Below are 72,089 nucleotides of genomic sequence, written 5' to 3'. Positions count from 1 at the left end.
ATTCTTACTCACACACGGACTTATGGATTATGATTCTTCTTTTCTTATGTAAATCTTCACCCTAAAATCCTGTGAGGGAGTTTTACAGAAGTTATTCCTGTCAGTTCATGATGGAAATTCTGAATAGATACTTCTGGTTTCCCTGAAACATTGTGTCCTCTTGTTGACCAAAGCTGGAAATTCCTGTCTCAGAAGACAGTGGTTTTGTCTCAATGTAACTGGTCTAGTCCTAGCCAACCCTGGTTAATGTTCTGTGAGAGGTGTTCAAATATCACCAGGCCAGATAGGGGTGTTCCGTTAAGTCATTAAAAATCTGGACTGTCAATTATTGTAAGATACCATTGGCTCATCTTTCTCCGGTTAGACTTACATGTGACTCCATTGTGGTTGACTCCTCACCGCCCTCCAGTCAACGAGGGATGGACAATAAACACACGCCGGTTCAGAGATGAACACATATCTCTTTTATGCTTCAGCTCTTGTGTGACTGACCGCATGTCCTGCCCAATAGAAAGTGGGGCAGCTCGGGAGGACATTCTGGAATTGGCGGGACACCGAGCCAATCAGAGTGAACAAAAGGCAGCGCCGAGGTGTTTATGGAGCATGCGCAGTGCGGGTGTCTGAGCTGGTGGAGTTGAAAAGTGAGAGACAGAGCTGGAGGGAGGGACTGGATGGGTTTAGGAACAACCTGCTGGGAAGTATTTGTATTCGAGTTAGTACTGAACTCTGGGAAATTCTTTTACACGAGGTTAGAGTGGAAGAATTTCCTCACAGCAATCTCAAACCAAGAGGAACGTTTGTCTCTCTGCACTGAGAAGGAGAGGCTTCGGAGCGGCTGGGTCTTGAAGGTCAGTGAGCTGCAATTCTCTCTCTCTCTCCCTCTCTCTAAAGAAACAAAAATATGTATCTACAGGAGGATAGTGTGTGTCTGAGAGCGGAGTTTATAGGTGATGCTTCTTCATACACTCTGATCTTGATCTTCTTGAAGTGAGGATCTGTCAGTTATTCCTGTGGTGGAGATGGAGGAAATTGTCTGTAAGTACCCCACTGCTCTCACTATCTCTACTCTCATTGAGGGATGAGTCTTGTGGAGGGCTAGAACACGCCCTTCCCCGAAGGGCATTTGTCAGCTAGTTGAGTTTTTCATGACAGTCCAGTAATGTTTCACGGTCAGTATTTGAGTTACTTTCACACAAATTGTTGGATGCAAAGACCTCCGTGGTGACCCAATGGTTAGCACTGCTGCCTCTCAGCTCTGGGGACCTGGGTTTGATTCCAGACTCGGGTGACTGCGTGGAGATTGCCCTTTCTTCATATGTCTGTGTGGTTTCCTCTCGGTGCTCCTGTTTCCTCCCACAATTCAACGATATATGGGTTAGGTGGGTTGGCCATGCTAAATTGCCCATAATGTGCAGGGATGTGCAGGCTGGGTGGGTAAGCCATGGAGAATGCAGGAATATGGGGTGAGTCTGTGTGGGATGCTCTTCAGAGGATGAGTGTGAATTCAAACGGCCTGCTTCCACACTATAAGGTTTTTATGATTCTTATCTCCTTTTAGTATCTTAAACAGTACGATTGCTCAATCTCTCATTTTTCCTGATTTAAGTTTGTTTTACAGAGAATCACAGAGACCCATTTATCAGCAAGAATTCCAAGCAAATATCTTATCAGGATCTTAGATTGAGTCAATTCATCAGGATTTGAAAACCATTAGATTGTTAATGTTTGTCTGTGGGAAAAGTTTGCAAACATCAGTGTACTCAGTGACAAATGGACAAGTCCTGCACCAGTTCCACAGATTGAATACCATCCCACCATTCACAGCAAGGAGAGATTGTATCGCCACAGTGGCTCAATCCCAGCCTCAGGCGACTGTCTCTGTGGAGTTTGCACATTCTCCCTGGGTCTGTGTCAGCTCCATCTTGGTACTCTGGGTTCTTCTCCCAATTCAAAGATGGGGAGGTTAGGTGATTTGACCATGTAAAATTGCACATTGTTTTCAGGGATGTGTTGGTTAGGTGCATTAGTCAAGGGTAAATGTTCAGTAATGGGGTAGGAGAATAGGTCTGGATGACTTTATCCCCAGGGGGTTAGATTAGATTAGATTACTTTACAGTGTGGAAACAGGCCCTTCAGCCCAACAGGTCCACACCGACCCGCCGAAGCGCAAACCACCCATACCCCTACATTTACCCCTTACCTAACACTACGTACAATTTAACATGGCCAATTCACCTGACCCTGCACATCTTTGGACTGTGGGAGGAAACCTTAGTGTGGACTTGTGGACTGTAGGGATTCTATAAGTCGATTAACCCTGTCCTGTGTCTGGGTGAGGAATCAGCTGATCATCCAATATGGAGAGACATGATCTACACCTCAGAAACCGTGGAAATGTGCAAACTGTGGGAAGGGATACAAATGTTTATACATGCTGGAAATTCATTGATGCAGTCACACTGGAGATAAGTCATTCATCTACTGTTTGTGGGAAGGGATTCAATCAATCACCCGTCCTTGAGAAACAAGAATGCACTCAGTGGGGAGAGGCCATTCATCTGCCCTGAGTGTGGGAAGAGATTCAGTGACTCATCCTACCTGCTAACGCACCAGTGAGGTCACACTGGGGAGAGGCTATTCCCCTGCTCTGAGTGTAACAAGGCATTCTCTGTAATCAACCTCTAAGCACACCAACTGGTTAACACTGAGTGACCTTTCAAATGCTCACATTGAGAGAAAAGCTTTAAACACAGACATGAAATGCTGATACATGAGTATGTTCACACTGGGGAGAGGCCATTCCCCTCTCTGTGTGTGGGAAACGATTTGTCCATTCAAAAAAATCTTCTGAAACCACAACGAATACACACTGGTAAGAAGCTGTTACCTGCTGCTTTTCTGGGAAAGGATTTACTCAGTCATCCCACCTTCTGAATTCACACCTGACTCAGGCAGCTGTGTGCTGCTGTTCTCAATAAACTTTTGATGGTTCCCCCCCACCCCACCCCCCAGGAAACAGATGCAGTGGAACAGGGAAATGTGGCACTTGTGATGTCACATGGGTAAGCCAGCAGAATGCGGCATTGTGTTACTGTACTTCTCAGAGAGAGGGAAACTCTGACTTTAAAGAATGAATTATAAACGTGATGAATCAAAGTTTGTCCCATTGCAGGCAGAACTGGGCACACACCAACACTCACAGGCACAAAATCAGATTCACAGACAGCTATAAAGAAACTTTCAGACACACGCTTCCAGGACAATGTGTGCTACTGCAGACAGTTTGTCATTCATACACAGACAGACACACTCAAACTTCCCTCCGACATAATCTGTGTCCCATTGCTTGCAGAGATAGTCACATCAACACAGGAAAACAGACATTAACACAGAGATGGAAGCGCAATACAGTCAGAGTGAGACACAGAATCACTGACTTTTACAAACATATCCAGAGATATACTCAGACAATTTTGTGTTCAGCTGTGTGAAAATCCTTGTTTCCTTGTGAAATACATTTGTGTCCTTTGGGTGCAGAAGCCTGTGTTTTGTTGTCGAAATGAAAGTGTGTTGTGGCTGCTGCTGGTTTGAAACTGCAGCTTTGTCTCTGTGTGGATTTTAAATCTGTAATCTGTGTGTGAAGTGAGGAGGTGGGGGAAGGAGGAGAGGGACAGACAGACAGATAGTTTGGACTAAACTATTGAGTTGCTGCTTTCTCTCACACCATCCCCGCTTCCTCTCAACTCACAACTTGTAATGCTCCATCCCTGGGGGAGATATACTCTCGGTAGAAGAGCTGCGTTTTGGGCACAGAAGGGTCTTTAAGTCATAGACCTGAAGGTATTTAAAGCAAGTCCTGTCAGCCATAGTTCCCATTGCCATGTGGATGGAGCAGGAGGTGAGTATCAAAGGGTTTGTGTGTGTGTGTGTGTGTGTGTGTGTGTATGCGCGCGTGTGTGTGTGAATGAGTGTGGGTACTGTTAGAGTCTCAGTGTCAGTTTTGATCGATTAACCACAGTCCATCACCCCCACACCGTCCCTCAACCAGCCAGACTGTCGTAGATTCTAGGAGCAAGGCCTGTCTCTCATGGATGAGCGGGAGTGTATGAAACCATAGAGAAAGCTGGGACCCACTGGAATTGTATCCCTTCCTCAGTATCTCTGTTTTTTCTTAACTTTTGTTTTTCTGACTTTTCTCCCTTTTCTCGCTCACTCTGTGTCTCTCTTTCTTCTTGTCTTCCACTCCCATCCGTCTGTCCGATGGGTTCAGGAACATAATTGCTTGAAGTTTGCGTCACCTACTGACCCTGATCACTCCCTGTACGAAAACGTTCTTCCTAATGTCACTTTTACTTCTTTCCCTCGTGATTTTAAAACTCTGCTGAATCGTTGTCGATCCTTTCAGGCGTAGGAGCATTTGCACTACATTATTCCTGTGTCTAGACCCTCATGACTTGAAAAACGTCAATCAGGCCAGCTTTCAACCTACTGTTCTCCAAGGAGAACTGTCCCAAGGAGAACTGTCCCAACTTTCCAATCTACCTTCATTGCTGACAATCCTCATACACGGCACCATTAACGTCAACCTGTTCAGCGCTGTCTGCAATCACTTCACTTCCCCGCTTCCTGAAATTTCACGCTCACATTTGAGCAATAATGCAGCTGGAGGATTCATTCAGAGTCGGACTGCGCGGGCGAGCGATGTGCAATGCTTGTTTTCACTTTGAGCAAGTGTTTCTTTTTACCCTGTTCGCTGTAATGGGAGCTCGGCCCCATCCCTATTTCAGGCAGTCCGATCTCGTTTAATAAACGTGCTTTTGGAGAAAATTGCGCCGGCGTGTCGGCACAAGACAACTTCCGAAATGAGGGCTCGTCCGGGATTCGAACCTGAAATTTCTCGCACATCCACCCGCATATAGGCCCGAAGTGAGAATCATACCGCGAGACCAACGAGCCACAGGCCTTTCCAGGCGCGCGCTGCCCTGACCCCGGATGCTCCAAGCGCTCTCCCCCGAAGCAGCTGAGCTCAGTGTGAGATACGTTTGAGTTGCTCCAAGAATCGCAAGCAGCAAAGAGAGTCCACAACATTTGCTTCTCATTCCGTCTCCCTGCGCCCAGGACGCTGCTGTTTGTCTCGATCCCAGTAACTGGACTCTCTCCACTGGCGGATAATTAAACCATTTTGTTTCTACTTGCAACCTGTTCTGGGGGAGGGCAGAGCCCATTCGCTCGTCCGCCTTCTCTCAATCACTTGGGATGGGAGACGTCAGTTACACTAATGCGGAGGAAATGGGCAAGTTTTAACTACATTACAAAGGTCTGTAATCAAAGAGACAGCAAGATGCTGTGCTGGTGGGACAGAGCGAAATGGACACCGGAAACTGTTCCCTCAGGTAAATTCATATGAGTGTATTTGTGTGCAGCCTGCTCGGTGCTCACAATTCGTCTTCACACAGCAATCCTGCAGAAAGACTTTTCTAACACGGGCGTCTGTTTCTTTGCTGCGAACGGGCAGCAGTGAACATCTGAGCCCCAACTGTCCCAGATGAAGTTGAAAATGAGCCATTGTTTCTCCCTCAGCCGCTCTGCCCCAGAGACAGGGAGAGGGGCGGCATAAACGCGTGACGTCATTCCGCCGCAGCCTGAAGCCGTTCAGTCCATCATTTCCATGCGACTCTCTGTCACTTGTATCTCTCCGAGGTGATTCGCAATCGGTGATATGTGTCCTAACCATGGGAACTGTGTCTGTATGGTGATGCTGCTTTCGAAATGCTGATCGTCCTGTCATTCACGTCTGAACCGGAGTGGGGAATTATTGCAGGGAATGAATACGACCGCAAATAATGTGGCTTTGCGGCTCAGTGGTTAACACTGCTGTCTCAGAACGGTACCTTGTGCGGCTTGTTTGTGTGGAGTGTGTTCAATCCCCCGTGTCTGCGTGGGTTTCCTGCGGTGCTCCGGTTTCCTTCCACAGTCGAAAGATGTGCAGGTTAGGTGGACTGACCATGCGAAACTGCCCCATAGTGCCCAGAGGTCGGTGGGTTAGGCGCATCAGTCAGAAGTAAATTCTGGATCAGTGGTGCTGGAAGAGCACAGCAATTCAGGCAGGATCCGAGGACAGGCAAAATCGACGTTTCGGGCAAAAGCCCTTCATCAGGAATAAAGGCAGAGAGCCTGAAGCGTGGAGAGATAAGCTAGAGGAGGGTGAGGGTGGGGGTGGGGGTGGGGGTGGGAAGAGAGTCGCATAGAGTACAATAGGTCAGTGGGGAAGGAGATGAAGGTGATAGGTCAGGGAGGAGAGGGTGGAGTGGATAGGTGGAAAAGGAGCTGGGCAGGTCGGACAAGTCCGGACAGGTCAGGGGATCGAGTTGCTGGAGGTTAGAAGCTAGGATGAGGTGGGGGAAGGGGAAATGAGGAAACTGTTGAAATCCATATTGATGCCCTGGGGTTGAAGTGTTCCGAGGCGGAAGATGAGGCGTTCTTCCTCCAGGCGTCTGGTGGTGAGGGAGCGGCGGTGGAGGAGGCCCAGCACTTCCATATCCTCGGCAGAGTGGGAGGGGGAGTTGAAATGTTGAGCCACTGGGCGATTTGGTTGATTGGTGCGGGTGTCTCGGAGATGTTCCCTAAAGCGCTCTGCTAGGAGGCGCCCAGTCTCCCCAATGTAGAGGAGACTGCATCGGGAGCAACAGATACAATAGATGATATTAGTGGATGTGCAGGTAAAATTTTGATGGATGTGGAAAGCTCCTTTAGAGCCTTGGATGGAGGTGAGGGAGGATGTGTGGGTGCAGGTTTTACAGTTCCTGCGGTGGCAGGGGAATGTGCCAGGATGGGAGGGTGGGTCGTAGGGGGGCGTGGACCTGACCAGGTAGTCACGGAGGGAGCGGTCTTTGCGGAAGGCGGAGAGGGGTGGGGAGGGAAATATATCCCTGGTGGTGGGGTCTGTTTGGAGGTGGCGGAAATGTCGGCGGATGATTTGGTTTATGCGAAGGTTGGTAGGGTGGAAGGTGAGCACCAGGGGCGTTCTGTCCTTGTTGCGGTTGGAGGGGTTGGGTTTGAGGGCGGAGGTGCGGGATGTGGATGAGATGCGTTGGAGGGCATCTTTAACCACGCGGGAAGGGAAATTGCGGTCTCTAAAGAAGGAGGCCATCTGGTGTGTTCTGTGGTGGAACCGCTCCTCCTGGGAGCAGATACGGCGGAGGCGGAGGAATTGGGAATACGGGATGGCATTTTTGCAAGAGGTAGGGTGGGAAGAGGTGTAATCCAGGTAGCTGTGGGAGTCGGTGGGTTTGTAGAAGATGTCAGTGTCAAGTCGGTCGTCACTGATGGATATAGAGAGGTCCAGGAAGGGGAGGGAGGTGTCAGAGATGGTCCAGGTAAATTTAAGGTCAGAGTGGAAAGTGTTGGTGAAGTTGATGAATTGCTCAACCTCCTCGCGGGAGCACGAGGTGGCGCCAATGCAGTCATCAATGTAGCGGAGGAAGAGGTGGGGAGTGGTGCCGGGGTAATTACGGAAGATCAACTGCTCTACGTAGCCAACAAAGAGACAGGCATAGCTGGGGCCCATACGTGTGCCCATGGCTACCCCTTTGGTCTGGAGGAAGTGGGAGGATTCAAAGGAGAAATTGTTAAGGGTGAGGACCAGTTCGGCCAAACGAATGAGAGTGTCGGTGGAGTGGTACTGTTGGGAACGTCTGGAGAGGAAAAAACGGAGGGCTTGGAGGCCCTGGTCATGGCGGATGGAGGTGTAGAGGGATTGGATATCCATGGTGAAGATGAGGCGTTGGGTGCCGGGGAAACGGAAGTCTTGGAGGAGGTGGAGGGCGTGGGTGGTATCTCGAACGTATGTGGGGAGTTCCTGGACTAGGGGGGATAGGACAGTGTCGAGGTAGTTAGAGATGAGTTCAGTGGGGCAGGAGCATGCTGAGACAATGGGTCGGCCAGGGTGGTCAGGCTTGTGGATCTTGGGAAGGAGGTAGAACCGGGCAGTGCGGGGTTCCCGGACTATGAGGTTGGAAGCTGTGGGTGGGAGATCTCCTGAGGTGATGAGGTTCTGTATGATCTGGGAGATGACAGTTTGGTGATGGGGGGTGGGGTCATGGTCAAGGGGGCGGTAGGAAGAGGTGTCCTCGAGTTGGCGTTTGGCTTCAGCGATGTAGAGGTCAGTGCGCCAGACTACCACTGCGACCCCTTTGTCCGCTGGCTTGATGGTGAGGTCAGGATTGGAGCAGAGGGATTGGAGGGCTGCGCGTTGTGAGGGTGAGAGGTTGGAGTGGGGGAGGAGGGGTCGACAGGTTGAGGCGGTTAATGTCCCGGCGGCAGTTGGAAATGAAGAGGTCGAGCTTTTTACCACAGTCAGAAGTCAATGTCCGGTCTGGGCGGGTTACTCTTCGGAGGGTTGATAAGGACTTGTTGAGCAGGACGGCCTGTTTCCGCAGTGTAGGGATTAGAATTCGAATTGTTTCAACTTCACCAGCTCATTCCCATTTCAGAGAAGAGGTGTTAGGATTCAGTTCAGAGCAGACTGGCGGAAAGCAACTCAAATCTCCACAAGCACTTCCCCTCAATTGTGTAAGTTGGACCAGTGTTTAGTGACATATTCAGCTCAGATGTTCGAAGATTTGGGAAGCAGAGGCAAAGGCAAGATATAGAACAGAGTACCGTTACAAAGGGAAGCAATAGCAGACGATAGTTTCGATCGAGGGACATGAACCCAGCACCCTCCCGCTGCGACACTACTTTCCCACGCGGAGTGTTTTACACAGGTCCCTTCAGCCTTTAGTCTGGCGTGTGGCATGCACGTTCGAGACTGATGTCAAAGATCTCCACGGCTGTCGTGTAATATGCTGTTTCGCGGACGTATGGAGGCTGTGTAAATATAAACTCATTTCTAAATTCCCACATTCTGTTGGTCGAACTGTGATTTCACACTGAATCACAACATGTGTCACAGCGCAGACGGAGGCCATGCGGCCCACCTTCGATCTGCTGGTTGCGCACTGTTAGTAAACGTGTGTCTCAATTCGTATTTCCGTGCCTGTTTTGTGTAAATCTGCACATCTGAACATGACCACTGAATTCCCTTTCGGGTCCATTGAATCTTCCTCTTTGTCAATGTCAAATAGGGATTTACTGACACTAACCACTCCCTGTAACGAAAACGTTCTTCCTCATGTCACTTTTACTTCTTTCCCTCCTGACTTTAAAATTCTGCCGAATCGTTGTGGATCCTTTCAGGCGTGGGAGCATTTTCACAACATTATTTCCTGTGTCTAGGCCTCTCATCATTTGCAAGGCTTCTGTTCTCCGTGGAGAGCAGTCCCAATTTTCCAATTTCGCTTCATTGCTGACATTCCTCAAACACCGCATCTCTGGCAAGTCGGAGTAGTAGAAGACCCAAAGCGAGAAGCATACCCCCAGACCAACGAGCTAGATACCAGGCGCACCCCATCGCCCATACCCGCCCCACCTCTTGAACAAGCTGAGACTTGCTCAGTGTGAAATACATTTGAGATTGCTCTTAGAATTGCAAGCGGCAAACAGTTTCCAGAACAGCTGCTTCTCATTCTGTCTCCTTACTGCTGTTTGTCCCGTCCCCAGGAACCGGGCTCTCTCCACTGTCAGATAATTCAACCGTTTTGTTTCTAAATATTTTTCTGATACCCAGGTGGCCAGTGACAAGCACTGCCCTCCTCAACATCGGGTACAGAGAACAGGAGAAGACCACAAAGAACTCCACGAGTGTGTCACCTCAACTGTGCACATTGGGCCAGTATATCCATGTGAAATATTTATGTTGAGTTTTTTGGGAAGCAAATGAGAAGGCGAGGTGCAGAACAGAGCGCCCTTAGACAGGAAAGCTGCTAAAGACGACATTACGTGAACAGGAGAGAATAGGACATGGCGGATTTCAGGCCCGAAAATCATGGAACTGTAGGTGGGGCTGGAGGGTCTTCAAGTGGAAAATGAGGTGTTGTTCTTCCATCTGGAGCTGAGCTTTGCTGGAGCACTGCTGCAAGCCTGAGACAGAGATGTTGGCCAGGGAACAGGGTGGCGTGTTAAAGTGGCAGGAAAGCAGAAGCTCAGGGCCTTTTTTTGCGGGCAGAATTGAGATGTTCTGCGAAACCGTCACCCAGTTTATGCTTCATGCTACTTTGCGGAAACGACACTGTGAGCAGCGAATGCAGTAGACTAGGTTGTGGCAAATGTGCAGGCAAAGTGCTGTTTGACCTGGCAGGTATGTTTGAGCCCTTGGATATTCAGGAGGGAGCAGGTAAGTGAGCAGGTGTTACACATTCGGCGGTTGCAGTGGAAACTGCCTTGGCACTATGGGAGGTGGGTGTGGGGTGTTGCGAGCGAAGGAAGAGTGGACCTGAGGTGTAAGCCCTGCCCATTTACCTCCTCTCATGTATAAATCCGTGAAGTTGGAAGAACTTTCCAAAGAATGATTCAGTACCACGTGACTCATGAACTAATTAGTATTCATGTTGCGGGGCCAGCATCATTATTGTGTCACAGCAGCTGCAGGCCATCACCGGGAGCTTGCCCTATGACGTCACGGTGCAGCTGGAAGCCCCGGGACAGTTTATCAAAGAAACCCCTGTATCGGGAAGCACTGAGATAGCTAACTACTGTCAGTTTACATGGGGAACACATCTCCACATTACACAGCCTCGAGGCAAACTTCCCGTCCTTCCACTTAAAGTTCAAGAGCCCTCAAACCGAAATTCCCCAGGTACATTTGGAAGAATTTTTTTCCAGGTGTTCGCAAAGTATATCTATGAGCACTTTGTTAAAGTTTGAATTTTGCGAGTGTTGAAATTTTGTACTTTTGAGCGAAATCACAGTTCGAAGAAACAGAATGTGGTAATTTAGACAGAGTTTGTATTTGCGCGTCAGTGATATGTCTGCGGGTGCGTGATGGGAGCATCACCCAGAAGGGAAACCATTTCTCCTGTTCACTCAATGTCCTCTTTAGCAGCTTTCCCGTATAACGGCGCACTGTTCTGCACCTCGCCTTCTCATCTGCTTCCCGAAACACATCGACATATGTATTTCACATTGATACACAGGCCCAATGTGCAGTTGAGATGACACACTCGTGCAGGTCTGTGTGGTCTTCTCCTGTTCTCTGTTGAGGAGGGCAATGCTTGTCACTGGTCACTCAGGTGTCAGAGAAAAGTTTAGAAACAAAACGGCTAAATTTTCTGCCAGTAGAGAGGGCCCGGTTCCTGGAGACGGGACAAACGACAGCAGGGAGACAGAATGAGAAGCAGCTGTTCTGGAAATTCTTTGCCTGACCCCATTAAAAACAGACAACTTCGCAACTGGAGGGAGAACAGCAAACAGACCGCCCCGGGGCGGGCTTGAACCATCAACCTTTCAGTTAGCAGCCGAACGCGCTGACCAATTGCGCCACAGAGACAAGGAGCCACGCCCCTTTCCCCATCGCTTAGGGGAGGCTATTAGTGAATTCATAATTCAGCTTGCCCATCCGAGAATTACATTTGTCGTCTATCATTTTACTTTTCCATAATAAAGCCTGGGAGATTTATTGTGGAGATATGGGGACAGTCTGAAGACATATCCATGTCACGAGGAACTAGCTTTCTTACTCTGGGGCCGTCGCCCTTCGAGCCTTTCAGTGTTTTGCCTGTTCCCGAGTTCTCTCATTGGCTCGGAGGCGAGAAGGGGTTTGAATTCCTGATGTGCAGGAACGACAATTCTTTCAATGTCTCAGATCAGTTCATGTCCCGAGAACATCAGAGTCAATCTCCCGGCCTTTTCAACAAGGGGACGGTGTCTGCACTGTCTCTGCTCAGTCGGACAGTTCATCTTTCATTCTCCTCTAAATATGCTTCCCAAAGAGTTTCCAAAGATTCACAAAGCTGGAGACTGGGATTTCTGTTTTGCTTCATGAACATTTTTCCATTTCCTAACTGACAATATTTTGCCCAAACCTCTTCCCAATTGTACGCCATGATTCATTTCCAGGGATGAGGAATTTCCAGTTTGGAGAGACATTCCCAAGGTTGGGAATGTTCGCTTTGGAGCATAGAAGGTTAACTGGAGATTTCCTGGGGTTTTGGGAGAAGAAGCGGTGGGAATGGGCAGATTAATGATTAGACGAACCAATTGCCACTGACCAGAGTCAGATACCAGAGGACAGGGATTGAAATTCTTGAATGAAAAGCAGCACTTGTGCCTAATAAACACAGAGAATACTGCAGAAAGCCAACAGGTCGAGCAGCATCTGTGGAAAGGTAAACAGAGCTGACGTTTTGAGTCTGTACGTTGTTTGTTCAGAACCCGAGTTTCCTGCATGGCAATCAATTCCCAGACATGAGAAAACGGGACTTTATTGAGACGTGTTTTGTGAAGTTTGAGCGATAATGTAACCAACAGGAAGTCACTTAAAATCGCCAGCGAAGAAAGCATCGTCAGCAGGTTACCACCCTGGGCGGGGGAGTCCCAAAGGATCTCTACGCCAGCACCTTAAGTGTTCGGCCACAGCTAAGCGCCCAAAGTTGTGGTGTAAAATTTCTCATGGAATTGTTCTAAAAGGAAAGGTGAGTACTGGCCTTGTCCTGTCCGCGCCATAGCCCCAACGTATCCTGTTGCCCTGGATTTGATCAGGACAGAGGAGGCTGATGGGAGATCGAATTGAACTACACACATTGATGACTGATAGAGCGGGTGGGAAGGATCCATTTCCATGCGTAGAGAGATTAATAATCAGGGCCAAAAATAAGGAGCCACTTCAAGAAATTTGGGGTTCATTCAGCAAAGCTAATGTAGAACTGTTCACAGAAAACTGTGATGAAAGTCTCTCGAGTTATTTTGATGATGCTAATACAATCGATAGGATGAACGTAGATTGGTAAATGCATTTGGTGACAGTTCTGTTCTAGCCCTGTGACCGAAACCTGGATCTGAAGGATTCTGTTTTCTCCTACAGGAACTGTCAAACCTGCAGAGTTTCTCTTTTTGTCTCGGCTTCTCCGTATCCGCAGTCCCTGACGTTCGACATTAATTCAATTCAGAAACCCCTTTGTGGAGATGATTTCCGTTTGGGGAACATTTTCCTGACCCCATGAAAAGCGCACAGCTTCGAAGCCAAGTAAGAACAGCGAACACACCGCCCCTGGGTGGGCTCGAACCACCAACCTTTCGGTTAACAGCCGAACGCGCTGACCAATTGCGCCACAGAGACAGGCGACGATATGGGTTGCGCCATCGCTTAGGGGAGGCTATTAGTGAATTCATAATTCAGCGTCCCCGCTTAGAATTACAATTGTCCTCTATCAGTTTTACTTTTTCATAATAAAGCCTGGGAGATTTATTGTGGAGACACCAGGGACAGTCTGATCCCACACATCCATGTCAGGAGGACCTAGCTTTCTTACTCCGGGGCCGTCGCCTTTCGAGCCTTTCAGTGTTTTGCCTGTTCCCGAGTTCTCTCATTGGCTCGGAGGCGAGAAGGGGTTTGAATTCCTGATGTGCAGGAACGACAATTCTTTCAATGTCTCAGATCAGTTCATGTCCCGAGAATATCAGAGTCAATCTCCCGGTCTCTTTAACAAGGGGATGGTGTCTGGACTGTCTCTACTCAGTTGGACAGTTCATCTTTCATTCTCCTCTAAATACGCTTCCCAAAGAGTTTCTAAAGATTCACAAAGCTGGAGACTGGGATTTCTGTTTTGCTTCATGAACATTTTTCCATTTCCTAACTGAGAATATTTTGCCAAAATCTCTACCCAATTGTACCCCTTGCGTCATGTCCAGGGATGAGGAATTTCCATTTTGGAGAGACATTCCCAAGGTTGGGAATGTTCGCTTTGGAGCATAGAAGGTTAACTGGAGATTTCCTGGGGCTGTTGGTAATGATGGGAGAAGAAGCGGTGGGAATGGGCAGATGAATGATCAGAAGAATCAATTGCCACTGACCAGAGTCAGTTACCAGAGGAAAGGGAATGAAGTTCTTGAATGAAAAGCTGCACTTGTGCCTAATAAACACAGAATACTGCAGAAAGCCAACAGGTCGAGCAGCATCTGTGGAAAGGTAAACAGAGCTGACGTTGTGAGGCTGGTACGTTGTTTGTTCAGAACCCGAGTTTCCTGCATGACAATCAATTCCCAGACATGAGAAAACGGGACTTTATTGAGACGGGTTTTGTGAAGTTTGAGCGATAATGCAACCAACAGGAAGTCATTTAAAATCGCCAGCGAAGAAAGCATAGCCAGCAGGTTACCACCCTGGGCGGGGGAGCCCCAAAGGATCTCTACACCAACACCTTAAGTGTTCGGCCACAAATGCACGCCCAAAGTTGTGGTGTAAAATTTCTCATGGAATGGTTCTAACAGGAAAGGTGAGTATTGGGCTTGTCCTGTCCGCGCCATAGCCCCAACGTATCCTGTTGCCCTGGATTTGATCAGGACAGAGGAGGCTGATGGGAGATCGAACTGAACTACACACATTGATGAGAGATAGAGCGGGTGGGAAGGATCCATTCCCATGCGTAGAGAGATTAATAATCAGGGCCGAAAATAAGGAGCCACTTCAAGAAATTTGGGGTTCATTCAGCAAAGCTAATGTAGAACTGTTCACAGAAAATTGTGATCAAAGTCCCTCGAGTTATTTTGATGAGAAGTGTTGATGATGCTAATAGAATCGATAGGATGAACGTAGATTGGTAAATGTATTTGGTGACAGTTCTGTTCTAGCCCTGTGAGCGAAACCTGGATCTGAAGGAATAAAAGGGACATTAACAACATCGATCTGAAATTGGATACGTGACAAGAAACAGAGCCTTCATTAACAGTTGGCTTTGGAACTGGAGAAGGTTTCTCGTGAAATTAGCTTGAGGCTTGAGGTATGCAAGGTCAATATAATTTAGGTAAAACACGGAAACGCTATCCTCATTAGAAGACAGTGAAAGGATTACAAGACGCAAATTAAACAGTTTGGACAAGTGATACAGGGGACTGGGAAGATAAGTATTATAAACTGTGAACAACAAAGTTCTTGAGCACAACACTTACATTCAAAGACCGAAAACATCCAGGTCCTGATTAATCAGATTGCATTGTGGTGCTTTTCTGCAAAACATCCACTTGAAATGTCCTACAAAAGAGTGACAAAACCCATCCCTGTCAGCCCAAGATAGAAAATCCGTAGGGATGAACGTTTGCTGATTTTCTGAAGATTCACAAAGCTTAGACTGGGATTTGGTGATTGTTTCCTTTCCACTCCCAGGAGCCGCAGTGGTTGAGGCGGTGAGTTGGGGAAAGTGAAATATGCCCGTGAGCAGCGTGTGGGGCTATTTCAGCTTCCCCTCCTCTGACAGCGCTGTGACTTGACTCCGATGTTCTCAGGGACATTTATTGACGCGAGACAGTGAAAAGATTCTCATTCCCGCAGATCGGGAATTCAAGCCGTATGCCGGCTTCAGGACAATGAGAAAGATTAATTGGGGTGTGTGAAGAAGCTGTGAGCTGCATTTCAAACAGGTAGGTGGAGTCAGATGCGTCATCCATTGCGCCCCGGCCCTGTGCGTATCTTACGGCACAATGCTGCAGAGTTCTGACGTTAACACGGACATGCGCAGCAATGGGAACATTCACAAGGTGATCAACCAAAGATAATCACCGTCACTGCTTCCCTTCCACAGGCCCAACTTTGTGAAGCAGTATCTTTCACTGGCAAATAAAACACCCTTGTCCTCAGGTGCCTGCTTCGTTTCGCTCACGATTTCTAGCCCCTCACTGTTCTAGTCTCATTTCCAAACACTTTGCTCACAGCCTCAAACGAAGCTCTGCGGGTATCTGCTTGTTCCACCCGAACAGGCAGTGGGTTGCAGATTCCCACCAGGACCAATGTGAGTGAAATATTTTTCCCCCTCCGCTGATTTGAATCTTAAAGATGAAGCCGGGGAGCAAGCTCCCTTTCTTTTCGACGACATTTCTCATTTTGTGCTCGGCAGGGTTCACACCTGCGTGGGGAAACCGCAATGGATTTCAAGTCCATCGCATTAACCACTCGGCCCACGAATACAGAACCACACTGACAACTTCACTTCCCAGGTCTGTCTGCCTGTGGAGCTGAGAAAGAGTGAATCATCGCAGAGTTTGTTTGAATCCAATCACTTCACAGTGATTTGAAAGGAATAAATATCTGCACATGGCGAGTCTAGGTGTTTCATCCCAAAAGGTGAAATGAACTTTCCGTTAAAAACAAAACGAGAAATTGCAGGAGGAATTCAGCAGGTCAGGCAACATCTGTGGAAAGAGAATCAGAGACAACATTTCAAAATTCTGTTTTCTCCGACAGGTACTGTCAAATCTGCCGAGTTTGTCTTTTTGTCTCGGCTTCTCAGCATCCACAGTCCCTTACGTTAGACATTAATTCAATTCAGAAACCCCTTTGTGGAGAGGATTTCCGTTTGGTGAACATTTTCCTGACCCCATTAAAAGCGTTCAGCTTCGAAGCCAAGCGAACACAGCGCCCCTGGGTGGGCTCGAACCACCAACCTTTCGGTTAACAGTCAAAGGGGTTGACCAATTGCGCCACAGAGACAGGCGTTGGCGAGGGCTGCACCATCGCTTAGGTGAGGCTATTAGCGAATTCATAATTCAGACTCCCCGCCTAGAATTACAATTGTTGTCTTCCGCGCAGTCTTGCGAGACATCCCGGCTTTCTTAACTTGACTTGTGCAAAAATGCCCGATTAAACTTCTCAAAAAGAACCTTTGTTAAAAGAGGCTGAGCTCCCTGGAGTACGAATGGGACAGGAAGTGAAATGATTGGAGATAGCATTGAACAGGTTGACGTGTTTACTTCCCTAATTTCCTTATCCCTGTGCCAATTGGCACGTGGCTTGGGCAGTCATGTTATTGCACACACTGAAGCAGAGGGATTTGAACCTGAGCCTCAGGGTTCTATGGGAGACTACAGCTGCACCACAAAAAAGAACTCTAGTAAATAGGTCCTCTTCTGTTGAATGAGAGGAAACAGCTTCCTCCTCAACATGAGACACGACCACTGTACCCTCCGTGCCCATTACAATAAATTAAGCCTTCTCCTGTTGAATGAATGAGTGGGAACCCCTCTCCGAGCTCCAAGAAGCGGGGGGCCCGGCCGGAGGCTGGATTTGCTCAAGGCTTGTATCTATTAACTTATTTAATTGGTACCTACTGTATGGGGCTATGGTTTACATAAAAACCGGAGGGTCATGTCAGAGTGTTTGTTTATATTTAGCAGTTGTAGTTGGTAAAATACACTCCCTGGAGGAGCACCTTCTATGATGCTGCATTTCTTGCCTTCTGCTCTTCCCCCATTTGTTATCTCTCATCTCGATTTTACATTTTCAGTCAAATTTAATTTTACATTAATCAGCCTTGTATTCACTGTGTATTATTAATTAATCTGTTGGATTGTTGTAATGGTGTAATTTCATTTATGTTGTCTGAGTTTGACATTGAATGTGCAGGTGTGAATGCCAGTAAGTTGTGAAAATAAATCAAGAACTTGTGCTTTTTAAACAAAAAGACGAGTTCAATGGTATTACTGGCATTGTCTCCTTTGAGGATGATGATTATAGTCTGACCAACAAACCATTTCATGCAGTCACCCAGTTTAATTAAAGTCTTTTGGAAAATAATTCTGGCAGGCAAAGATTTATACAACCCAAAATACGGTTGGTAATCATGTATATTCTTATCTTTTAAGCCGTAACAGATGGCATTGCGTGGCGGTTTGAGACTGAAACTTCCCTCATCAATCTACATTCTTTCCAGTGAAGTGAAAATGGCAGAGTCTCGGGCCACAATCAGGTTTCAGGAACATCCCGGGGAGGTCGCCAGGCCCGAGCGGCAAGACCTGGCTCCTGCCCCCGGGGAGAGGAGACAGTGAGACAGGGTAGGATTGGGAACCGCGGGAGGAGAGAGAGTGGGGAGTTTATAAACTCCTAGGGGGAGGCCTGAGGCCTCGGAATAAAACCCACAAGCCCAGTGTTTCCTTCTTTGGGAAGGGACCTCGGGTTGCCGGTGCAACCTGCCGCCATCTTTGTCAGGGTAAGGCGCTGTCTTGGGGCGGGGAGCGCGGGCAGCCATCTTGGTGAGGGCCCCATTAACCGTCATTTCCGGAGGAGAATTCCAACCTTGTGGCAAGCTTGGACAGCAGGAAGTCATTCAGCAAATTTACTGGTTTTCTTTTCTCAAGCAACCTTGACATTTCATTATCATGTCCCTGATTCAGCTTCATTTCCAGCACCTTTGGAGGCAGCTTGTTCAAGCTAATTGTTACCTAAATGAAGTTTTCCTCCATACACACACAAGGCTATCTGGCTGCATGAGGGTATTCAGGTTTCTGTGTCCTGGATAATATGTGATCAGCAGGCATCTGGCAATCTCCAGGAATTGCCGCCTGTGTTATGTTTATTTAACTGTACTGACATTAATCACATATTTTGTGAATTTCTTTTGCAGGAAGACACGCGGAAAGAAATCTGAAAGCAAATGACACAACAACTTCTGACAGAGACACTTGATTCATTGGGACTTGAATATCAGCAACTGTTCAAATCGAGAAGAAACGTTTGCTTTTGTTTGCTTCAGAGCGATTTTGGATACGGTGTGGCAGGAAGAATACTGAGACACACAACTGAGGGAGATTCAGTGCGCTGTCTGTGAAAACTGCTTCAACCTAATTACTCAGCTTGGGGAATAAAAATCTAACCATTCACGGTGGGGAGAGACTGTGAACACATTTTGTCTGTAATTTCAAATCCAGAGCGAAACATGGAAAGCTCTCCCTATGGGGAAACTGTGGAAATGTGAGTATTGTGAGAAAGGGTTCCCTTCCTCTTCGGTGCTAGAAACTCACAGACGCATTCACACCAGGGAGAGGCCATTCACCTGCTCCATGTGCGAGCAGGGATTCAGTTGGATGGACAACCTGTGTGCACCAGCGGGTCCACACAGGAAAGAAGCCATTCACATACCCCATGTGCGAGAGGGGGTTCGTGCAGTCATCTACACTCCGGATCCACCAGCAGGTCCACACGGGAGAGAGGCCATTCACATGCCCCGTGTGCAGGAAGGGCTTGTGGGCAATGTACAGCAACATGAGCGGGGCCACACAGGGAAGATGCCATTCACCTGCTCTGAGTGTGAGAAGGAATTCATTGATTCTTCTGGCCTGCTGATCCACCAGCTGATGCACGCTGGAGACAGCCCACTCCCCTGCTCTCAGCGCGGGAAGGCTTCTCCAGCTCCTCCCACCTGTGGAGACACCAGTGAATTCATATACCATTGCAGGGGGATTGAAAGGACAACGGCCGAGTACCATTAGCAACTGGACTATCAACCCAGTTCTGGGAACTCACAGGTTTGAATCCTGTTGTGGCAGATGACGGAATTGGAATTTGGTCAGAAATCTGGAGTTCAGAATCTAACAATGAAACCGTTTTCAGGGCAACATAGAAAACCCCCATCTGATTCACTCATGTCCTTTTGAGGGAAGGAAACTGCCATTGTGGGAAATGATTCACTCAGTCATCCCAGCTGCATCCTTTACCTGATCTGACCAACACGTGACTCCAGACCCCAGCAATGTGGTGGACTCTTGACTACGCTCCCTGATTCCTGGAAAATAGGTGGGGAGAAATTTACTTGGATACAGACCGTAGGTTGAAATTGCTGAGTGAGGCAATACTTCCGCTGGGTTAAGGCTGTAACAAGGATCCAATTACAAAGGGACACGTCTGTGCTGACCAATAGTAAAGAAAGTGGGGATGGGGAGTGTGTGCACTTTGACCTTGAGCTGTTTTAAAATGAAATAAATTGGTTTTCATATGCCTTTATGCTGGGGAGATCTGAAGCAGTACCGAAGTTGGGTCACAATTAAGGTGGCCTGAACTTACCATCAGACTCAGACACTGATATCTATGAGAGCCAACACGTTTTTGTTTTAAAGCTGGTAATTTCTTTCAGCCTCTAACACTAAGTTTCCAATGTTATGTATCAGAAGGAGCAGTGAAATAGTAGCTAGTATTGTTAGAAACTGTTAAGTCTGTCATCTCTGCACGTACTGCGTTGTTTCATCTGCATTGTAAAGTTTACTGCCTGCAGCGGGAACGTGTGGGCTGTGTTCACTAGAAACTAAAAATCACACAACACCAGGTTATAGTCCAATAGGTTTATTTGGAAGGACTAGCTTTCAGAGCACTGCTCCTTCGTCAGGTAGCTGTGGAGCAGGATCATAAGGCACAGAATGTATAGCAAAAGATTAGTGTCATGCAATTGAAATGATATATTGAACCAACTTAGATTGCTGTTAAGTATTTCTTCTTTTAGAATGGGTTGAAGGTTTCTGTTCATTAATATGTAAATCCCAGAACTAGTTTTAAGTCACATTCTCCAGATAACTTCAGGTTTTATAAAAAGAGGTGACATCTCAGCTCAGTCAATGCATTAAAGGTGTAAGGTTTGAGTCTGTCTGTATCCCAATCTTGAGTTAGACTGGTTGTATTTTCAAAGTAGGGATTTATAAAATATGAAATGGCTTGACTGCCTGCAGATTGCGCACCTTTTGAGGAAAACTGAATGTATCTGCAAATATAATTCTGAAAATCCAAATTCACCCTATAGACTTTGTGTGTGTGTGCATAAGAGAGTGCTTGTTTGCATGCTTGGTAAAGTGTGATGGTTTGGAGATGCCGGTGTTGGACTGGGGTGTACAAGGTTAAAAATCACACAACACCAGGTTATAGTCCAATAGGTTTAATCGGAAGCACTAGCTTTTGGAGCGCCGCTCCTTCATCAGGTGGTTGTGGAGGACACAATTGTAAGGCACAGAATTTATAGCAAAAATTTACAGTGTGATGTAACTGAAATTATACATAGAAAAATACTTTGATGGTTTTTGAACAGATGAAAGACTCAACAAACAATGATAGTTTCACTTCTTTCGTATGTAAATAGAGTCATAGAGATGTACAGCATGGAAACAGACTCTTCGGTCCAACCTGTCCATGCCGACCAGATATCCCAACCCAATCTAGTCCCACCTGCCAGCACCCTGCCCATATCCTTCCAAACCCTTCCTATTCATGTACCCATCCAAATGCCCCTTAAATGTTCTCAGGTTAACTGTAACAATTGGTGTTAGCTAACATCAATTGTTACAGTTAACCTGAAAATGTAACTTATGTAAATCACAAAACCTTTTTTAGTTTCACTTTTTTCATATGTAAACTATCATGGTGTTCGAACAGATGAAAAATTCAAGAAACAATCAAGGTATTTTTTAATGTATAATTTCAGCTACATCACACTGTAAACTTTTGCTATAAATTCTGTGTCTTATAATTGTGTCCTCCACAACCACCTGTTGAAGGAACAGTGCTCCGAACGCTAATGCTTCCAGTTAAACCTGTTGGACTATAACCTGGTGTTGTGTGATTTTTAACTTGGTAAAGTGTAAGTGTGATGGAGTGTAAGCCTGTGAAAGGGTGTATTTGTGTGTGTACCTGAGAGAGAAAGTGTGGATAAAAGCGAGGGGTGCATTTTGGTAAAGCAAACAAGGGCAAGGCTTATACAGTAAATGGTAGAACAGAGAGACCCGGTGGGGGGAAAGTTTCAGGTACATAGTTCTTTGAAAGTTGCATCACCGGTAGACAGGGTGGTTAAGGTGGTGGTTAGCACACTTGCTTTCATTTTTCACATAATTGAGTGTTGGAGTTGGGACATCATGTTGAGGTTGTACAGGATGTTGATGAGGCCACTTGTAGTGTACTAAGTACATGGAACATAGAAAAATACAGTGCATACAGGCCCTTTGGCCCTCGATGTTGTGCCAATCCAAGCCCACCTAACCTTCAATAGCCCACTATCCTCCATATGCCTACCCAATGCCCGTTTAAATGCCCATAAAGAGGTAGAGTCCACCACTGCTACTGGCAGGGCATTCCATGAACTCACGACTCCCTGAGTAAAGAACCTACCCCTAACATCTGTCCTATACCTACTGCCCCTTAATTTAAACCTACGCCCCCTCGTAACAGCTGACTCCATACGTGGAAAAAGGTTCTCATGGTCAACCCTATCTAAACCCCTAATCATCTTGTACACCTCTATCAAGTCACCCTTAAACCTTCTTTTCTCCAATGAAAACAACCCCAAGTGCCTCAGCCTTTCCTCATACGATCTTCCTACCATACCAGGTAACATCCTGGTAAACCTCCTCTGCACCCGTTCCAGTGCCTCCACATCCTTCCGATAGTATGGCGACCAAAACTGCACACAATACTCCAGATGCGGCCGTACCAGAGTCTTATACAACTGCAACATGACCTCAGGACTCCGGAACTCAATTCCTCTACCAATAAAAGCCAGTATAAAAGTCCCATATGCCTTCTTCACCGCACTATTTACCTGGGTGGCAACTTTCAGAGATCTGTGTACATTGACACCAAGATCCCTCTGCTGATCCACACTACCAAATATCTGACCATTAGCCCAGTACCCCATCTTTTTGTTACTCATACCAAAGTGAATCACCTCACACTTACCCACATTGAACTCCATTTGCCAGCTTTCTGCCCAGCTCTGCAGCTTATCGATATCCCGCTGGAACCTGATACATCCTTCCTCACTGTCAACAACTCCCCGACTTTCGTATCATCCGCAAACTTGCTCAGCCAACCTTCTAGCCCCTCCTCCAGGTCATTTCATTGGTTTGGTCGCCCTGTTATGAGGGCGTAGGAGGTTGAGGGGTGACCTTGCAGAGATTTATAAAATCATGAAGGTTGTAGGTAAAGTGATTAGCAAATGTCTGTTCCTTTAGTGAAGGAGAATTAAAAACTAGGGGACATTTTTTTAAGGTGAGAGGAGAGAGATTTTAAAAGGAACCTGAGGGATAACGTTTTTACACAGACGTTAGTTTGTGAGTAAGTGAACTTCCAGAAGTGATAGACGCAGGTATAGTTACAATATTTAAAAGACATTTGCATGGTGTAATGAAGGTGTAGGTGTGTAGTGTACCTTTTGACAGAGAGGAAGTGAGCAAGGACTGACTGAAAGCACAAAGCGTGCTGAACAATTAAAAAATGTAACATTTGTTTGAAACAAATAGCTGGAGTTGCGTTGCCATTGAACAAAAACAAATTCCAATTTGGCCAATCAGTTTAAAGTATGCCCCGATACCAAAATCCTATCGAATTTGAATTTTACCGTTTGGAATGACACCAAACCAATGAAATGATCTGATGTTTTGGGGTATAAAACCAGACGTTTTGAACAGTTAGAGGGGAAACAGCAAAGACAACCAAGCAAGCACCAACACAAGGCCAGCCGGATATCTCTCGTGAAGAGACAGGTTCTTCCATTTCTATCATTGTGTGACCCAAATGAGACATTTTTACTGATAGCTGCATAATGATCTTCCTGCTGGATTTTTTACAGGGGGCACAGTTTCTAGTGAGAGAAATCCTGTATCCTGGGAAGGTGGGTAAATAAGAAAAAGTGCCGTTGATAGCATTTTAACTGTGGAACTACCAGCTCTTGTGGGAGCAGTGCATTCTTCAAAAACATTTTGGAGGTATTCTGTATAACTGTGAGACTGAAAACAGTTTTCCCACTGAGCGTTAAACAGATACTGAGAATGTAACACGTTATAGAGTGTGTTCCTGGGAAATGGAGGAGGATTGAACTTGCCAACATGAACCAAACTTTGCAGAGAAAGGAAATTTCCTGGGACGGAAGAGGTTGATAGCAGTCAATAATTGTCAGATTATTTGATGAAGATAACAGCTCATATGGGGTGATTACTGGGGATCCCAGAAGATTTGTACAGAACTTGACAAATCTTTAATTAGGTTTGAAACATTGTTTAGTGTTTTGATTGATAAGGTTTATCTAAAGGAAGAAACTGCTAACTTTAAAAAAAATCAAGGTTAAGGAGGGACAGATTGATTATATGATTGTTTGAGGACAGATAAAAAGACATTTATTGACATTGACAATAGACAATAGGTGCAGGAGTAGGCCATTCTGCCCTTCGAGCCTGCACCGCCATTCAATATGATCATGGATGATCATTCCTAATCAGTATCCTCTTCCTGCCTTATCTCCATAATCCTTGATTTCACTATCTTTGAGAGCTCTATCCAACTCTCTTAAACGAATCCTGAGACTGGGCCTCCACTGCACTCTGGGGCAGAGCATTCCACACAGCCACCACTCTCTGGGTGAAGAAGTTTCTCCTCATCTCTGTCCTAAATGGAGATTGGAGTAGAGCTCAGAGTGATACAATTCTAAAGTTTCACTCTGTGCATGAATGGAAAACTGCTTAAAGATTGGCTCCTGGTCTTATACTTCACCGATTAAAATTGCTCGTTTGACAACTCTTGTAATCATAGAATCCCCACACTGTGGGAGCAGGCCATTCGGCCCATCGAGTCCACACTGACCCTCCGAAGAGCATCCCACCCAGACCCACCCCAAAACCCATCTCTGAACACTGTGGGGCAATTTAGCAAGGCCAATCCACCCTAACCTGCCCATCTTTGTGACCAAGGGCGGAAACTGGAGCACTGAAAGGAGGGCAGAGGAATGTGCAAATCCCACACAGACAGTTGCCAAACAGTGGGATCGAACCCAGATCCCTTGCAGTGTGAGGCAGCAGCGTTAACCACTGAGCCAGCGAAATGGCTGATCTTTAAAACATTGAGAATAGCTAAAATAATGTATTTAGAAACATCAATAAAGTCTGAAAGCATATTCAATTGCTTAAAAACAGGCTGCAGACATCTTTCTGAAACTTGCAGTTAAGCCACAGTTGAGGGCAGGCTGTGAGGGAGGAATGACCTATTCCTAGTCTTGTGAAATTGGTACAGAATCTGTAGAAATAGAGTCATAGAATTGCAGAGCACAGAAACAAAGCTTTTGGTCCACGTCGACCACATATCCTAAATTAATCTAGTGACCTGTTTGCCAGTATTTGGCTCATATCTCTCTCAACCCTTCCTATTCATATCGAGGTCTTTCCAGAACCCATCCAGAAGCCTTTTAAATGTTGTAAATGTACCAGCCTTGACACACGGCCTCTGGCAGCTCATTCCATACATGCTCTGCATGAAACTTTATCCCTTTTAAACCTTTCCCCTCTCACCCTAATCCGATGCCCCTCTAGTTTCGGACTTCCTCTACCCTGGGGAAAAGACATATAAAATTGAGCAGCCAGACAAAATTCAAAAACAATAAAATGTTGAGTCCCAGGAAAACAAAGTTGTGGCACCAGTCTTTTTTTACTCTCCTATTAACATTTGGAATGAAAATCTGTCGGCGATACCAACATCTCCACAGGACATACTACGCATGCTTCTCGGTGTCAGCAAGCACTGCGCATGTACGCCGGTGTCAGCAAAATACTGTGCATGTACGCCAGTGTCAGCAAAATACTGCGCATGCTCCTATCTGACAGCGGAAACAGCGCTCAACATTCTTTTGATGGACCAATAGAAAGCGCTGGAAGACCGGAAGGAGTGTGGTCTTCCTGCCATTGAGAGCGCACCTATTCTCTGAATGCGGATGTTGGACCATGAGCTTGTGAAGCTGTAGTTGCTGTTCCTGTCTGTCTGAATGAAGACTGAGCTTCACCTCAGACTGCAACTTTCCTCTGTCCAACATCTGTGAGTACAACACACTCTTTTCTCACCCCCTTTTTCCATTTTATTTTTTCATTCGGAGTTCAGTTCTTGACTTGCAGCAAAGTTGGTTAATTGTGTCTTAATTGTCAAACACATGGCAAATGCAGTAACACAGTGTGAAGTTATAGTTTTTCCTGTGAAATAAAAACAGAAAGGAGATGCATTGTTAAATGCATTGTTTATATTGGGATGTGGAACAAGTGAGAACTGCAGATGCTCGAGATCAGAGTCGAAAAATGTGGCGCTGGAAAAGTACAACAGATCAGGCAGCATCCGTGGTGCAGGACAGTCAATGTTTTGGGCAAAAACCATTCATCAGGAATGATGTGTGGATGTACAAAGGTGCCTCAGCTACGTTCTACTCAGGCTTTCTATCCCAGTCAATGCCAGTTGTCAGATAGGTGCAGCAGGCAATGAGCAAGGCAAGTGGTGTATAAGCAAGAGGAATTGAGTTCAGAAGTGGGAATGTCTTTCTGCAGTTAGGGGGTCATTGAATATATTCAAAGCTGAGTTTATCTGACTTTTAAATGTTAAAAGTAGTTATGGGGGAAGGCAAGAAAATTTTTTTAAAAATATTTTATTACAAACTTTTTCAAATCTTTTACAAAACATCTATAGACAAAAAAGAACAATACCAAAATATAGAAAGATAGAGGCAGTACAACAATGTCATATCAAGATACTATTAATAATGAACTAACGACTATTCTACCAGAACAACCGTACCTACTTCGCTTAAACTAAACTACAATCAAATTTTTAAAAAATTGAATTAAACTGAATTCAAATTAAATTACATCACATTATTTTATTCTATTTCACTCACTACACCTCCACTGAGGCTCCCATCCCTTTGAGCTCCAGTTATTGTACCCATAATCTTTTCCCCCAGCCTCCCTTCCCAGGGCCCCACTGGTGCCCAAACTGATTCCCGTGACATACCACGGCCCTAATCAATATTGCTGATAAGTCTGCATCCATATAATTTAGAAAGGGTTGCCATGTCTTGTAAAACCGCTCTGTTCTGTGGCGCACCATATTCATGTGGTAGTCTTGGGGGAGGTGCTCCATCACTAGCCGACGCCACCCCATAAGACCTGGGTTTTATTCCCCAATGTCTATTTCATTAAAATGTTCTTCCTTGCATAGTGGGTAAGAATGTTACACAGTCTCTTCCCATGTTTCCCAGGAGAGGGCAAATTTGCCAACCCCAGAAGAAGAAATGCCAGATCTACTTTAACTTCAATCCCGAGGATGTCCTTCGACTCCCTTACTATAGCACTCCAGTAAGTCTGGATCTTAAAAAAATGACCAATAGCAGTGTGAGAGAGAGAGCCTCTACTAATTTTACATTTGGGACACCCTGGTGATACTCCTCTCTTGAACTTAGCTAGCCTCTGGGGCACCATATGAGCCCTGTGTAAAATCTTCAATTTCATTGCCTTTGCTGTGTTACGTATTGAAATTTTCCTTACATTTTCCCATATTTCCTTCCATACTTCCAATGAAGTATCCTCTCTGAGCTCCTGATTCCACGTCCTACAGATTCCCTCCATGTCCCCTAAGGCACGTCCCTTTTGTAAATAATACAAAGTACTGACTGAAAGAACACCAGCACACTGGAGTACTCTTTCTCCACGTCTGACCTGGAAAGCTGAGCTGGGACCATTGTCTTTTTCTGTATATAATCCCTTATCTAAAAGTACCGGAATAGGTACAATCCATATTTCTGACTTAGCTGGCTAAATGACATCAAGACCTCCCCCTTGAATAAGTCTCCCAGACAGGAGATTCCCTTATTCTCCCATGACTTAAAGCTGGAGTCCATTGCCCCAGGTTTAAATCCTTGGGCTTCCATCAATGGGGTAAACAGTGAGGTCTTAAGCCAACTGCCCTCATCTTGCCTCATTATCCTCCAGGCTTTCACTGTATTTAAAATGATTGGACTCTTACACTGCTCGGTCATGGATTTCATCCTATCCATAAATAATTAGGGGACATCGCAACGGCGAGGCTTCAACATCAAGCCAAATTGACCTCGAATCACCCCCATGCCCAGCCACCCAGATATGGTAACAAAGTGCATATTTAATGTCTCTTCAAGTCTGGAAGGTTCACCCCACTCCCTCACCCTGCGAGAGCTGCATTTTGGTTAATTTAATTAGGGGGCGCCTGCGACACCAAATAAAAGAACCTAGCCAACCACTGAGCCTCAGTAATACTCATCTGGGTAGCAACAACGGGAGCATTCTCAAGGGGTACAACAGGCGAGGAAGAACATTCATCTTATTCGGAGCTATTCGGCCTAACCATGATAACGGTAATCCGTCCCACTGCTGCAAATCCTGCTTTATCCTCTCCAGTAATTGTACATAGTTAGCCTTATACAGGTGGTGGAAGGTAGGGGTAATAAAAATTCCCAAATACAAAAATCCTTTTGACAACCATCTAAACAGGAACTGCATTCCATCCTTCAGATCAGGCACCTCCACTAATCCCCCCACCGGCACGGCTTCCGATTTTGTAAAGTTGATCCTGCAGCCCGGAAAACAGCCAAATAAATTAATTGTTTGAATCAATCGAGAAACTGACTCCTCCAGATTGGCCAAGAACAAAAGGATGTCATCAGCATATTGGGTGATCTTATGCTCGCCCATTCCCACCTCTGGCCCCACTATTTCAGGATCCCTCCTGATTGCCTCAGCTAATGGCTCAATTGCCAAGATAAATAGCAGTGGTGAAAGAGGACACCCCTGTCTACTACCTCTCCCACTGTTAAAGTTATCTGACTTAGTGCCATTTGTGATGACTGCTGCCTTAGGATCATTATACAACACTACCACCCATCTAGCAAAGGATCCTCCCAGACTAAAATGCTTGTGGACCCCAAACAAGTATAGCCATTCTATCCGGTCAAATGCCTTTTCTGCGTCTCGGGAGACCACCGAACCCAGGATCAATCTTTGCGGCATACCTACACCATGTTCAGTACCCTCCTGATATTGTTGGAGGAGCTACGACCCTTAAAACCCATCTGATCATCTTTCATAATATAGGGCAACACCTTTTCCAACCTCAGGGCCAGCATCTTGGGTAGAATTTTTAAATCTACATTCAAAAGTGAAATGGGTCTGTATGAAGCACGTTCTTCAGGCTCTTTCCCCTTCTTTAAAATGAAGGCGATATTCGCCTCCCTAAGAGAGGGTGGAAGACAAACCTGTGTATCTGAATAGCTATACATCCCCAGAGGTGGCATTTATGAATTCCTTATAGAATTCACTTGGGAATCCATCTGACCCCGGTGTGTTGCCACTCTGGAGATGCTTTATTGTTTCCTGCACCTCCTGTATCGTCATAGATGCATTCAACAGGGAAACCTGTTCCGCCTTTATACTGGGGAGGGGCAGGTTCTCCAAATTCAAACAATCCCTTTTTTGCCACCTGTGTGTGCAATGAGTCGAGAGCAGCCCGGAGAGCTGCAGCTTGACCAGTGAAGGCCTAATATAATATACTTCCTCAGCATCTATTGTTGCTCCTCCCTCTGCTTCCTTCTAGTTGTTTAATACGAAATAACTAGGCCTCATAAATATGCCTTAGTGGCCTCCCACAGTATTGCCGGATTACTGGCCTTACCTGAGTTGATATCCCAGAAGACCCTGAACTTTCTTCTGATGTACTCAACGAATTTGCTATCCCTTAACAGGAATGGGTCCGTGCACCAGTGCCGTGCATCCATTCCACCACCCTTGATTTTACCATCTAAATACATTGGCACGTGGTCTGAGACAGCTATATTCCCAATTTTACAAGCCAGTGTTATATCCAAAATATCTGATGACATAAAAAAACATGTCAACTCGCGTGTGGCACTTGTGTTGGTTGGAATAGAAAGTAAAGTCTCTTCCATTCAGGTGGAGGTGCCTCCACACATCCACTAACCCCAACTCCTCACACTGGGGCAGCACGGTGGCTCAGTGGTTAGCTCTGCTGCCTCACAGGACCAAGGTCCGATTCCGGCATTAGACGACTGTGTGTGGAGTTTGCACATTCTCCCCGTGTCTGCATGGGTTTCCTCTGGGTGCTTTGGTTTCCTCACACAGTCCAATGATGTACAGGTAAGGTGAATTGGCCATGCTAAATTGCCCATGGTGTTAGGTGCATTAGCCAGAGGGAAATGGGTCTGGGTGGATTACTCTTCGGAGGGTCAGTGTGGACTTGTTGAGCCAAACGGCCCATTTCCACACTGTAGGGAAACTAATCATGTCCACCAACTGCTTAGATTGTGCAGTCATACATGCCAGGCGCCTTGTTACCCTGTCTACCTCAGGATCTATGAGGCGATTAAAATCCCCTCCTATGATTGTGCTGTGCACCCCAAGACTCATTAATTTAGCAACAGCATCAATCAGAAATGTAAGAGGGTGCATGTGGTGGGGTGGGGGAGGATACACATTCAGGACGCCATGTAGTTGAGCTTTAAGAATGATGAACTGTCCAAGTTCATCCTTAATTTGCTCAATTACCTGGAAAGGGAGGTTCCTTCTTATCAGTATAGCCACTCCTCTACTTTTAGAGCTAAAGGAGAAGAATACCCTATCATAACTCCCTCACCACCCCACCCCACCTTACCCATAGCTAACATCCTGGATCCTTCCAGCTGAGGCCGTGCCCTAGCCCCAGGCAATTCACAGATGAAAAAAAACGTTATTTACATTCTGAGAGTTAAAAATGGATGCCCATTCCCCTCTCTCCCGCCCCCCCCCCCCCCCACACACACACACACCCCTTCTCCATACATCTTAACCAGAGGTGTCGCCACCCCCAAACCAAAACCAAAAGGACAGCAGTTAAAACAAAAGTCCCCACATAATGCACAACTGACCGATATACTAAATAATTCCGGTTTTACATCAAGGCAGTACAGAGAAGCCGATAACCACACAAAAAAAAAAATGGAGAGAGGAAAAGAAAAGAAGGGGCAGAAAGAACTGTACCATTGTCCATATCGATGGCCCTATCCCGACCTGAGTCCTTGAATTCAGAGAATTCACAAAGTCCTTCACCTTTTCTGCTGATTCAAAATGAGATACCGACCTCCCATGAGCGAAATGCAACATGGCCAGGGACCTCAAGGAATATTGAATATTCAGATCCCTTAATTTTCACTTAACTTCATTAAAAGCCCTTTCTCTTCTTAATTCTTGCTCCTGAGAAGTCCTGAAAAGATATTATTCTTGAGCCTTTGTGCATTAAAGCCTGTGGATCTCTTCCCAGTTTTCTTGCTGTTTCAATCACTAACTGTTTTTCTTTATAATGCAGGAGTCGCACAAGGACCATGTGGGGGCGTGGGTCTGGTCCTGACCTGCACATTGCAATTCGGTGGGACCGCTCCAAGCTCAACAGGCCCGACTCCAACTCCAGCCCCAAGAACGTCAGGAACCACTTCTCCAGGATTCCAACGAGGTCTTCGCCTTCCTCACGTTCCGGAAGACCCACGAGCTGTAAGCTTTTTCTCTTACTTTTGTTTTCCAGGTCGTCCACTTGCTCCTGAAGGACCCGAACCTGGTCTTCCAGCGTTTGGATCCTTCCTCCTGAGACCTCCACCACGGTCTCCGATGCCACGGTCCTCTCCTCCACTGCCTATTCTCTTTGGTCCAACATTTGAATTTCCTGCTCCATGCTTTTCCAGCGTGGCAGATAGTGGTTCCACCGCTGCTTCAATCTTTTCTCAGAGTTTGGCAAACTCCGAGAGTAACTGCTGCCCCATTAAATCCAAAGGGACTGCCCTGGGAGTTTGAGCAATGGCTCCATGCACCCCCGATGCAGTAGGGGAGTGCCCTACCTGCTGCACCAGTTTCAGCGCCTTTCCTTCATTTGCTTTCATTCTGGTCCTAAAGCTGTCAAACCACAATTATAGCAGCTCCAGATGTTCACTAAGTTTATATTAGTATTTTTTTCTCCTAAGGATGGCTAATGAGGGGTGGGGGGGGGTAAAGGTCCACATTGCCAGAGGATATGGCACAGAGCCCAACACAGCAGACCACTCAGACCACCGCCATCTTGGATCTCCAAGAAAATGGTTTTCAGACCAGTAGAGAACAGCTACAGGATCATATAGCACAGAAACAGACTCTTCAGTCCAACTAGTCTATGCTATGTTCTCAAATTAAACTGGTCCATCTGCCAGTGACTGGCCCATATCTCTCCGAACCTTTCCTATTCATGTACTTATCCAAATGTCTTCTAAACATTGTTACTGTTCCTGCATCCACACTTCCTCTGGACATTGATTCCACACACAAACCACTTTCTTAAAAAAAAAGTTCTCCTCATATCTTTTTAAAATCTTTCTCCTCTCCCCTTCAAAATTTGCTCCCTCATCTTGAAACCTCCACCCTAGGGAAAGGACATCTGCTGGTCACCTCATCTATACCCCTCATGATCTTATAATCCTCTCTATAAAGTCACCTCTCAACCTCCTACAGTCCAGTGAAAAACATCTCAACCTATCCACCCAGATGTAAGTATATTCATATCCAGTTATGATCTGTTCAGTGATGGCGCAAGCTCGAAAAGCCAAATGGTCTACCCCTGCTCATACTGTGTGAGACCATAAGACATGAGAACAGAAATTAGGCCATTCAACCCATCGAGTCTGCTCCGCCATTCAATCATGGCTGATAAATTTCTCAACCTCATTCTCCTGCTTTCTCCCCATTACCTTTGATTCCCTTGATACTCAAGAAGCTATCTATCTCAGTCTTAAATATACTCGGTGACCTGGCCTCCTGTGGCAATGAAATTTATAGATTCAGCACTCTCTGGCTGAAGACATTTCTTCTTATCTCCTTTCAGAAAAGTCTTCCCCTTACTCGAAGGCTGTGCCCTCTCTTACCAATGGAAACATCTTGTCAATGTCCACTCTGTCCTGGCTGTTCAGAATTCTGTCTGTTTCATTTAGATCCCCCCTGAGTGTGGGCCTGTTAATCAGCATGGACCACACCCTTCAGGATGAGGTGCAGAGGAATTAGGTTTAGCAAAATGAGAATGGGGGAGAGTCTGAGGGATGGGGATTTTCAGCTTTCTGGGAATGAGAGAGGAAAGAAAGTTTGATATAAATTAGAATTGATTACATAGGCTGATTGGCCAAGGAGTGGCAGATTGAGTTTAATTTAGATGAGTATGAGATTTTGCATTTTGGTAAGGCAAATCAGGGCAGGACTTATACACCTAATGCTAAGGTCCTGGGGAGTGTAGCAGAACAAAAAGCCCTTGGAGTGCAGGTTCATAGTTCCTTGAAAGTGGAGTCGCAAGTAGATCAGATAATGAAGGAGCTGTTTGATATGTTTTCCTCCATTGGTCAGTACATTGAGTTAGACCATGTTTTTGAATACCACACTCAGTTCTGATCTCCCTGCTGTAGGAAAGATGTTGTGATACTTGAAAGAGTTCAGAAAGGATTTAGAAGGCTGTTGCCAGAGTTGGAAGGTTTGAGCTCCAGGGAAAGGCTGAATAGACTTGGTCTATTTTCCCTGGAGTGGAGGCTGAGGGGTGACCTTATAGAAGTTCATAAGGGGCATGGATAGGATGCATAGCCAAGATCTTTTCCCCATGACATGGGAGTCCAAAAGTATAGGGCATAGTTTTGAGATGAGAGGGGTAACCTCCTCACAAAGATGGTGATGTCTCTGTGGAATGAGCCGCCAAAGGAAGCGGTGGAGGCTGGTACAATTATAACATATTAAAAGGCATCTGGATGGGTAGATGAATAGGAAGGGTTTTGAGGGATATGGGCCAAATGCTGGCAAATGGGACTGGATGCATTTAGGATATCTGGTCGGCACCAGCAAGTTGGGCCGAAGGGTCTGTTTCCGTGCTGTATGACTCTAATCGTCCTCAGTGAAAGTAGAAGTGTGGTTGTGAAGACTAGACTTTCAGAGCAGTTTTCAAAGATGTTTTGCCCTTCCTGGGAGCAGAAGTTACAACGAAATCTTTCAGTTGTGAGACAGTAACTGAGTGAGGGAGCACATCTGGAATTCTAGTGGAAAGTGGGAATTCATTGCACTGTGGGGAAAAGTGCTTTCAGGTTTACTGGCAGTAAGTACAGTGTGCTGAGTGGAGAACCTAGTGAAGGGTTAGGTGGGTTTTTGTTTTAAACTGCTCATTTCATTCAGCCTCCAACATTGTATTTCCAACGCTGTCCATCAGAAGGAGCGGTGAATCAGTAACTGGTATCGTTAGAAGCCTTACGGTTTTCAGTACAGCAGGTATTGCATTGTTTCATCAGCATTGTAAAAGTTACTAGCAGCAGCAGCAGCAGGTGTGGGCTGTATTCACTAGAAATGATTAAGCAGTTACAGAACACACATACAAGAGGGCAAGGTGGGACTTGTCTTTCGATTTGCAGAAAGTGGGAGGTTCTGTGAGCTGTCATCCGGAGTGCACACAATCATTGAAGCCCTACAGTGTGGAATCAGGCCATTCAGCCCATAAAGGCAACGCTGACCCCTCTGAAGAGCATGCCACACAGACCCATCCCCACCCCACCTATCCTGTCCTGTCGTTTCTGCTGGTGAATTAGACTAGGACTAGGGGACTGTTTTAAAAAATTCTCAAGGTCAAGGACCAGGCTCGCAGGAAAGTAGTCTGACACAGAACAAACAGCCAAGAGGCGAGTCTGCTAGAATATAAGTGTTTTATTCCCCGCAGCGTCGCCACAACCAGGTCTCGTACTTACAACGGGTCTGGTTTATACTCACTCTACGTGTTACCGGAACTGGGAGCCGTCAGTTCTCGTAGAGCGGTTGCCAACAACCCACGCTCGGCGGTTAAACGCAACCCCGGAGCAGACTCTACCGAACTGGAGACTTTTCCAGCTGATATACTCTTTTCCAGATATAAACATTCATGTGAACAGCAGAGCAAGGCTAAAAAACACATTCCATTCTGGTTACATACAGATAAGAAGATTCACACGGGAAGGTGTATAATAAGATTCACACGGGACTAAGCGACACCTTCCATTTTCGGTTAGATTCACACATGTATTGGGACACAATTTTAACCCTTTCACCACAGGGACATGGCCTCAAGATTAGGGAGAGTAGATTTAGGACAGAGATGAGGAAGAACTGCTTTTCCTGGAATGTGGTGAATCTATGGAATTCTCTACCCAAGGAAGCAGTAGCAGCAGCTTTATTAAGTATATTCAGGATACAGTTGGCTGGGTTATTGCATTGTAGGGAATTAAAGGGTAGTTGGGACAATGCAGATAGGAGGAGCTGAGATGATGATCTTAATGAATGGCAGAGCAGGCTGGATGGGCCAAATGGCCTACTCCTGCTCCTATTACTGTGAAACTATAACTGTGCATTTCCCTTGGCTAACCCACCTAACTTGCACATCCCTGGACACAATGGGCAATTTAGCATGGCCAATCCAAATCAAGGCCGGTGAGCAGTGTGGTGATGTGGAAAATGAACGTTGGAGAACGATAAAAAGGGACAAGGAGGATAAACGTACCAGCAATCAAAGCTGGATTCAAAAGATCACAAAAAATAAAAGTAAAAGCTGAATGTGTGCTGCATTGTTACAAAAGTGACTGAATTGGCTGCACACATTGAAGAGAATAATTATGATCTGAGACTCCTTACAGAGAGGTTTAATGGGAAGCTAGGTAAAGGTAGATGGTTGGCATTACTCATCAAAGCACTGATCACAGGGTAGCCTGGTGTCAGCTCGGATTTCAGGTCCTGATTTCTCTGTCCTCTGTTGATCTCGCTGTTCCCACAGAGTAAGGTGTCGTATGTCCTCAGCTCTGCTGGGTTTTTGCTGAAGCTTTGACCCCCTTTTCCACCTTCCAGAACAATAAAACATTCAGCCACTCAAGGCCCAACCCACATTGCCCCAGCCTGTCAACCATCCAGAGAGACTATCGTAGTGGGGAATAAACAAGAAAAATGAAACAAAATTAGAAATAAATAGGTGAGCATGTTTAATGTTTGCTCATTAGGAAGTAAGCCAGAAATCAGGGTCTCCCAGGATTCTTATGGTACCCAACTTGAGGAATTCTGTCTCCCTTCTATCTAACTATTAGTACCCAACTCTCATTTATAACAACATTTACAGAAATAAAGCATTTGTTATCAAAAAGGCATCGAGATAAACAGCATAGACATAGACATTTGCTTTCTCTCATGCACGCACACGTGCATATAAGTGTATAGGGTGAATTTGTATTTGTAGAATTATATTTATAGATACATAGAACATTACAGCGCAGTGCAGACCCTTCGGCCCTCAATGTTGCACCGACCTGTGGAACCAATCTGAAGCTCACCTAACCGACACTCTTCCATTCTCGTTCATATGTCTATCCAATGACAATTTAAATGCCCTTAAAGTTGGCGAGTCTACTACTATTGCAGGCAGTACGTTCCACACCTCGACTACTCTGAGTAAAGAAACTATCTCTGACCATCTGTCCTATATCTATCACCCCTCAATTTAAAGTTATATCCCCTCGTGCTAGCCATTGCCATTCAAGGAAAAAGGCATTCACTGTCCAACCTATCGAACTCTCCGATTATCCTATGTCTCAGTTAAGTCATCTTTCAACCTCCTTCTCCCTAACGAAAACAGCCGCAAGCCCCTCAGCCTTTCCTCCGAAGACCTTCCCTCCATACCAGGTAACATCCTAGTAAATCTCCTCTGAACCTTTCCCAAAGCTTCCACATCCTTTCTATAATGCGGTGACCAGAACTGTGCGCAATACTCCAAATGTGGCCGCACCAGAGTTTTGTACAGCTGCAGCATGATCTCATGGTTCTGAAACTCAATCCCTCTACCAACAAAAGCTAACACACCGTGTGCCTTCTTAACAGCCCTATCAACCTGGGTAACTTTCAAGGATCTACGTACTTGGACACCGAGATCTCTCTGCTCATCTACACTACCAAGAATCTTACCATTAGCCCAGTACTCTGCATTCCTGTTGCTCTTTCCAAAGTGAATCACCTCACACTTTTCCGCATTAAACTCCATTTTCCAGCTCTCAGCCCAGCCCTGCAGCTTATCTATGTCCCTCTGTAACTGACAACATCTTTAGTCAGTATCCACAACTCTACCGACTTTAGTGTCATCCGCGAATTTACAAACACACCTTCTATGCCCTCATCCAGGTCATTTATAAAATGAAGAAGAGCAGTGGACCCAAAACAGATCCTTGTGGTAACTCACTCATAACTGAACTCCAGGATGAATATTTTCCCATCAACCACCACCCTCTGTCTTCTTTCAGCAACCAATTTCTGATCCAAAAATTTGATTTTGTTCAAAAAATGCACAATCTGCTGGCAGTCAATGCAGGCAGTGCATGCATGTAATATTTTGTAAATTTCACTTTGGAAGCAGAACCTGTCAGATTCAAAATTGGGATACAGACTGACTGTGACCTCATACCTTTAATGCATTGTCTGAGCTGAGATGTCACCTTTTGTTACAAATCTTAAATTATCTCGACAAGGTGATTTGTAAGAAGTTCTGAGATTTACATATTAATGATACCTACAACCCATTCTAAAAGATTAAAGACTGATGGTTTGCCACGTCTATGTTGAGTTTCTCACTGGTGTTGGTGTCAATGTCTTGATCCCGTGTCTGGTTGTTTCTAAAGATGCTGTATTGCAGGTTTATCCTGAATTTATACAGTTTTCCTTTGCTTCCCAAAAACAGATCTGCTCACACTGAGCAGTATCCCAATGTCGTGAAAAATGTTAACTTTCAGGTAGAGAGTTATTCAAGAGATGTTTTTCCTTTTTTGGCCCTGTAAGATCCTGAATTAGCATCCTTCAGGAGAATTAGAGTGGAGTGAGAATGGATGGGGGGGAAGAGAGATTGGGATGGTGCTTTCAATTTTGTGGAATAACGAAAGAAAAGATTGTTTTGCAGAAAAAGAATTGCTTGTTCTGAATTTCTACCCTGGGCTGATGTTAAAGTGGAGATTTGAGACGGCCCAGGGAATCCCTTGTGGTCTCAGACCTGTAAAGCCTCTCTCTTGGTTCGTCCTGGAAATTGTATTGTTTCGAAGTCTGGAATAAAAACCTGTTATGGATAGTTTAGTATAATTTTAGTTATCCCCTTTATTCACTAATAGCATCACTGTGACAACATAACATTGATACCTATCAGCTAAACTAACTAGGTTCTAATAATCTAGGAGAGTAGGTTACCAGCTGTTCAAATGCCCAGCAGGCGACTCCAAAGTATTGATACAAAGTGGCTTCCTTTGTACAAAAGTTTGAAAAAGAAATTGCATGTTCTTAATTAGACAGATAACAGTGAAAGACAATAATTCATAAGGAAGAAAAGCTAATTGACAGATCTGTGAAGCTTGACTATTCACTCCTACAGGCCCTAAGCCATTCGTCAGGTGGGAAAAACAGCTGAGTTAGGCGCCTGCTAGTGAGATAAACTCCCCTCATAAAGAGGTACCTGTCTCAGCTAATTGGAGAGTTCACAAGATAACCTTGCACAGCTCACATGTCAGATACAGTTGTTTTATAAAACGGCTTCTTAGTAAGGAGGGCGAACGTTCAATCATAAAATGGCTTCCCGACACATTGTGCAAGAATCTCTTCAATATTCGACCTAGAATAATGTCTAAGCTAGGAGCAGACTCCTGCTTTTTAAGCACTAAATCATTCTGTACCTGAGGCTGAGATTTTACTGTAAGGTTGCATTTAAACTGATTCATTCGTCTTCGAATGAAACATGCCTTCTTTTCAAGTTTGTGATTGAAATTCAAATAAAACATAAGATCTGATTAGTTAGAATTGACAGTGGGGCAGTCTGTAAAAACAGCAAGTAAGTTAAAGCTTTATCAGTATTTCCTTTTACAGAGTTTGCATTTCATAACCAGAATTGGCTACTCAAAAGCATCAAAAAGTCACAAAATGCAATTAAATTCAATCCAAAGCAGCTAAGCACTAAGAGTTAATTTTCTACTGGATTCAACAGTCTCAGCACTAAAGTGGTGTCTCTCTCTAGTGTCCTTTTGAACTCTCAAGTCAGGATTTTGTAACAGCAAAGATTTATTTTCTCTGTGACTGCCCTGCTTGCAAGGGGTATAAGAATCCATTATAATTGACAGCAACTGACCGTTAATTACAAAGTTTTTGATAGTACCAAGTTTCGTTTCAGGGTCAGAATCAAACACGGTCATTAATTTCAAAAGGGAACGGCTGTGAATGTTATCACTTGGTGTCCTGTTCACGCAGATTCACCAATGCTAAGGCAAACATTCTTAATTGTCTTACAGCATCCTGTTATCACTTGGTCAGCCCAGGTGTCCCTATCTTTTGCATTCTTTAAGATCCCCCCTTTTCTGAGCCTTGCTGTCTGTCTATTTTCTAGTGTAATAAATGTGTTCCATAATTCAGCATTACATTGAGTCTAAATGTTTAAAGACAAGTTTTAAGCCGAGAGACCTTCTCAGTGACAATGATGACTTTTGTAATCTCTTTTTACAGAGTATTTGATCTGAAAACTGAAGTTTAAAAATCAACAGATGAAGGGCTTATGCCCAAAACGCCGACTCTCCTGCTGCTCAGATGCTGCCCGACCTGCTGTACTTTTCCGCACTTTTCGACTCTGACTCTCCAGCGTCTGCTGTCCTCAATTTCAAGTCAATGTCTGACAGTCGTTCAGTCCATTGGGACTGTAACGAGTTTTGACTAAGATTCTGTGAGAAGAAGCAAAGTTTTTTGGTCCCTGTTTCAGTAAGTTTTCAGCATCAGTGGGACTGAATGAGAGACCCTACTGTTACAGGGCACTGAGTGTGGAACCTAAAACAGTTATCCAGCCTGGAAAGTGGAATTCACGGGCGGGGAGGGACTGTACACGTGTTTGTGTGCTGTTGAAGCTTCAGCCATGGAGAAACCAGAGGAATCCCGCCCCGTGGAGAAACCTTGGAAGTGTGGCGACTGTGGGAAAGGCTTCCATGTGCCGTCTGTCCTGGAGGCTCATCAGCGCAGTCACACTGGGGTCAGGCCATTCTCCTGCCCTGAGTGCGGGAAGGGGTTCAGCAGTTCCTCCACCCTGCTGAGGCACAGACGGGTCCACACAGGGGAGAGACCCTTCAGCTGCCCGGAGTGCGGGAAGGCCTTCAGCAATTCCTCTGACCTACTGAAGCACCAGCGGGTCCACACCGGGGAGAGGCCATTCTCCTGCCCAGAGTGCGGGAAGGGGTTCAGCAGTTCCTCCGCCTTGCTGACCCACCGGCGGGTCCACACAGGGGAGAAGCCCTTCAGCTGCCCTAAGTGTGGGAAGGCCTTCACCCAGGCCTTTTCCCTGCTGAGGCACCAGAGTGTCCACACAGGGAAGAGGCCATTCACTTGCCCAGAGTGCGGGAAAGGGTTCAGCGATTCCTCCGCCCTGCTGACCCACCAGCGGGTCCACACAGGGGAGAGGCCTTTCAGCTGCCCTGAGTGTGGGAAAGCCTTCACCCATGCCTCCAACCTGCTGACCCACCGGTGGGTCCACACCAGGGAGAGGCCCTTCAGTTGCCCCGAGTGTGGGAAGGCCTTCAGCAATTTCTCCCACGTGCTGATCCACCGGCGGGTCCACACCGGGGAGAGGCCATTCGCTTGTCCTGAGTGCGGAAAGGCCTTCAGCAATTCCTCTGACTTACTGAAGCACCAGCGGGTTCACACCGGTGAGCGGCCCTTCAGCTGCCCTGAGTGCGGGAAGGCCTTCACCCAGTCCTGCAACTTGCAGAGGCACCAGCGGGGGCACCAGCGCTCCCAACAATCGGATTCTGCCGGTGAGGCTGCTGTGGGTCACCCCCAGGACTGAACCTCCTGCTGGGAGAGTTGGTGAGCTTGTTTTGTTTTCTGCTGGACTGCACCCACTCCCACGGTGGCTCAGTGGTGAGTAGCATTGCCTCACAGTGCCAGGGGCCCGGCATTGGGGCAACTATCTGTGTGGAGTTTGCACATTCTCCTCCTGTGCCTGCGTGGGTTTTCTCTGGGTGTTCCGGTTTCCTCCCACAGTCCAAAGGTGTGCAGGTAGGGTGGATTGGCGAAGCTAAATTGTCCCAGTGTTCAGGGATGTGTAGGTGTGGTGCATTAGTCAGGGGAAGTGTCGAGTAATAGGGTAGGGAAATGGGTCTGGGTGGGTTACTCTTCAGAGGGTCAGTTTGAACTTGTTGGGCTGAAAGACCTGTTTCCACACTGTAGGGATTCTGTGATTCTATGAACTTTGATCCATTGGGCGCTACTGCACGTTCCCACTGAAACAATCTGCACAAAGCTAAGCCTGCAAGACCATCAGAGCAGACGTTAGGCCATTCAGCCGATCAAGTCTGCTCTGCCATTCGTTAGAGACAAAAGCAAACTGCAGATGCTGGAATCCAAAGTAGGCAAGCAGGAGGCTGGGAGAACGCAGCAAGCCAGGCAACACCAGCAGTGAAGTCAGTGTTTCAGGTATTAACCCAAATCATTGACTTCTCCACCAGAAATGATTTACCAGGATGTTGCCGAGAGGTTGAATAGACTGGGCCTGTTTTCCCTGGAGTGTCAGAGGTTGAGGGGTGACCTTATATGGGTTTATAAAATCATGAGGGGTTTGGATAGGGCAAATAACAAGGTCATTTCCCTGGAGGTTGGGCAATCCAGAACCAGAGGGTTTATGGTGAGAGGGGAAAGATTTAAATGGGACCTAAAGGGCAACCTTTTCATACAGAGGGTGATGCATGTATGGAATAAGCTGCCAGAAGAAGTGGTGGAGGCTGGTACAATTACAGCTTTTAAATGGCATCTGGATGGGGACATGAATAGGAATGGTTGAGAGGGATATAGGCCAAGCGCTGGAAACCGACCCTTTGATCCAACTCATTCATGCTGACCAGATATCCTAAATTAATCTAGTCCCATTTGCCAGCACTTGGCTTGTATCCCTCTAAACTATTCCTGTTCATACACCCATCCAGGTGCCTTTTGATTAGATTCCCTACAGCGTGGAAACAGGCCCTTCGGCCCAACAAGTCCTCACCGACCCTCCGAAGAGTAACCCACCCTAACACTACAGGCAACTTAGCATGGACCTCAAGGGACAAGTTTTCACACTGAGGGTGGTGCATGTACAGAATGAGCTGCCAGAGGAAGTGGTGGAGGCTGGTACAATTACAAAAGCATCTGGATGGGTATATGAGCTAAATGCTGACAAATCGGAGTAGATTAAATTTTGGATGTCTGGTCAGCATGGACGAGTTGTAGCGAAGGGTCTGTTTCAGTGCTGTACATCTCTACGACTAGGCCTCTCGGGTTCACACACAAAGAATCTGTCAGTAACGTTGGTTTCAGAGTTCAGTTGAAGCAATGTGGTATCTTTTAGAGACTTCGAGTCAAAAGAGATGCACAGCAGGGAAACAGACCCTTCAGTCCAACTCGTCCATGCTGACTGCATATCCCAAATTAATCTCATCCCATTTGCCAGCACTTGTCCATATCCCTCTAAACTCTTCCTATTCATGTTCTTATCCAGATGCCTTTTAAATGTTGAAATTGTACCAGCTTCCACCACTTCCTCTGGCAGTTCATTCCATACATACACCACTCTCTCCGTGAAAAGGTCACCCCTCAGGTCCCTTTTAAATCTTTTCCCCCTCATCCTAAACCTCTAGTTTTGGATTCCCCACCCTGGGGAAAAGATTTTGACTATTTACCCTATCTGTGCCCCTCATAATTTGATAAATATCTACCAGGTCACTCCTCAGCCTCCAATGTTCCAGGGAAAATACCTGCAACTTATTCAATCTCTCCCTATAACTCAAACCCTCCAACCTCAGAACCATCCATTTAAATCTTTTCTGAACCTTTTCAAGTTTCACAACATCCTTCCTGGAGACACAATTTGCAGGTGTACAGTGTTATGGACCAGGCCAGATCCCCTCAAAACATTCTAGGAAGGTAGCCCAGACCCTAACTTTTTTTAGTTGTTTTAGGCAGAGGTATCTCAGGAGTGATGTAGCTGGTCAAACCACTTGGCTTCCAGGAAAACTATTTACACACCGCCGAATGAAACACAAGTAAAAGAAAACAGATTTTAGAATAGCAGCCATTCATAAACCCGACCGTCACGACCTCCCCGCAACTTAAGAAAGCAGCTGTTCAGATTTCCTGCAACATTCTCATAAACACACCCCTATGGCAAAAAGGAACGGTTAGTTCAAACACAGGTTCTTACAGGAGAGATGTTAGTGAGAGAGTCAGCCAGAAACATTTGTTGAATCAGGGAACCTTTCTTCCCCCAGTAGCTTCAGATAGACTGCTTGCTAAAACTCAAACCAAATCAGGGTTAACAAAAAGGAGAACCGCCCTTTCATTGTACAAGTGTTTTAGAAAAAAAACATCTCAAACCCTTTTCCCTGATTGTTGCCTTAGCCAGTATCTGTTAGCCATTAGCAAAGTCCCTAACCCCAGATGAATCAGAACCTCTGCCTTTTACAACCTCTCTTCAAAAAAAAACCAAGAACAACATCTTCTTCAAAGGAGCAGCATTGTCACAACAGAGCGCACCTGAACTGAAGCATTTGTATTGAAAGGCCATACAGTTAGCAGGCTAAGACAACAGTTTTTCAATTTAGCCAATCAATTTAAACCAGGTCCTTGGCTTCCAAAAACCTGTTAAATTTCAATCTGATAGGATTGTTCCTCTGTTTTCAAAGCAATCATAAAAAAGAAAGATATGTCATCAAGGGTACAAAAGAAGGGGACAGTTGGACAGAGGCCCAGAGCTAAACAAGGAACAAAGAAAGCTACAGCACCGGACCAGGTTCTTTGGCCCTCCAAGAATGCACCAATCCAGATGCTCTATCTAAACCTCTTGCCTATTTTCTAAGGATCTGTATCCCTCTGCTCCCTGCCCTTTCATGTATCTGTCTAGATACATCTTAAATGAGACTATCATGTCCGCCTCTACCACCTCCGGTGGCAATGCGCTCCAGGCACCCACCACCATCTGCATAAGGAACTTGCCATGCATTAAACTCCCTTAAACTTTTCCCCTCTCACCTTGAACTTGTGACCTCACTAGTAGTTGAGTCTCCCATTCTGGGAATAAAAGTTTCTTGTTCTTTCCTTAGATACACTATAGTATGAAAACAGGCTCTTCGGCCCTGCAAGTTCACACCAACCCTCTGAAGTGTAACCCACCCAGACACATTCTCCTACCCTTTATTTACCCCTGACCTGGCAATTTAGCATCACCAATTCTCTTGACCCACACATCTTTGGATTGTGGGAAGAAACTAAAGCACATGGAGGACAATCAGAGATGGGGAGAATATGCAAACTCCACACACTCGCCCAAGAGGGAATTAAACCCAGTGCCCTGGTGCTGTGAGGCAGACGTGCTAACCACTGAGCCACCATGCCACCCCATGGTTTGTAGATCTCATTCAGGTCTCCCCTCAATCCGCATCTTTCTAATGAAAATAATCCTAATCTACTCAAGCTCTCCTCATAGCAAGCGCCCTGTTTACCAGGCAGCATCCTGGTGAACCTCCTCTGCACCCTCTACCAAAAGGATGCGGATGCTTTGGAATGTGGCCAGAACTGTATGAAGTGTTCCAAATGTGGCCAAACCGAAGTCCTATACAACTGTAACATAACCTGCCAACCATTGTACTCAATCCCGGGGAAGGAAACCCTCCAACCTCAGAACCATCCATTTAAATCTTTTCTGAACCCTTTCAAGTTGCACTACATCCTTCCTGGAGACACAATTTGCAGGTGTACAGTGTTATGGACCAGGCCAGATCCCCTCAAAACATTCTAGGAATGTAGCCCAGACCCGAACCTTTTTTAGTTGTTTTCGGCAGAGGTATCTCAGGAGTCATGTAGCTGGTCAAATCACTTGGCTTCCAGGAAAACAATTTATTTACACACCGCCGAATGAAACCTTGATGACCACTCCATTGACCTGTGTTGCCACCTTCAGGGTACAATCGACTGAACGCCCAGATCTCTAACTCCCCCTCGCGAGAGCCAAGTGTCCTCAGTTCTATTGAGAGGGGGAAATTGGCCGTCAGTCATCTCTGTATTAGAAAATGCATCATTTAAAAAAAAACTGAGAAGGGCATTCCTGACAGAAGATTCAACAGAAGGCGGCACAGAGTATTCCAAGAGACACATAACCTGGCTGTAATCTGAGAGACTAAATTACATTTTTTGTTACGAGAGGGAATCATATTTATTGGATCATCATATCACGAGAATCTTGTTTCATTCCAGAACAGTCAGTAGTTAGAAGGGATTTATTTGGTTTGTTAACAGTTTAGTTTATCTGTTCACCATTACTGTTGGATAAATAAATGGATTTTTGTTGATTTTAAAGTGTCAGGGATTTATTTTTAAACATTAGAGCAGGTTACACCACTTTTCACATTAATTTTACAGATTATAGGGTCATGCGCTTCTCTTTGGGTGTTTCGGTTTGAGATCTCTGGTGGGGTGGGGGTTGGTGTCTAACAGTATTGACGTGATGTCATGTTGAATGCAGTGGAGTCAATATTAATCCCAGCCTCTTGCTCTGGTTGTGGGTGAATTGCCTTAATTTGGCCACTGACTCAGAAACGAACTGCTGAAACAATGATTCACACTTCATTGCACGTAGCAACTAAAACTAAAAACCCACAAGTAAGCAAGTTCAGTCTCACCATTGCCACCCTCCCCCCACCCGGCTATCACCTGATTGCTGGCAGAATTTAACCGAGTTTCCATCGACAGTGCCCATCTCTGGAAGGGTCAAGGGGTTTGACACAATATTGTTCTTCCAATACTGCTGCTGCATCATTCTGGAGCGAGAACGTAGAACAATACAGCACAGTTTAGACCCATCAGCCGTCGATGTTGTACCAGCCTTTTATCCAACTTGAAGATGAGACTAGCCTGCATTCCCCTCAATTTACTGCCGTCCATGTGCTTGTTCAGCAGTCACTTAAATGTATCTGACTCTCATTCCAACCCTGGAAGTGCATTCCATGCACTCACCATTCGGAGTAAAAAACCTACCTCTGCCATCTTCCCTAAACCTTCTTTCAATTACCTTAAAATTATGCCCTGTCATTTCTGACCTGGGGAAAAAGTCTCTAGCTATTCGTTCTATCTATGCCTCTCAACATATAGTACACCTCTATAAAGTCACCTCTCATCCTTCTTCGCTCCAATGAGAAAGGCCCTAGCTCCCCCAACCTAAGACATGCCCTCCATTCCAGGCAGCATCGAGGTAAATGTCCTCTGTACCCTCTCTCAGCTTACATAGCTTCCTGTTGTGGTTCTGTTCACCGAGCTGGGAATTTGTGTTGCAGACGTTTCGTCCCCTGTCTAGGTGACATCCTCAGTGCTTGGGAGCCTCCTGTGAAGCGCTTCCGTGATGTTTCCTCTGGCATTCTCTCTACACATCTTCCCTAAAATTAGGTGACTAGAAGTGAACACAATATTCCAATTGTTCTAACCAGTACTCCATACAGCTGCAGCATAACCTTGCAGCTCTTAAGCTCAATCTCCCTGCTAACGAAAGCCAACACACCGTACACCTTCGTAACAATTTATCAACCTGGGTGGCAACTTTGAGCGATCTATGGACTTGGACTCCAAGATCCCTCTGTTCCACCACAGTCAAGAATCCTGCCTTTAACCCCAAAGGTTGAACAAACAGAGGAGTTTGGTGAAATGAGAATCATTAGATAAATGCTACTGAGCGAACTGATGGTGCTATGGGCTGGCAAATCTCTGGGTACAGGTGGACTTCAGAGAATTTTAAAAGGTGGCTAATGAGTTCATTTTGCATTAATGTTAATTTTCCAAGATTTATTAGATTCAGGCAAGTTTTCCTCAGACTGGAGAGTAACATATTTAATACTTCTGTTCTCGAAGGGAAAGATACATCATGGAAAATGTGGTCCCTTGAGTCTATGGCAATTAAACATTTGTTTTTGAATCAATTAAGGAGATTATAACCACCATGTCAAAAAGCTCGTGGTAATTGAAAAGAATCAGCATGCTAATATGAAAACGAAATGTTGTTTCACCAATTTATTCATAGAATTCCGAGAGTGTGGAAAGAGACCATTTGGCCGATCAAGTCCTGCACCAACCCTCAAGTGCATCCCAACCAGATCCAGACCGCCACCCTACTCCTGTAACCCTGCATTTCGCATGGCTAACTCACCTAGCTTGGACATCCAAGGACATTACGCAATCCAGCATAGCTAATCCACCCAACCTACACATCTTTGGACTGTGGAGCCCCCAGTGGAAACTCACAAAGACATAGATAGAACATGCAAACTCCAAATAGATAGTCGACTCAAGGTTGAAATCAAATAGGTGTCTCTGGCCGTGAGAGGGAGCCACCGTGCCACCATGCTGTCCTAAAGGAATTCTTTGAAAGAGTATGTAAATTGAAGCCTGTGGATATACTGAACTTGAATATCCTAAAGGTGTTTGACATGTTTTCACGAAAAGCATACTACACAGAGGAGCTCATGGTGTAGAGTATAGTTATAGAACATCAACTGACTGGCAGAAAACAGAATATGCAAAAATGATTCTTTTGTCAAATTGGTTGTATATGACAATGTATGGTGGGGTTCCAACAGGGATCTCTGCTGGCTCCTCAACTTTCTACAATTATATAGATGACTTACAGGAGGGGATCAAAGGTATGTGGTTACCTTTGCAGGCAACACAAAGATAGATGGAGATGTACATTGTGGGGATGACATATCAATGATGCAGATTGATAGATTGGTTAAATAAATAAGCAAAACTCTTGCAAGTGGTGTACAATATGGTAAAATGCAATTTGTTACCTACTTGGAGAACAACTGCATAATTCTGAGATGCAGAGGGATCCGGGGGCCTTGCAAATAAGTCACAAGTTAGAATGCAAGCACAGCAAATGATTAGAAAGGCCAATGACATAAATGTAAGGCGATTCTGCCTCAGTTACAGAGCAATGGTGGGACTACATCTTGAACACGGTGCTCAGTTTTGATATCCTTACCTAAGGAAGAATGAAAATGCATTAAAGGCAATTCACATAAGGTAAACTAGATTGACACCCACAATGAACTTACTGTCTAATGGAAAATCATTAGACAGGCAGGTCTGACTTTCAGAGTTTGGAATAGCAAGAGGTGATTTGATTGAAGTTTCTAGGAGCCTGAATGGTCTTCAAAAGATGGATGTTGAAGGATGTTTACTTACTGTTGTGAACGAACAATTAGATCACCCATTTATAGAGTCATAGAGATGTACAACATAGAAACAGACCCTTCGGTCCAACCCGTCCATGCTGACCAGATATCCCAACCCAATCTAGTCCCACCTGCCAGCACCTGGTCCATATCCCTCCAAACCCTTCCTATTCATATACCCATCCAAATGCCTCTTAAATGTTGCAATTGTAGCAGCCTCCACCACTTCCTCTGGCAGCTCATTCCATACACATACCAACCTCTGCGTGAAAAAGTTGCCCTTTAGGTCTCTTTTATATCTTTCCCCTCTCACCCTAAACCTATGCCCTCGAGGTCTGGACTCTCCGACCCCAGGGAAAAAACTTTGCCTATTTATCCTATCCATGCCCTCATAATTTTGTAAACCTCTATAAGGTCACTCCTCAGCCTCCGATGCTCCAGCAACTCAAATCCTCCAACCCTGGCAACATTCTTGTAAATAGTTTCTGAACCCTTTCAAGTTTCACAACATCTTTCCAACAGGAAGGAGACCAGAATTGCACGCAATATTCCAACAGTGGGCTAACCAATGTCCAATACAGCCGCAACATGTCCTCCCAATTCCTGTACTCAATACTCTGACCAATAAAGGAAAGCATACCAAATGCCTTCTTCACTATCCTATCTACCTGCAACTCCACTTTCAAGGAGCTATGAACCTGCACCCCAAGGTCTCTTTGTTTAGCAACACTGCCGAGGACTTTACCAATAAGTGCATAAGTCCTGCTAAGATTGGCTTTCCCAAAATGCAGCACCTCGCATTTATCTGAATTAAACTCCATCTGCCACTTCTCAGCCTATTGGCCCATCTGGTCAAGATCCTGTTGTAATCTGAGGTAACTCTCTTCGCTGTCCACTACACCTCCAATTTTGGTGTCATCTGCAAACTTACTAACTGTACCTCTTATGCTCGCATCAAAATCATTTTGGTAGATGACAAAAAATAAAGGGCCCAGCACCGATCCTTGTGGCACTCCACTGGTCACAGGCCTGCAGTCTGAAACATAACCCTCCACCACCACCCTCTGTCTTCTACATTTGAGCTAGTTCTGTATCCAAGTGGCTAGTTCTCCCTGTATTCCATGAGATCTAACCTTGCTAATCAATCTCCCATGGGGAACCTTGTCGAACGCCTGACTGAAGTCCATTTGATCACATCTACTGCTCTGCCCTCATCAATCCTCTTTGTTACTTCTTCAAAAAACGCAATCATTTGTGACAAAGAAGGAGGGAAATTTTTTGGAAGGTTGTGCAGCTTTGGAATACTTTGCAACAGAAGATAGTGGAGACAGGACCATTGAATATTTCTAAGGCAGAAGTAGATTAATTCATTTACCTAAGAAGAATCTCAGGTTATGGGGATGGATGCGAATGTGCAATGTATAACTCAAAGTAGTCAGCCATTATCTTCTTGGAGTGGAGCAGCTTAATGAGCCGAATGGCTTACTTCAGCTCCTAATTTGGACATTCATATATTCTGCTAGCTATAATGACCTGAGTTTGACCAGCATATATTTCCAATAAGCCCATGTTGATTCTGCTCAGTCCTATCATTAATTTTTAACTGTCCTGTTATTGTACCTTTCATTATAGATTCCCTGTGCTCTCTTCCTTCTTTCTAAAACAGTGGGATGTCATGCGCCACTTTCCAATTACCACTTTCCAGTGAACTAGCGTTAACCACCAAGCCCAGGGAATTTAGCTACTTTAAATCCTATTCAATTCTCTGATGCATTTTTGTTTCATACATATTAATATCCGTCAGTTCTTCATTTATACTAGCCCCTACAATCGCCATAATTTCTGGAAGCTATTAGTATTTTCCACTGAATGACATTTCCATCACTGAAACTCTTACCAGCAACATCCTGTGATTTAAACCTGTGACCTCCTGATTCAGAGAGAAGGCTGATCCCTACTAGCAGCTGGTTTGGGTGTATGACTGTCACCAACACGGGGGCAGTTTGGGAAATCCATTCTTGTTGGGCCAGTAAATACTCAATTCATGCTGCTCAGCATCAAAGGAGTTTACAGTGTTAAGACAGTGTCAGTATCAAAGGAGTTGACAGTCAGTAATTTGATTTATCTGAAACAGGTGAGATGTTTCCTGCCTCTGTGCCAAAAGCAAAGATCATGTCCAAAGATTCTGTCCCTAGTGGAGGTTTACTGCTAACAATTGGAGTTCAAGACCTTTGTCCTTGGTTACTGATAGCTTATTGCTCGAGAGGTTGGATCAAGGGGAACACCTATCTAGTTCTTGGTCAACTATCAACTATCCAAGGGCAGAGGGGCATCAACTTGTGCAGAAAGGAGCAGGAAGAAGCTAAACAACATTCATGGGTTAAACGAATGAGTGGAAAAAATGTTTAATGTCACCCAATACGACAAAATCAGACCATTTACTTTTCACCCAAGAAAGACTGATTGGAGAACTGCTAAATTATGAGAAACTAAGCACTATAAAAGGGAAAAAAAGACTTTGGAGACCAAGTACACAAATCATCAAAAGTAGCAGACAGGTACAAAAACCAATTGAAAAATACAAATAGAGGCCTCTATTACAAAGGAGATGAAATACATGGGGTTGAAAGTTATGTTTCAGTTCCAAGCATCATAGAATTCTAACATCACAGATAGACACCATTGGCCTGTCATGTCTGATAATTGAATTCTGGTGGAGTTTCCTCGCTTTCACATTTGTGGTGTGAAATTCTAACACCACCTCTGCACACTTCTGGAGACCTCGAGTTTACAGAATCACGCCACATTCCTCTTTACCTCCTCCAGGAATAACCATTTCTCCTGAGATACTGCCAGTTCCTCAGATTACTTGGTACCCCCGAATCCAATCCGCATGTCAGGAAATCTCTGGTGCTGCCCCGACACCAACAGTCACCCTTGGAACTGAAGAAAATGCAGAAATCTAAGGTGCAAAGAGACTTGGGTGTTCTAGTCCAGGATTCTCTCAAGGTAAACTTACAGGTTGAGACAGTAGTTAGGAAGGCAAATGCAATGATGACATTTAATTTGACAGGACTTGAATGTAAAAGTCGGGATGTACTTGAGGCTTTGTAACACTCTGGTCAGGCCATATTTGGAGTATTGTGTGCAGTTTTGGGCCCAAATCTCAGGAAGGATGTACTGGCCTAGGCGTGTGTTCAGAGGAGGTTCACGAGAATGGTCTCAAGAATGAACATCTGAACAAATAAGGAATGTTTGAGGACTCTGGGTCTATATTTAATGGAATTTAGAACGATGACGGGGGATCTAATTGAAACCGACAGAATTCTGAACAGACTGGATGTTGGGAAGATGTTTCCTTTGCTAGGAAAGGCTAGGAGCCGAGGGCACAGCCTTAGACCAAAGGGAAGACCCTTTAGAATGGAGGTAAAGAGAAACTTCTTCAGCTAGAGTGGTGAATCTATGGAATTCACTGCCACCGAAGACTGTGGAGGCCAGGTCATTGAGTACATTTAAGCTGTGAAAGATAGTTTCTTGAGTATGAAAGGGATCAAGGGTTACTGGGAGAATGGGGTTTAGAAACTTATCAGCCATGACTGAATCACAGAGCAGTCACAATGGGCTGAATGGCCTAATTTCAGCTCCTATGGTCTTATGATTCACTATGCGTGGAGGGGTGAGGAACGGGGGGAAAGAGATGAATACAATTAAGGGGAAGCTGGATACAGATGAGGGAGAAAGGAAGAGAAGGAAATACAAGAATTGTACATTAAATTACAGAACACATGCAGAGGGATCTGGGTATATAGATCCCTGAAAGTGGCAAAGCATGCAGCACGTGGTCAAGAAGGCATACAGCATGCTTGCCTTGAGTGTAAGAGTTGGCGAGTTATGTTACAGCTATTTATTCCGGCCACATTCATAACATTGCGTGCAGTTCTGGCCAGCATGCTACCGGAAGGACGTGGATGCTCTGGGAGAGGGTGCAGAGAAGGTTCACTAGGATGTTGCCTTTCATGAAAGCAAAAATCCTCTTTGGATTTCTTTTGATTTGCGAAAACAGGTACTAATGTGGGTCTTTTGTAAAAGCAAAGTGGTATAAAGCAAACGTGCGATAAGTGGGGGATATCAGTTTGCTGATGAGGGATGGGAAGGGGCGATGAAGAGGGGTAGGTGGAGGCTCAGGCAGAGCAAAAACACTTATAGAGGCCAATTGAGCCGACCAGCCTAGCCCTGTGGGACAGAGACAAATGTATCTATTTCAGACCTACCTGCAGGGGTTGGACAAACATTACACTCCATCCAGGGTAAAAATGTCCTCCATCTGCTCCTGCAGATCAATTCCGCACTGGAAGTAAAGTGGGTGCGAGAGCAGCAAACCCGACAGAAAGGATCCTCTTGCCCCTCCCACTTCACCCACTAAACAGGGTTCAAGGTGTGACTCAGCGGCAGTAACAGCAGAATACACTGGCACGAGAGTGTGTCCAGCAGAGATTCACACGATCGATCCCTGGAATGGTACGCCTAACATACGATGAATGGCTGATGATCCTGGGATTGTATTCATTTGCGTTCAGAAGGTTGAGGAGAGATCTAATAGAAACTTACAAGATCATGCTTGGCTATGAAAGGCTGGATACTGGGAAGTTGTTTCCATTAGGCGGAGGAGACTAGGATCCAGGGACACAGCCTGATAATTCGAGGGGGTCAATTTAGAACAGAAATGAGGAGACATTTCTTCAGCCAGAGAGTGTGGGCCTGTGGAATTCATTGCCAGGGAGCGCAGTGGAGGCCAGGACGTTAAATGTCTTCAAGGCAGAGATTGCTAAATTCTTGATTAAGGAATTAAGGGCTACAGGGAGAGTGTGGGTAAGTGGAGCTGAAATGCCCATCAGCCATGATTAAATGACAGAATGGACTTAATGGGCTGAATGTCCTTACTTCCACTCCTATGTCTTATGGTCTTAATTCATCGATGTTGACTAGATATTCTAAATTAATCTAGTCCCATATGCCAGCACATGGCCCATACCCCTCTGAACCCTTCCTATTCAGAAACCATCCAGATGCCATTCACATATTGTAATTGTACCAGCCTCCACCATTTCCTCTGGCAGCTCATTCTTTACGCTCAATACCCTCTGAGTTAAAAAGTTGCCCTTAGGTTTCTTTTAAATCTTTGCTCATCCACCTCACCCTAAAACTATTACACTTTAGTTCTGGACACCCCCAGACCCAGGGGACAATACCTTGTCTATTTACCCAATCCATGCCTTTCATGATTTTATAAATGTATACAAACGCCTCTGCCACACTCGAGAAAACAGCCCAAAACAATTCAGCTCAAACCCTCCAACACTGGCAGCATCCTTGTAAATCTTTTCTGAACCCTTTCAAGTTTCACAACGTCCTTTTGTTAGGAGTGAGAGCAAAAGTGGCCTAACCAATGTCCTGTACAGCCACAACATAACCTCCCAACTCCGATACTCAGAGGATGGGGAAAGTTGTATTTTGTGGGTTTTGAAAACTGGGAAAGAATGGAAGTATAACCTGAACTTTTGAGGGTCAGTTTGGAAGCATCAACAGTTCGGGGGGGTGGCAGAAAGAAGAGATGAGGGAAGGAAGCCAAATGTGCTGCAGCCAACACGGAGCAAGAACAGAGGATGTAAAACTGTTGCAGCCAGCTTGAAGCTGCAATGTGGATCATTGCACGTGCTGTACTTGAACCTGATGCATTTATTTGTGGGAATCAGATGCATTTTAAAAATAAAAATGAAGTATCTCCCCCTCCCCAATAGCTATCATCCGTCCCTCCTCACCCGGGTAATTAAGATACATACCTGAGTTGGCAGAGTAGATTCCCTCCTTGGATTCACTCCAGTTGCTACAAGTGAACAGATTTCCCCCTCCCTCTCTCCCTCCCAGGATGAGGAGTTGCCCAGAGGAGGGTGTTTCACATTGAAAGTGAAACTGCCACTTCCGCGTTGTGATGTCAAAAATGGGGCAGGGAGCGGGGACAGGCCGAGAGCAGAACTCTGCAGCAGATGGAAGGAGAGCAGTTTGCAAAAATCCCTTCCCTTCAAAGAATCCTCACAGTGTGGAAGCAGACCAAACCAACGTCTGAATGGTAATTCACCCATATCCCTCCCCTTATTGCCCTACATTTATCCCAGAGTAATACACCGAACTTACACATCCCTGGACACTATGGAGGGAATTTAGCCTGGCCAATCCACCCTTGAAGATCTGGATCCCAGACGGGACCCCTCCGTCTCGAGATCGGTCAAAGAACGAACAGAATGCAGACTGTACAAAGCAAAGTTATCAGTTTAATAAAGCAAGGCAGTCTGACGCAATTCTGTCCAGCAACACAGAAGTTAAAGCTTCTGAGCTCCGTGGCGAAATTGCAGAATTACTTTCGAAAATTACACATCATTTACATGTTTTTTAAGAGACAGCACAGCCTTAAAAGACCTATCAAATGTAATAAGGTGACATGATTGACAGCAGGTTAGTCCAATATTTCCTAGGAAACAGATTGTTTTACTCTCAAAATCATCCTGTGCTTGCTAGTTCAAGGTTAGTTCGCATACCAAATTCATATGATTCATATTATTAAACTCCATTGTTTTCTTTTCCCCAAAGCTAACCAACTCAGCAAAGCAGCAATTCAAGTTCACAGTGTCAAATCATAACCTGAAGCTATTTTAAATTCAAAAGCCATTTTGTGGTTAATAACAACCTACATAAACCTGTTGCTCCTAACAACAGCCTAAATTCAAATTTTAAATTCTCATCTCCCCCTGGGTTCATCTCCATCATTGCAAGCTCATCAGACAAGCCCCTTGCAAGGGGGGGGGGGGGGGGGGGGATGATAAAGATCGAACTTGCCCTGCTGTGTGGACTTGCCATTGCCAGCATTGGTGCACAAGAAGGGACAGTTTACCTGTGCGATCCCGAGCAACCAGAGACTGTGCACCAACTATGCCAGGAAGATGTCCTTGTCTGCTGAGGGACTGTACATTACCAAGAATGACTATTGCAGTGGTCAGAGATTGAACAGGAGAAAGTGAGGGCTGCAGATGCTGGAGATCAGAGCTGAAAATGTGTTGCTGGAAAAGGGCAGCAGGTCAGGCAGCATCCAAGGAACAGGAGAATCGATGTTTCGGGCATAAGCCCTTCTTCTGAAGAAGGGCTTATGCCCGAAACGTCGATTCTCCTGTTCCTTGGATGCTGCCTGACCTGCTGCCCTTTTCCAGCAACACATTTTCAGCTTCATCAGAGATTGAACAGTTCATTTACAGAACAAGTCTAAATGGTCTTTACCCTGTAAAGGTGTTGTGTGCCAGTTTGATACCAGTTGTGCTATGTGCTACCCTGGTAAGCCTTGCCCCATCCAAATAGGTCACACCACAAAAGAGAAGATAGGGAAATGTTATCTTTCGATTACAATTTGTTTCTTCAAAGTCACAATAGAATATTTGGCAGGGATGAAGTGGTCTGTTATGTGCTGACTTCAGCAAAAGACTTTTTGACCCCTAATGGCACCAATGTCTTCCCAATTATGGGATGGGTGGAACTGTTCTGGTACAATAACCGCATCTCTTACCAAAAGACCTATCTATTGAACAGCCTTAAGGAAGTCACAAAGACAGGCATGCCTCTTATTGGCAAGGTCCCTCCCTTACCTACAGTAAACCTGGTTATTATTTTGAATAAAGTAAGTACTCCTCGTGCTGTAACTGTAGGAACATAGTCTCCCCTGAGTTTTGCATAGAATGGAAGAACCCAAAAGCTCTACAAAACAGTAATATCACTCTTTGGGATATGCAGCTCTCAGTGACTTTTTTCTGTAGGAGGATTTTCAGGAGTTATTAGCCATCAAAACCGTACTTATATCATTTGTGGCATCACCCTTTTGGGTAATGAGACAACTGCTGCTTTATTGAGATCAGGATTTAAAATTTGAATTTAGGCTGTTGTTAGGAGCAACAGGTGTATGACGGTTTTTATTAACCACAAAATTGCATTTCAATTTTAAATATTATTTTAAAATAAATATAACAAAATAGCTTCAGGTTATGATTTGACATTGAACTTGAATTGTTGCTTTGCTGAGTTGGTTGGATTTAGAAATAAAAGAGAACAATGGAGTTTGCATAATATGAATCATAAGTAATTTGGTATTCGAACTAACCTTGAACTGGCAAGCATGGGATGATTTTGTGGTAAAACAATCTGTTTCCCAAGAAATATCGTTGGACTAACCTGCTGTCAATCATGTCACCTTATTACATTTTATTGGTCTTTTCTTGTAATTCAGGCTGTGCTGTCGCAAAAATAAATAATTCGTAATTTTCGAATGTAATTGTGTAATTTTGCCATGGAACACAAGCTTTTAACCTGTGTTGCTGGACAAATCTGTGCTAGGCTGCCTTATGTCATTAAGCTGATAACGTTGCTTTAAATAGACCGTTCTCCTAGTGATTCTTTTGACCGATCTCGGACCGAGACACCCAATTGAGGGGGTCCAGACCTTCACCCCAACCTGCAGAACCCCGAACACTATGGATACACTTACCTCGGCCAATCCACTCTAACCTGCACATCTCTGGACACTAGGGGTAAATTAGCATGGTCAACATACACTAACCAGACCATCCTTGGGGATTATCAGTAATTTAGCATGGCTGAACCCCCCCTAACCTGCACATCGCTGGACAGTATGGGGAATGAAGCTCGGCCAAGGCGGAGGTAACCACGAGGTTGGAATTCTCTCCCAGAAATGTCAGTGGATGGTGCCCTCACCAAGATGGCCGCCCGCGCTCCCCGCCCCAAGTCAACATGCGCCTGACCTTCACAAAGATGGCGGCTGGTTGCAAGGCAACCCGAGAGCGCCTTCGCCGGTGAAGAAAACACTGGGCCTTGGTGATTTTATTGGAGGCCTGAGGCCTCCCCCTCGGAGTTTATAAACTCCCCAGTCTCCCTCTTCCCGCGGTTCCCAATCCTACCCTGTCTCACTGTCTCCTCTCCCCGGGGGCAGGAGCCAGGTCTTGGCGCTCGGGCTTGGCGACCTCCCCGGGATGTTCCTGAAACCTGGTCCTGTTCTGAAGGAGGGTCACCGGACCCGAAATGATTTCTCTCGGCACGAGCTGCCGGACCTGCTCAGCTTTTCCAGCGGTTCTTATGACTTCAGCCACCGACATCATTATGCTCCCACACTCAGGAACACTGCCTCAGTCCCGCTGCAGGACCTGCACTGCACATGCGCCAGCTCACAAGGGGCGGGGTATGTGACGTCTCCCGGGTTGAGGGGGCGTGGCTGGAGAGGCTACCAACCAATCGGTGACAATGGGGGCGGGGCGATCGCTTTGCCGGCCCCGAGCTTCCAGAAAGGTGTTATTTTTAAAAGTTTCAACGTAGTGTTTTTTTTAACTTTTCAGCCTATTGTGAAATGTTATTCTGGACCTCTGGAAGGGTCAAACATTAGGAAAGTTTAAAACATAAACAAAGGCATATTAAAAAATATAAATAAAAATAGGTAAGTTAACTTACAAAAGAGACCTCGCACTAAATATCAAAAAGGACAGCAAAAGCTTCTGTTGGTATGCTCATGGGAATAGAGTCGCTGAGCTCAGTGTGGTACCTTAGAAGATGAAAACTGTGAGTTCATGGGGGAACATTGAAGTGGCAGAGATGATCTCAGTTTTTATGTTGGCAGACAACAGAACTATTCCTATTAGAATTGGCAAGTCAGAGGCTATAGAAAGGGTAGAACTTAAACGTTGAGAGGGTAAAGGTACACAGTAAACTATTTGGATTGAGGACAGACAAGTCCACTGGTGCTGATAGCCTACACCCTGGGTCCTGAAGGAAGTGGCTGCGGAGATAGTGAACTCATTAGTTACAATATTCCAAAAATCTCTTAACTTGGGAAAGATTCATTGCGTTTATTTAAGACTGAGATATACATATGTTCCTGATTGTCAAGGGGATCAAAGGTTATGGGAAGAAAGCTGGAGAATGGAGTTGAGAAACATCTCAGCCATGATTGAATGGTGGAGTAGACTCGATGGACTGAATGGCCTAATTTCTGCTCCTGTGTCATATGATCTTATGGTTCCATTGGTTTGGAAAAATGTTAATGTAACACCTGTATTCAGAATGGGAGGGAGGCCATATGTGGGAAATTGCAGACCAGTTCGTTGAACATTTGTTATAGAGTCATAGAGTTGTGCAGCATGGAAACAGACTCTTCAGTCCAACTTGACCATGTCAAAAGATATCCTAACCTAATCTAGTCCCATTTGCCAGCACTTGACTCATATCCCTCTAAACCCTTCCTATTCATCTACCCATCCAGATGCCCGTTAAATGCTGTAATTGTACCAGCCTCCACCACTTCCTCTGGCAGCTCATTCCATACAAGCACACCCTCTACATGAAAAAGTTGCCCCTTAGGTCCCTTTTACATCTTTCCCCTCTCACCCTAAATCTATGCCGACTAGTTCTTGACTCCCCCACTCATCGAAAAGTCCTTGTCTGTTTATCCTATCCATGTCCGTCATTGTTTTATAAACCTCCATAGGGTCACCCCTCACCCTCCGAACCTCCAGGGAAAACAGCCCCTGCCTATTAAGCCTCTCCCAAACACTCCAACTCTGGAAACATCCGTGTAAGTCTTTTCTGAAACCTTTCAAGGGAGAAGGCAGGAAAATGGGGGTGATGAGCAGTCTTGATTGAATGACGCAGCAGACTTGATAGGCTGAATGGCCTAATTCTGCTCCTATATTTGTGAACTTTTGAACTCTGGAGCAGGCAGGACTTGAACCCAATCCAGGGTTAGGGTCACTACCTCTGTGCGACAAGACATCCAGAAAATCATCAAATCCTCCCCATCGGGGAATTGCACCCCCAGTCTCCTGAGTCACAGATGGGGATACTAACCACCAAACTACCGAGGATGCTGGACAGTTGCAAGATGATGGAGATAGGGGTGGAGAATAGGTGGGTGCTTCAGGAACTATTATAGACATGAAAGTGTGAATGGCATCCTTATGTACTGTGTAAAAACAAGGACTGCAGATGCTGGAAATCAGAATCTAGATTAGAGTGGTGCTGGAAAAGCACAGCAGGCCAGCAGCATCCGAGGAGCAGGACTAAGCCAGCCAATGATCTGACCTGTGCCACACAAGCACAGTCCCCCTGGAGTGTTACCTGAGGTATGTTCAGGCTGTAGGAAGAGATCCAATTCCCTGTTTGATCTGGAATGTAATCCCCACAGGCACACAGGGAGTGGTGATCCACTTGCTCCACATGTGGGAAGGGATTCACTGAGTCATTCAAATTCAAACATATCATTGACTTCCTACTGGACAGAAAGGATTAAACTTCTCAGCAACAACCACTTTTTAAAAAGTTTCATTTTTATAGTCGTAGCGAGAATCACAGTTTCTCAAACTGTGGGACAATACTGGTGATGTTGAGAGACCAGGTTTGGAATGCATGGCCGCTCAGGTAATAATGGTTGCTATGGGGCTCACAGTGATGACTGAGGGGCCTTTAGATGCTCGGTTCTTTCTGTGTTGTTGATGAGGCTTGGCCTCATGGACTGCTCTCTGAAATTAGATTCAAAATAAGTTTTGAAAATTATGAGAAAAATCATACCCAGAAAAGACAGTGAAAAACTGTTCACCATGGTAAAAGCATTGAGAATAAGAATGCAGATTCCAAATCCATTACAAGGAAGAAAATGTGATGTGAGAAAGAAATTTCCCACAGTGAGTAAATAGATCTGGAAGACAGCGCATGGAGCAGTGGTTAAAGCAGGTTCAGTTAAGAGCATTGGAAAATTATTTGATGACAAGCAATGTACCAGTTTCCAAGGAAATGTCAGGAAAATGACACAACGTCAGAAAGCTCATTTAGAGAGCTGCATGGACACAATGGGCTGAATGGCCTGCTTATGTGATTTAGTAATTCAGTGGTTCATAATTGCTTATCAGGTCTTCGTCAGTTGTGAACGTCAAGCTAACATCTGCTATTTTGTATGGTCAGTCAGATCAATGTTTTATAACTGCAGGGATTGGGACTAGGACCCCAGGTATTCACAGTATGTGTCAATGATTTAGATGAGGGAACTAATTGCAATATGTCACAAATTGCAGATGACACGAAGCTGGGTGGAAGGGTGAGCTGTGAGGAGGATGCAATGTTATTTGGACAGGCTGAGTGAGTGGGCAAATGTATGTCAGATGCAGTTAGTGTGGATAAATGTGAGGTTATCCACTTTGGTAGTAAAAATAGAAAAGCAGATTATTTGAATAACTGGAACCTGGGAGATGGGAATGTTCACCAAGAACTAATCCAAGATGGAGGACCGGAAAAGTTGTGGCTGTAAGAGCTGCTCCTTTGTTGAGGTATTTTCAGTGTTGGAGGTGATTTCCTTGAATTCCAGAAGCAGAAATTAATATTTTATATGTCATGGCATTGTTTTGGAACTTTAGAGTAAAAAAAATCAAGACAACAGCACTTTCAAAAAGAAAGACAGCCAAAGGCAGCGAGAACATGGTCTGTAAGGGAGAGAGAGAGAAAGAAACCTATCCTACTAACTGACACAGCAGTGAATCTGCATAGTTACTGCCTTTGCTGTTTGAAATCATGTATCTCTGGACATCTTGGAAAAATTAACAAACAGCAAAATTCGCAACTGATCTTGGAGGAACATGTGTAGGAGTGCTCACAGCACAACAACAGATTAGTGCATAGTTTTTAACGTAACCTTGCTGTACGTCTGCAGTAATGAATAGAGTGGGTTCTTTCTTGATTGTATGTTTTGAGATTTTAGACCAGCAAGTCCACAACAGGGAATGGCCAATCACCTGCTCCAAGCACAGGAAGGGATTCATCAATTCCTCCAGCCTGCAGAGGCACTAGCGGGTCCACACCAGGCACAGCATGCTCACCTGCTCTCAGTGTGGGAAGGGCGTCACACCCTCCTCCCACTTGCGGAGGCACCAGTGAGTTCATGTGCCATCACAGGGTGATTGAAGGAACAAGGGCCAAGTGCCATTATTGACTGGACTATCAACCTAGTTCTGGGGACTCCTGGGTTCGAATCCAGCCACAGCAGATGGCGGAATTGGATTTCAGTCAGAAATCTGGAATTCAGAATCTAATGATGAAATAATTTTCTGGGAAAAGAAAACCATCTGATTCACTCATGTCAGGGTCTGTCTGCAACCCAATCTTGAGTCAGACCGGTTCTGTTTCCAAAGTAGGGATTTATAACATGTCACATGGATTGACTGCCTGAAGATTGTGTGCTTTTTGAGCAAAATATAATGTATATGCAAATAAAATTCTGCAATTACAATTTCACCCCATAAGCTGATGTGTGTGTGTGTGCATGAGAGCGTGTGTGTATGTGCCTAAGAACGTGTGTGTTTGCATACGAGCATTCTTGGTAAAGTGTGTGAGTAATGGGGTACAAGCCTGTGTGAGTGGGGTCACTTGTAGTGTGACATGAAACCAAGGTCCCTGTTGAGGCCATCCTCATGGGTTCTGAACTTGGCTATCAGTTATACAACACACATTGGAGAGGGCAGGGTGGGGCTTGTCTTTCAATTTGCAGAAGGTGGGAGACACTGGATGCTGTGATCCAGGGCAAACACATCCTGGAGGACATTCTCCAGAGAGATGGAGCTGGAAGACAGGCTGCAGACATCTTGAGGGTAAAGCGGGAAAGTTAACCAGACACGTTTTTCTGGGAGACGGTCATTCCCCTCTGGAGAGAGCCTTTTGTTTGCATCAGTGGACAGGGTCAGGAGGGTGTAAGTGCAGGTTTGGCAGGTAAAGGGGATCTGAGAGAGGGCTGCAGGTGGGAGGAGCTAACTGGTTGGGCAGCGGGAGTAAAAACAACATTGGGGAGGGGGAGGTGGTGGTAAGTGACAGAACAGTGACAGGGATGGTCTCCGTTCTTTGCAGTTGTCAGCAGGAGCACAGATGGCATTGGTGTCTGTTTGGTGCCAGGATTCAGGAACTGATGTGCGCTGGGCTGGAGAAGTGGGAAAGGGAGTTTGCAGTGGGTGTGGTCCAACAATGTCAGGAGGAGAGAGCCTCTGCTGAGGGCACATGGGAAGTTAGAAACTACTAGGACAAAGCAGAACATCAAAGCTCTGGGCAGCACGGTGGCTCAGTGGTTCGTACGACTGCCTCATGATGTCAGGGACCTGGATTCGGTCCTACTCTTGAGCAGCTGTCTGTGTGGACTTTAACACGTTCTCACCCTTATGTCTGCGTGAGTTAACTCTGGGTGCTCCAGTTTCTTCTCACAGTCTAAATATCTGCAGTTCAGGGCGGATCGGCCAAGCTAAAGTGTCCACATATGTGCAACCGAGGGTCAGTTAACCATGGGGAACTGCAGGAAAAACGGGTGGGTCTGGATCGGATATGTTTGGAAGGTCAGTCTGAATTTTATGGGCCAAATGGCCTGTCGGGATTATATGATTCTACTGCCTTAGCCAAGCATGTATTGAGAAATGATTGCCTCATGTCTGCTGTGGGTGGAGTGGGTTCCATTTCATGAGACACTGACACCAGTCCTGAGGAAGGTGGGATTTTCCTGTCAGTCCCCCAACCCTTTGCCCTCCCGTCCACTTTCTCTCCTCACACTCTGCACCCACCAATTCTCTGTGCTCAGCCTTCTTCTCTCTCTTCCCCTCATTTTCTGCACCCCACCTCTGTCCCGTCATTTTCTCTCTCTCTCTACCCCGCTCCCCTGTCCATTCTCTCTCCCTTCTACCATTCCCCCATGCTTTCTCGTTCCCTCTTTGATTGCTGTATCTCTTTCTCAGGAAAGAGAGAGAATCGATAGTGATGACTCTACCTGGAAGACAGGGGTGTGCAAAAAATGGCTGATCTTTTAAATTAAGAACAGCTAAAATTATATATTCAGAAACATTGTTAACATCTAAAAGCATATTAATTTATTTTTTAAAAAGCTGCAGTCATGTTTCTGAAACTTGCATTGAAATAGACGCATAGAGTCATACAGCAGCGAAACAGATCCTTCAGTCCAACTCGCCCGTGCCCTCCAGATATCCTAAATTAATCTAGTGACCCATTTGACAGCATTTCGCCCATATCTCTCTCGCACCTTCCTATTCAGATACCCAGCCTTTCAAATGTTGTAACGGTACCAGCCTCCACCACTTCCTCTGGGCAGCTCATTCCACACACACACCACATTCTACATGAAAGTTACCCCTTCGGTCCGTTTTAAATCTTTCCCCTCTCACCCTAAATCTATGCCGTCTAGTTTTGGACTTCCTCTACACTGGGGAAAAGACATACAAAGCCGGACGAAATTCAAAAGGAATAAAATGTCGAGCCACAGGGAAAAATAAAATTGTGGCTACAGCTTTTTTTCTCCTATTGACATTTGGACGCTTAAAATCTGTCAGTAACGCCAGCACCGCCACAGAGCGTACTGCGCATGCTTCTCTGTATCAGCGAGCACTGCGCATGTGCTGCGGTGTCAGCAACAACTGCGCATGTACTGCGGTGGCAGCAAAAGCACTGAGCATGCTCGTCGCTGTCCGCGGAAACGGCGCTTGACTTCCTTCTGAAGGACCAATGGTGAGACCCGGAGGACCGGAAGGAGCCTGGTCCTCCTGCCAATCAGAGCCGCCTCTTTGTCTGAATGCGGAAGTTGGTCCGTGAGTTTCTGAAGCTACTGTTGTTCCTCTTTGAATGAAGATTGAGCTTTACCCCAGACTGCAACTCTGCCCAACATCTGTGGGTACTGCACTCTCTTTTCTCACCCACTTTTTCATTTCTTTTTCGTTCTGGGGTTCAGTAGCTGACTTGCACGAACTGAAGGGAAAGGGAGTGAATCCAGGGAGGGGACAGACTCTGGAAAAGTTGGTCCAGGTCTGTGCCTCAATTGGCAAACGCACAGCAAATGCAGTACCACAATGTAAAGTTAAAGTCTATTGCTTTAAAAAAGGCAGAAAGGAGGTGCATGGTTTAAATGATAATATATTGCTATGTGGAGAAAGTGAGGACTACAGATACTGGAGATCAGATTCTGGATTAGTGGTGCTGGAGGAGCTCAGCAGTTCAGGCAGCATCCAAGGAGCAGTCAAATCGACGTTTCGGGCAAAAGCCTTTCATCAGGAATAAAGGCAGAGAGATAAGCTAGAGGAGGGTGGGGGTGGGGGGAAAGTAGCTTAGAGTACAATAGGTGAGTGGGGGAGGGGATGAAGGTGGGGGTGGAGGGGAGGGTGGAGTGGATAGGTGAAAAAGAAGATAGGCAGCAGGGACAAGTCATGGGGACAGTGCTGAGTTGGAAGTTTGGAACGAGAGTGAGGTGGGGGAAGGGGAAATGAGGAAACTGGAGAAGCCCACGTTGGGGTTGAAGTGTCCTAAGGTGGAAGATGAGGCGTTCTTCCTCCAGGCGTCTGGCAGTGAGGGAGCGGCAGTGAAGGAGGCACAGGACCTCCATGTCCTCGGCAGAGTGGGAGGGGGAGTTGAAATGTTGGGCCACAGGTCGGTGTGGTTGATTGGTGCGGGTGTCCCGGAGATGTTCCCTAAAATGCTCTGCTAGGAGGTATCCAGTCTCCCCAATGTAGAGGAGACTGCATCGGGAGCAACGGATACAATAAATGATATTAGTGGATGTGCAGGTAAAACTTTGATGGATGCGGAAGGCTCCTTTAAGGCCTTGGATGGAAGTGAGGGAGGAGGTGTGGGCGCAGGTTTTGCAGTTCCTGCGGTGGCAGGGGAAGGTGCCAGGATGGGAGGGTGGGTTGTAGGGGGGCATGGACCTGACCAGGTAGTCACAGAGGGAACGGTCTTTGCGGAAGGCAGAAATGGGTGGGGAGGGAAATATATCCCTGGTGATGGGGTCTTTTTGGAGTTGGCGGAAATGTCGGTGGATGATGTGGTTTATGCGAAGGTTGGTAGGGTGGAAAGTGAGCACCAGGGGCGTTCTGTCCTTGTTACGGTTGGAGGGGTGGGGTCTGAGGGTGAAGGTGCGGGATGTGGACGAGATGCGTTGGAGGGCATCTTTAACTACGTGGGAAGGGAAATTGCGGTTTCTAAAGAAGGAGGCCATCTGGTGTGTTCTGTGGTGGAACTGGTCCTCCTGGGAGCAGATACAGCGGAGGCGGAGGAATTGGGAATACAGGATGGCATTTTTGCAAGAGGTAGGGTGGGAAGAGGTGTAATCCAGGTAGCTGTGGAAGTTGGTGGGTTTGTAAAAAATGTCAGTGTCAAGTCGGTTGTCATTAATGGAAATGGAGAGGTCCAGGAAGGGGAGGTAGGTGTCAGAGATGGTCCAGGTAAATTTAAGGTCAGGGTGGAATGTGTTGGTGAAGTTGATGAATTGCTCAACCTCCTCGCGGGAGCACGAGATGGCGGCAATACAGTCATCAATGTAGCGGAGAAAGAGGTGGGGAGTGGTGCTGGTGTAATTACGGAAGATCGACTGTTCTACGTAACCAACAAAGAGACAGGCATAGCTAGGGCCCATACGGGTGCCCATGGCTACCCCTTTGGTCTGGAGGAAGTGGGGGGATTCGAAGGAGAAATTGTTAAGGGTGAGGACCAGTTTGGCCAAACGAATGAGAGTGTCGGTGGAAGGGTACTGTTGGGGACGTCGGGAGAGGCAGAAACGGAGGGATTGGTGACCCTGGTCATGGCGGATGGAGGTGTAGAGGGATTGGGTATCCATGGTGAAGATGAGGCGTTGAGGGCCCGGGAAATGGAAGTCTTGGAGGAGGTGGAAGGAATGGGTGGTGTCTCGAACGTATGTGGGGAATTCCTGGACTACGGGGGTTAGGACAGTGTTGAGGTAGGTAGAAATGAGTTCAGTGGGGCAGGAGCATGCTGAGACAATGGGTCGCTGGAAAAGCGCCGCAGGTCAGGCAGCATCCAAGGAGCAGGAGAATCAACGTTTCGGGCATGAGCTCTTCTTCAGCCTCATCGAGCTCATGCCTGAAACGTCGATTCTTTTGCTCCTTGGATGCTGCCTGACCTGCTGCGCTTTTCCAGCATCACATTTTCAGCTCCGTTCTCCAGCATCTGCAGTCCTCACTTTCTCCGAGACAATGGGTCGGCCAGGGTGGTCAGGCTTGTGGATCTTGTGAAGGAAGTAGAACAGGGCAATGTGGAGTTCCCAGACTATGAGGTTGGAAGCTGTAGGTGAGAGATCTCCTGAGGTGATGAGGTTCTCTATGGGAGATGATGGTTTGGTGATGGGGGTGGGGTCCTGGTCGAGGGGGCAGTAGGAAGAGATGTCCTTGAGTTGGCGTTTGGCTTCAGCGGTGTAGAGGTCAGTGCGCCAGACTACCACTGCGCCCCCTTTATCTGCTGGCTTGATGGTGAGGTTGGGATTGGAGCAGAGGGATTGGAGGGCTGTGCGTTGAGGGTGAGAGGTTGGAGTGGGGTAGACAGGTTGAAGTGGTTAATGTCCTGGCGGCAGTTGGAAATGAAGAGGTCGAGGGCAGGTAATAGGCCAGCGTGGGGGGTCCAGGTTGGCGCAGTGTGTTGGAGGTGGGCGAAGGGGTCCTCAGAAGGTGGTCGGGAGTCCTGATTGTGAAAGTAAGCTCGGAGGCGGTGGAAGAAGTGTTCAACGTCACGGCGTGTATTAAATTCATTGATGCGTGGACAGAGGGGGATGAAGGTGAGTCCTTTACTGAGGACTGATTGTTCGTCCTCAGTGAGGGGAGGGTCGAGAGGGATGGTGAAAACTCGGCAGGGCTGGGAACTTGGATCTGGTGTGGGTGTGGAGCTGGGAGTGGGAGCGGAGCCAGTAGCTGGAGTGGGTGTGATGGTGGGAGGAATGGGGGTGGAGTCATGAGCAGGGGTGGGGTTCCCCTCAGGGTTCTGGGGGCCGGGAATGGTGACAGTGGGATCTGTGGGGGGCGTGTCAGCAGAATGCAGGTGAGTGGCATTGGTGGGGGCGGAAGTGGTGGCAGACACGGCAGTAGGGGTGGCGGAAGTCACTGAGCGTGTGACATCAGCGATGAAGTGAGGGGCGGAAGTGATGCCACATGTGATGCTAGAGGAATTGTGAGGGGCGGAAGTGGTTGTGGGAGTGTACATGATGGGGGCAGAAGTGACATCATCAATCAGCGTGGGGGTGGCAGCTGCGCCAGAGTCAAGTGTGGTGCTTGAAAAGCACAGCAGGTCAGGCAGCATCCGAGAGCAGGAGAGTCGACGTTTTGAGCATGAGCCCTTCATCAGGAATGATGTGTGGATGTACAAAGGGACCTCAGCGTCCTTCTGCACCAGTTGTCAGACAGGTGCAGCAAGCAGTCAGCAAGGCAATAGGAATTGAGTTCAAAAATGGGGAGGACTTCCTGTAATTAGGGGGGTCATTGAATATATTCAAGGCTGAGGTCATCTGACTTTTGAACAGCAAAGAAGTGGATGGTTATGGGGAAGGCAAGGAAATGGTTTTGAGACCATGACAGAATCATACAGCACAGAAATAGACCCTTCAGTCCAACTAGTCCATGCTATGTTCGCATCCTAAACTAATCCCGTATGCCAGTGTTTGGCCTATATCCCTCTGTCACAAAGCTGGTCCTTTTTCTAAAAGCTGGTCCTTCTTCTCAAGAATACTGTGTCCTTTGTTTTTTTCAGAGTGGTGGTAAAACGGCCCCGGGATCCAAAACGGATGGTTTAGTACAGAAATGAAAAGGGTATTAGTTGGCTTTTTTGTTTATACGTCAACAGATGAGACTTTAGGCCCAAGCTTTTATGTTTTTGAAGTGACCTGCATAATGAAAGACGAGTGATCTGTGGTGAAAGCTGAGGCCTTGTTTAAGTGAGTTCAGCAGTGGACTGTGTGGAGAAAGGTTGTTAAACTCTCTCTCCTTCTGCCCTTCTAACTTCGACCTGTCAGCCTCTGTTTCAGTTTTACTGTATGTTTAAGGGGTTTGTTTATTGGGACTGTTGTGTACATTTGGAACAGCATAATTAAGTCTAGTTTAGACAGACTGAGTTCTGTGGGTACTCTATATTCCGTTATTTGTGTTCCATTCTATATTCTCGTGAATACATTAATCGGTTTTAAAACCTGGTAGTCAACCTAGCTAACTTTGGGTAATTTTCACTGTGCACTTACTGAAACAGATAGCAAAGTTACGGTCTGGGCTGCCTGCTTAAGCATGTTTTGAGTGGTCTGGCCTAGTCCATAACACCTCCAAACCTTTCCCATTCATGTCCTTATCCAAATGTCTTTTAAACGTAACTGTACCTGCATCCCCCGCTTCCTCTGGACATTCCACACACAAACCATTCTCTATGGGAAAACAAAGGTGTCCCTCCTGTCTTTTTAAAATCTTTCCCCACTCACCTTCAAAATTTGCTCCCTAACCTTGAAACCCCCACTCTAAGGAAAGGACACCCATCATTCACCTCATCTATACCCCTCATGACTTTATAAAGCTTGATAAGATCACCTCTCAGCCTCCTATGCTCCAGTGAAAAAGGTCCCAGCCTATCCACCGAGATGTAGGTATATTCATATCCAGTTCAATGTTGGTGCAGATCTGTTCAATGTTGGTGCATGCTTGAAAGACCAAATGACCTACTCCTGCTCCCAGTTCTCTCTCACTATGACCAGGACAGCAAGAGACCATAAGACCTAGGAGCAGAAATTAGGCCATTCAGCCGATCAGGTCTGCTCCACCATTCAATCATGGCTGACAAGTTTCTCAATCCCATCTCTAGCTTTCTCCCCGCAACCCTCAATCTCCTTGATACACAAGAACCTATTTATCTCTGTCTTGAATATACTCAGTGACTTGCCCAACACAGCCTCTGTGGCAATGAATTCCATAGATTTCACACTCTCTGGCTACAAAGGTTTCCCCTTTATCTGTGTTCTCAAAGGTCTTCCCTTTAATCTGAGGCTGTGCCCTTGGGACCTAGTCTCTCCTACCAATGGAACCATCTCCCCAACATCCACCCTGTCCAGGCCAATCAGTATTCTGTATGTTTCAATTAGATCCCCCAAGCGTGGGCTGTAAATCTGCGTAAACCAGACCCTTCAGGATGAGGTACAGCACGGGTTAGGTTCAGCAAAGTGAGAATGGAGGGAGGATGTGGGGATGGAGATTTTCAGCGTTTAGGAAATAAGCGAGGAAAGAAAGTTCAATCTAAATTAGAATTGAATGGATGGGCTGATGGGCCAAGGAGTGGCAGATAAAGTTTCATTTAGATAAATGTGAGGTGTTGCGTTTCGGAAAGGCACATCAGAGCAGGATTTACACACTTAATGGGAAGGCCGCGGGGAGTGTTCCTGTATCAAGAGACCATGGAGTGCAGATGTGTAGTTCTGTGAAAGTGGAGTCACAGGTAGACACGGTAGTGAAGAAGGTGTTTGGGGGCACTTGCCTTTATTGAGCAGAGCATTGAGTACAGGAGTTGGGAGTGATGTTATGGCTGTACATGACATTAGTTAGGCCACTTTTGGAATACTGCATTCAGTTCTGGTCTCCTATGTTAGAAAGATGTTGTGAAACTTTAAAAGTGTTTGGAAATGATTTACAAGGCTGTTGCCAGAGTTGGAGGGTTTGAGTTATAGGGAGAGGCTGAAAAGACTGCGGCTGTTTTCCCTGGAGCGTAGGAGGCTGAGAGATGACCTTATAGAGGTTTATAAGGGGCATGGATAGGAGTCCAAAACGAGGGAGAGAGGAAAAGTAATTTACACTGCAGTGAATCTGCACAGTTACTGGACATCGCAGTGCATCTGGGAAAGGTTAATGAACAGCAAAATTCACAGCTGACCATGGAGGAACCTGTGTGGGGGAGCTCACAGAACAGGAACAGAGAAGTGTATACTCTTTAACGTGTAACCCAGCTGTAAGTCTGCAGTCGTGAATGGAGTAAAAACAATGACTGCAGATGCTGGAAACCAGATTCTGGATCAGTGGTGCTGGAAGAGCACAGCAATTCAGGCAGCATCCGAAAAGCTTTGAAATCGACGTTTTGGGCAAAAGCCCTTCATCAGGAATAAAGGCAGAGAGCCTGAAGCATGGAGAGATAAGCTAGAGGAGGGTGGGGGTGGGGATAGAGTAGCATAGAGTACAATAGGTCAGTGGGGGAGGAGATGAAGGTGATAGGTCAGGGAGGAGAGGGTGGAGTGGATAGGTGGAAAAGGAGCTGGGCAGGTCGGACAAGTCCGGACAAGTCAAGGGGATCATGTTGCTGGAGGTTAGAAACTAGGATGAGGTGGGGGAAGGGGAAATAAGGAAGCTGTTGAAATCCACATTGATGCCCTGGGGTTGAAGTGTTGCGAGGCGGAAGATGAGGCGTTCTTCTTCCATGCGTCTGGTGGTGAGGGAGCGGCGGTGGAGGAGGCCCAGCACCTCCATATCCTCGGCAGAGTGGGAGGGGGAGTTGAAATGTTGAGCCACGGGGCGGTTTGGTTGATTGGTGTGGGTGTCTCGGAGATGTTCCCTGAAGCGCTCTGCTAGGAGGCGCCCAGTCTCCCCAATGTAGAGGAGACCGCATCGGGAACAACGGATACAATAAATGATATGAGTGGATGTGCAGGTAAAACGTTGATGGATGTGGTAGGCTCCTTTAGGGCCTTGGATGGAGGTGAGGGAGGAGGTGTGGGCACAGGTTTTACAGTGCCTGCGGTGGCAGGGGAAAGTGCCAGGATGGGAGGGTGGGTCGTAGGGGGGCGTGGACCTGACCAGGTAGTCACGGAGAGAACGGTCTTTGCAGAAGGAGGAGAGGGGTGGGGAGGGAAATATATCCCTGGTGGTGGAGTCTGTTTGGAGGTGGCGGAAATGTCGGCGGATGATTTGATTTATGCGAAGGTTGATAGGGTGGAAGGTGAGCACCAGGGGCGTTCTGTCCTTGTTGCGGTTGGAGGGGTTGGGTCTGAGGGTGGAGGTGCGGGATGTGGACGAGATGCGTTGGAGGGCATCTTTAACCACGTGGGAAGGGAAATTGGGGTCTCTAAAGAAGGAGGCCATCTGGTGTGTTCTATGGTGGAACTGCTCCGCCTGGGAGCAGATACGGCGGAGGCGGAGGAATTGGGAATACGGGATGGCATTTTTGCAAGAGGTAGGGTGGGAAGAGGTGTAATCCAGGTAGCTGTGGGAGTCGATGGGTTTGTAGAAAATGTCAGTGTCAAGTCGGTCGTCACAGATGGAGAGGTCCAGGAAGGGGAGGGAGGTGTCAGAGATGGTCCAGGTAAATTTAAGGTCAGGGTGGAATGTGTTGGTGAAGTTGATGAATTGCTCAACCTCCTCGCGGGAGCACGAGGTGGCGCCAATGCAGTCATGCCTCCGCTACATTGATGACTGCATTGGCGCCACCTCGTGCTCCCGCGAGGAGGTTGAGCAATTCATCAACTTCACCAACACATTCCACCCTGACCTTAAATTTACCTGGACCATCTCTGACACCTCCCTCCCCTTCCTGGACCTCTCCATCTCCATCAGTGACGACCGACTTGACACTGACATTTTCTACAAACCCACCGACTCCCACAGCTACCTGGATTACACCTCTTCCCACCCTACCTCTTGCAAAAATGCCATCCCGTATTCCCAATTCCTCCGCCTCCGCCGTATCTGCTCCCAGGAGGAGACTGGGGGCCTCCTAGCAGAGCACTTTAGGGAACATCTCCGAGACACCCGCACCAATCAACCAAACCGCCCCGTGGCTCAACATTTCAACTCCCCCTCCCACTCTGCCGAGGATATGGAGGTGCTGGGCCTCCTCCACCGCCGCTCCCTCACCACCAGACGCATGGAAGAAGAACACCTCATCTTCCTCCTCGCAACACTTCAACCCCAGGGCATCAATGTGGATTTCAACAGCTTCCTCATTTCCCCTTCCCCCACCTCATCCTAGTTTCTAACCTCCAGCAACATGATCCCCTTGACTTGTCCGGACTTGTCCGACCTGCCCAGCTCCTTTTCCACCTATCCACTTGTGGTGAAAGGGTTAAAATTATGTCCCAATACATGTGTGAATCTAACCGGAATGGAGGTGTTGCTTAGTCCCGTGTGAATCTTATTACACACCTCCCCGTGTGAATCTTCTTATCTGTATGTAACCAGAATGGAATGTATTTTTTAGCCT

General features: G+C 46.1%; 1 protein-coding gene and 1 non-coding gene across 2 annotated transcripts; one reads left to right on the top strand and one right to left on the bottom strand.

The window, feature by feature from the left end:
- Window positions 1–13,139: 13,139 nt before the first annotated feature.
- Window positions 13,140–13,213, bottom strand: trnan-guu (transfer RNA asparagine (anticodon GUU)). The gene has a single exon. It is a non-coding gene; the product is annotated as a tRNA-Asn (tRNA).
- A 12,421-nt stretch (window positions 13,214–25,634) lies between these two features.
- Window positions 25,635–45,234, top strand: LOC148143345 (uncharacterized). The gene is made up of 3 exons (XM_087974109.1): window positions 25,635–25,690; window positions 31,028–31,209; window positions 39,238–45,234. Exon 3 carries the CDS (start codon window positions 39,638–39,640, stop codon window positions 40,559–40,561), a length of 924 nt encoding a protein of 307 aa, XP_087830235.1. The 5' UTR covers window positions 25,635–25,690; window positions 31,028–31,209; window positions 39,238–39,637; the 3' UTR covers window positions 40,562–45,234.
- Window positions 45,235–72,089: the final 26,855 nt, after the last annotated feature.

This window comes from Chiloscyllium plagiosum, unplaced genomic scaffold (genome assembly GCF_037043375.1).
Source record: "Chiloscyllium plagiosum isolate Xiang-an unplaced genomic scaffold, Cpla_swu_hap1 HiC_scaffold_27, whole genome shotgun sequence".
Classification (NCBI taxonomy): Eukaryota; Metazoa; Chordata; class Chondrichthyes; order Orectolobiformes; family Hemiscylliidae; genus Chiloscyllium; species Chiloscyllium plagiosum.
This window is presented reverse-complemented; position numbering and strand designations above follow the sequence as displayed.

Excerpts from the sequence above, each read along its gene's own strand:
- LOC148143345 (XM_087974109.1), top strand. The coding sequence starts at position 39,638 with ATGGAGAAACCAGAGGAATCCCGCCCCGTGGAGAAACCTTGGAAGTGT.